The 72,089-nt window shown below is 43.2% G+C and overlaps 1 protein-coding gene across 1 annotated transcript; it reads left to right on the forward strand.

The window, feature by feature from the left end:
* Window positions 1–10,760: 10,760 nt before the first annotated feature.
* PKDCC (protein kinase domain containing, cytoplasmic) lies at window positions 10,761–51,719 on the forward strand. Its single transcript, XM_067293131.1, has 7 exons — window positions 10,761–11,774; window positions 25,187–25,309; window positions 28,060–28,331; window positions 32,295–32,374; window positions 33,344–33,451; window positions 45,258–45,431; window positions 48,373–51,719. The coding sequence occupies exons 1-7, from the start codon at window positions 11,163–11,165 to the stop codon at window positions 48,456–48,458; spliced, it is 1,455 nt and encodes a 484-aa protein (XP_067149232.1). The 5' UTR covers window positions 10,761–11,162; the 3' UTR covers window positions 48,459–51,719.
* The last annotated feature ends 20,370 nt before the right edge of the window (window positions 51,720–72,089 follow it).

Genomic DNA, 72,089 nt, shown 5'->3' on the forward strand with positions numbered 1-72,089 from the left:
CATGTGTTCCACGGTACAGAAAGATATGTTATGATTCTTATCTTCATGAGACCATGAAAAAATAGTTCTTTGTCCTCAAACTCATTAAAAAGTTATTTAATAAAGAACTTGAAACCATTATCAATATTTACAAAAGAAATGCTTGAGAGCTGAGTTATGTGTTTTGAAATCCACAGAAGGCTCAGTGCATTGAAGCAACAATATACGTGATAGGAAGTATAGCTGACATTTTCCAAATATAAAAACCAGATGATGGAAGGTTTAATTTCTATGAACTGGAGCAGTAGCTGAGAGCCTACTAATCTCTCAGGGATATTGTCAGCCCAACAGGGTGCTCAAAGTATAGAAAATTCTCAGCATTTCTGGAAAAGCAATTGAGATCAACATGATTTTGCTAGGTTCAAATGTGACTCCAGCCTTTGACCTAGATTTGAGGACTGAAAAGTTTTTAAGCTATTTTTCCTGAATAACAGCTTAAAAAAAAATCAGGATAAATAGAGCCAAGTTATTAAGGCATATTTTATAAATAATGAAGTCCTTTATTTAACGAGTAGACCGTCAGCTTTTCTACTTGCAAAACAATGTTGTTGACTTTACTGGCTGGTATCTATTATGGTTTAGAGAAAAGTTTCAATAAAAAGCCCTGTGTAACATGTAGCCACAGTGTCTGAGGATACATCCACAGGGCATCTGCAAAATGCTGTGAGAAAAATGGCTATGTTCACAGAGGGATTTAGTCACTAACTGCCTCTGTAAGCAGCTATGTCCAAAATGGAGATGCTTAAAAATCTTTAGACTCTTAAAAATCCTTTAGATTAGATTCACATCTAAGCTTGTCCTTCCTACGTCATTGGGAGGTTGTGGTTCATTAAGCATACCCCGAGTTCAGCTGTCCTCACAGAAAGAGCTGCATCTCCCCTGTGCCCCTCAATCAGTGTGTTTACTCTCCTACAGCCTACATGCAAGTCAAGAGACTTGCATTCAAATCCAGTTTTTTATTCTTATATTTAAACCTGCCCCAGCTGCTGGACATCTCTGTGTTATGAGTCTCTCTTTCTTCTGTTCATCATTGTGTAAATAATTAAACAGTTCAGTTGTACCAGGGACTGACTCTAGGTTCTCTTACACACCAGCTGACAAAAAATACTGCAGCATAGAATAATTTCCGGAGCATTTTAAAAATTTTTAATACACAGCATAGTTTGAATAGGTGTGGTGGCAGGAAGGCCATAAGGCCATGTTATAATACGGTTACTCTCCTGCTAGAGTACTCAGGTGAGAGGTGAGGGACTAGGGATGAACTCCAGGCAGGTAGTGGAGGGATCTGAACCTAGGTCTCCTGGATAACAGGTGGCAATCCTAACCAGCAGGTTACAGGACTGAACCACGGCTTCTGCTTTTTCACAAGAACCAGCTGCCCAGGGGTATTTCAGGGTCTGAATGCCAAGCGCAGAGAGACATCTCCTTTCAGTCTTAAGTTAGGCACCTAACTCTATATCGCTCTCTCTTCTTGTTCACTAGCTTAGGCAGCTCTCTGCTCAGGCTGATGGCTGTCCTGAGCCCCAGCCGCAGCAGGGCTCTCTGCCAGGATGCCCAGGCGTTCTTGGTGCATAACGAGAATTACAGATTCGGTGAGTGACCAGGCACCATAAAGTTGGCTGTTGCAATGCCAAAGCACCTCTTGCACATAGAGCTCTAAGAACCACCTTCTGCTTTTGTTCATACCAATGTCATTCAAAAATAAGGGATCAGTGCTGAAGCATATTAATATTGGAATCAGAACCAAAAATACTAAGCGCCATGTTACGCGGTAATAACAACTACAGCCTAGGGCAGGAGACAAGTGCAGTGACACTGTCTTGCACAGGTACTTGCTATTCCTGCACAGGTATTTATGTCTGAAAATTCTCATCCAGTGTCCAACTGCACATGCAAATGTCTAATTAGCAAAAGTTGTTTTGAGAAATGTGCATCCACAGGATGTGCAAAAATCCTTAACTGTTTCTGAGTGCAGATCCTGAAGCGCTTTTAAACAATCTGTCTTTAGGATGCAGTTGTTTTTTTTATACATGTTGTAGTGTTGATGGTGCGTTATTTTACCATGAGCATACTTTCCTGCTGATGCTATCAGGGCTATAGATTTCCTGTATTATAGCAACAGTTGATTTAAAAATATTCAGGCACAGAAAAAGCAAAATATTCACATATTTTATTTTTTGTGTTTAATAACATTCCAGGGACTTTAAGTCTGTACTTCAAAAGGCTCAAAAATGGTCTGATTGGAATGAAGAGATGGAAATAGGGCCACAGGATGGATGCAGCAACCAACAGCTCTGCAGAAGGTGGAAGCACAACTGCTGAATGTGTTAGTTTTTTCAGAGTATTGTGACTGGCTCCTGAAGTTTTCGACTCAGTGAGGCATTCAGTCAATGTTTTAAGGCTGATGTTTAAGCAGTAGTTGGATGAGATCTAATCCATACATCTGGAAAGAGCTTGCATAACACAGAAAGTACGTGCAGAGGGGGCTGCTCCTATATTTGTGTCCCATGTGTTTGCTTTTATTTGATTTTGTTTTTGGGTGGGAAAGGAAAAGAGGAAATTCTCTGACATTTTCACATGCCTTTTTTTTAAGTGACTCTGGGAAACAATTCAAATATCTTGTCTATCTAAACACGAGGCTCTAAAATGATCTGACATCTTTCACGGGTGCAGTCTTGGGTACTTTTCTCATAGACAGTACCACATAATGACATTCCCATCTCTAACGACGGTTAATTCAATTGTCCTGCCGGCACCCTTGGAGTTAGAGACCAAAGACACAGAAAGAAATTATAGATCCAGGTCTTCTGCTTCTCCACGTCTCTGCTAACTGCTAGGTAGCAAGAAATTGTCCTCTGAGTACAAAACACTCTGCTCATAAGCCTTTCTATTGCTCTATGCCATTGGAGCAACCAAGATTCAGACAACATCCTCCTGCACCTCTCCAGTCTGGCCCTTATATTTCTGTCCTGATTTCAATCCAAACCTGTTAGGCTAGGCCCTCCAAAAAGCTATTATTGCTACAGAGAATTTTATGGCCTGGCAAAATATCAGCATCAGTATCTTCTAAAGCCATATATAAAAACTCAGAGATCTTAAAGCTCTTAAAGACTATGGAAACAGAGAAATTAAAATAAAAACATTGGTGGTGATTAATTATGCCTGGATTAACAAAATGCCAGGCTTTGATAATTATTCTGGGAACCTTGAGAAGAAATGAATTGGCATTGCTCTCCTAGAAGCAGCTCAGGCAGCAGGTCACTGTAGTCCTAAAAGACGGATGAGGTCAAGGTTAAGAAACTGCCATTCTCCTCTGCTGGCAGGAGGGAAGCGCAGAAGCAGTGCCTCCGCTGGCTCACTTATGAGGACTAAAAGAGAAGTATTACAGAAGGCTCCACAAACCTCCCTGTCCCCCTGAAGGGAGTGGAGGAGCTATGGTGCAGAGGTGGCGCCAATGGCAGTGAGACAACAGTACAGGAAAACTCCCTGGAAGGAAAATGGGATGTGGTGGGAGAAGCAGGCTCAGCAGTGCAGATGGGAAGACAGGAAGATGCCAACCAAGACACACAGGCAGGGAGGTGCCTGCAACCAGCTGCATGGAGATGAGAAGATGCTGGGACCAGAGGAGAAAGGGGATCCCACAGTGGGAGGACATGGAGGAGAGACCCAAGGGAGTGAGACAGAAATCTGAACGAGGTAGACTGCAAAGGAGGAGCTGGGGCAGCAGTGGTTTCAAAGCCTGTACGAGGAGAAGGTGCTGCCAGCGATAAGGCAGGCACCCACTTCATGGCATCAGCTGCACCAGCAAGGGGTCCGAGGAGATGGGCGATAAAAGTAAAGCAATATCTCCTACTGCACTGGGGTGGTGAGGCAGGCAGAGGGCAGCCACCTCCAGGGAAATACCAGGGAAACGCCTCTGCAATTTGAAGTCAAACCTTGTGGTTTAGTCTTTCTTACTGACTGCTGCAGCACACCCAGAACCACTTGTGGCCCAAAACTCTGGCCTTACTCTGAATCCTCAGAACAAGCTCCATAAGTTTTCCTTTTGATGGTGCTCATGGAGAAGACTCTAATGGTAAAATACATCAATTTCATGTCATCAGTCCCAAGCCATTTGGCAATCTTCGCGTTCACATTACTGAGCACTGTGCTCATGTGGTATCATGCTAGTTGCAAAAGTTGACATAACATTGCCTGAACATTTTGTTCCCAAAACTCAACTCTGGTGAACCATGGCCAGAGAGGGTCAGGCTCCAGCATCAGGAACAAAAACAATACCCACTCAATGGCCTGCCAAAGGGCTGCTTTCCTACCTGGTATTTGGCATTGGTAACACGGGCTGCGTTGCAGGACAGACACATTCCTCATAGCACAACAGTGTCTCTCACACTGTGGAAGATACTCCTTCATAACAGATCCTCAGTTGATGCCAATTCATAAAACTCCGCAAATGAAGCCTATTTACACCTGCTGGAGCCATCCTCCTTGCCTCAAGTATTAGGTTATTGTTTACAAGGTTGAATGGCTATTTTGTGCACAGTTTTTCATTTCAGATTATGCAAATAGAAAGTAGGAGTAAGAATCCCCAAAGTCATATATAGCTTGGATCAAAACACAAACGTGGGGTCAAGGCCAGGCAGTGTGATTCAGTGGCTCGGACATAGCCTGGGAGGGGAGATCCCTGCATTCCCTCCTGGGTGCTACAGAGTCTGCGACAAGGCGCTTCCCACTCACAAGTGCCTCTTCCACCTTCCTCCTGTGGTGGGACTTGTCCTGGTTCTCTCTGGGAGCAGACCCATCTGTGAGCCACCTTTATACCCCACCTGCTACACTGGGATCCTGATGTTGGGGTGGGGGGCATTTCTAATGTAATATAAATCATCAGGTGAAAGAGGGGAATTAAAAACTACTTTTGCGGCTGGTACTTCAGAATACTTTACCAGTCATATCAAGAGGATTTTTAAAAATCTTTCTTTATGAGCTGCTTTGTTTTCCAGAACAGTATCCTTGGAAATGACCCATTGGTTAAAAACAAAATAATAATAAATCCCTGTGGAAAACAGCGGTCTGAATCTCCATGAATATCATCACCTTCAAAAGCCATCCGACTCTGTTGTGTTTGGGTGGCAATGTGGAGAAGACAACGGTTGGAGGAGAAGACTGGCAGTAATAAGATTACACAAATATACCATCAGATGCTGTCTAGACTGCTGGAAAGTATATTTGTCTGTGTACCAGACTCAAATAAACAGCTTGGCAGTGTGAATTCAGGCCTATGGCAGGTCACGACTCTATAGTTCACATCAAGGAAGACTGGCAAAGTGTAGCTGCGCTGTAAAAACTGAATTGGTGGGAAGAAAAAGCTACATAATAAAGAACTAACCCCAAAACTCAGTGGCAATAAGTTCAGGAACTTTAGATAGCTGTCTGTGCATTGGACCTGCTTAGTACTAGAGGCTGCGACTAGAGGATGCATTTGGATATTTCTATCCCAGCTGTGCTGGTAGGCTTTATTTTCTAGGTGCCAGGCAGCACAGAGCATGAACCCAGGCACTTATATTGTTAGATTAAGTGAACTTGAGGCTTGCTTCCATGTCATGCTCATCAGCCCAAACTTGTAATTTCTAAAATGCCTGAGAGGTGGCCCAGAGCCTCTGGCATGACCTTGGGGAAGAATCAGCCACGGGAACGCACATCAGCTTTTTAAAACAATTGCTGGAGGATCTCATGGGGGTATTTTTCACAGGCTAGCAGAGGGGCCTGCAGTATGGGAGCTCGGTCCTTCCTCCTGGCATAAGAAACTCTAAAGGAGCTGGGCAGCAATGGGGAGGAGAGAAAACACCATTAAAACATGTGGAAACATCTGCCTGTCCTCAGCTTACCTACCCTCACCATAGTGCAAATGTGGAACAGGCCTGCCCCTCTGCCAGTGCTAGCAGGCCAGGAGGACCCAGGAGGGCTGTGGTAGGTTTTGAAGGCACTTTCCAAGCTGCCTTCATACTTGTGCACATGGTCCTGCCATTTTATTAAATTCTTCTGAAGTTGCTCCTGACCTGAGTACTTTTATATTGACATCAACTTTTGCCACTTCACTATTCACCCCCAGGTTATTATTAAAGCATTAAACAATATTGGTCCGAGTCCTGATCTCTAGGGCACATCATTATTAATCTCTTTCCCTACTAGAACTGGCCATTTATTCCATACCCATTTATAACCAGATTTTAATCCATGACAGGACTTTACCTCTCACTTTGTGGTTACCAAGTTTCCTTAACAGTTTCTTGTATGGGTGTTTATCAAAAGGCTTTTGAATGTCTAAATAAATTATATCCTTTGGTTGCCCTCCACCCACTATTTTATTAACTCCTAAAACTGTAAAAGGTCTGACTGGCAAGATTTACTCTTATAGCAGCACAACTGCTTTGTGCCTTTGCTGGGGGCTTGATATTTCCCTGCGGACTGTGAAATGTTTAGAGCAGCAACTCTCTGAATGTTGTGTGAAGCAGCACCAAATATATTGTTGAATTAATAATAAAAGTGAATGCAATATATTAGTGACTTTCTCAACTACTTCCTTATAATGGAGTTAAGCTGATAATGTAAAATTTCCCCAAGCTCGCTCTGTCTGTGTAAATATTTACAGAGCCTTTATCACTGCAGTACCAGGGTTCCAGGCGCATTAATGGAGTTATCCTTACAACACCTCTCTGATACAGGGACGCTTTAATCCCAACTGAGTGATGAAGAATCAGGGCACACTGACATCTGGCATATAAAAACCAAACCTCTGTGCTTTGAGAACACAGGATAGGAGATGAAACACCTTCCCCCACTTACAGATGCTGTATTCATGAAAAATGCAAGAATCATCACAATGCATAAATGTAATCAAAAAGGCACAGCATCCTAGCCTCTTTTCCCAAGCACTGCTCTGAGACCAACAGTGGGGCTCCTTGGAAAATGCCTGCTTTTGAGTGTAAAAGCAAGGGGTGATTAAGCTTCGCTTGGCAAAGCTCACTGGTGCTGTGGGACAGCGATGTGCCCCAGGAAGCAGAGTTGCCCGCACCGCCGGACTGGGAACATACGGGAGGTGGGCACAGGCTCGGGAGGTTGCCCTTGGCTCGGGATGGACGTAGACTCCCAAACTTCTCATTCCCATTGCCTGTTCCTGAAACACAAGTTTTGCCTCCAGGATGGCTATGGCTTCTGCAGCAACAAAGTGATTTCCCCAAGGAGCAGTCAATATATTGCCACGATCTTATTTAGCGTGGTAGCATGGTTTTAATTTTTCCGTGTTTGATCTCTCAGCTTTAGCAATAATGATAGAAATAGGGACTGTGAGGATCAAATAAAGAGCAGCCTGTTGCGTATGAGAAAATACACTTCAGTCCTCACTCTCTCCGTGGTGATTCAGCTTTTCCAACTGCGCTGCCGAGATAAAAGGCTCGCATGTGAGCAGGAGCGTTAGCAAGGTCTGTAATGCTTTCAGCGCACCGTTTTGCAACAGCCTTGGCTGCAGGAGCAGATATAATATATTCCTAAACTTCCTTCAGCGACGGGGAGGCGGGCGGGGGGGGGGGCGGGGGAGGGAGGCAGCAAAATGTTGCCTGCTCCATTTTCATTCAAATGGCTGCGCTTCACCTCGGCGGGTCCCCTCGCCGCAGCCCGAGCCCCGCGGGGCCAGCACGTACTGTTTGCTGTTCGCCGCAGCTCGCTGTTGACTTTAGCCAGTAGCTCTGTTTATAAACCCGTGTTGATTTTTCTCTCAGCGCCCTTTAATGAGGTGGGCAGCCCCTCGCCCCTCCGGGCCGGGCCGGGCCGGGCCGCCCGCCGCGGTACCGGGGCCCTAATCAGCGGCAGACCCCGGGCGCGGGGTAATTAGAAACATCGAGGGGGCTTTCTGGCTTTTGAAACCTGCCTCTCAACATCAAAGTGCTCCGCGCAAGTCGTCCTCCAGAGGTCTGCTCCCATATCTAAATGAGTGATGTATTTCATGGTATCTGTCGGGAGTGATATAATGAATAAACCCGGCTTTGAGATGAGGCATGATGTGAAAAACAGGTGGCCCACTTTAATGTGTTGCGAAGCATCTGTTTTGCGGTCGGGGTTTGTTCCTGTGAACCGCGCGATCGCGGCGGCTCCGCGGGCGCGCGGGCTCCGCGGCGCCGGGCGGTGCGCGGTGCGGGCGGCGGCGACCCCGGGCTCTGCCTCCCGCTCCCGGCACACCCCGGCCCCGAAAAGCGCCCGCGGGGGCAGGCGCAAATCCCCGGCCGTGCGCAGGGGCACGTCGGAAGAAGGGGCCCGGCTTTGCCGGCGTTTCTCGGCTGCGGGAAGCCCCCTCCTTCCTCCTGCCTTGGGAGGCCTTGGGTAGCCCCCCGGGTTTGGCATGTGAGAAATGCTCCGCCGAGGTCGCACCGTTTACATGTCAGGTTTCCAGGGCCTCCTCCTTTCTCTGGTTGCACAGTTGCTCCGACTTTACTCGTTTGGCTCTGTCTCTGCAGTAAGCGTTGGTTAACATCAAGCAAGCCGTAAATCCACGGCAATGTGCACGTTTAAAGTGCGCACGGGCAAATCACAGTGATTTTCCCGGAGAATCCCCGGCCGGCAGGCCACGGAGCGCCTATTTCTGCTGCACAGCGTGTGCATTTGGCTTGGAAATCAGGTACTGGTGTTCCCCTCCGTGGTTACTTGACCTGCAATATGTGATTTAGATGACCGGCCGGATAATATGGCACGGTGTCTCCTGGGGACCCCGCTGCCCTGCCGGAGGAGGGAGGAAGGGCTCCGCATTGGGGGAGGTCCGGTACATTCAGTATCTCCAATAGCTAGTGCAGCAACGCAACCCGAGCCGCCTGCAGCCTGCGGCGCTGGGGGTGGGGAGATCCCTACGAAAACAGGGAGGGCTGCAGGTGTCCCAACATCTCTGGAAACGCATTTCATATGGTTAGGAACCCGCTTACTTTGCAGAATATATCCCGTCCTGCAACCCGTCCTCCCCTACGCCCGTGAAATCCCGTTGGCCGCAGTAGGAACAGGGTCTGGTTCGGGAAAACTGCAGTGAAGGCGCCCTGGCCTGGCTGAAAGGAAAACTCTGCCTCGGCTAGAGAAGAACAGAAAGTAATAGGAAAAAAAGGGAAAAAATGCAGCAAGCATTAAAGCCTGGCTGTTCAATGCACACAGCGCCTTTCCCCCACCCCGTCCCCCCGACAGCTGTGTGGCCGCCGCGGAGGGCAGCGGCGCCGCCCCGGCGGGCGGAGCGTGCGCCCCGGCCAGCCCCGCGGGGCGGTGCGCAGCGGCCGCGGGGCAGCGCGCACGGCGCGGCGGGCAGCGGGCGGCGGGCAGCGCTGCTCCCGGCAGCCGCCCCCAGCCCCGCGCGCAGCCCCCCGCTCCCCGCCGCCGCTTGCTGCCGCCTGTCCCGGGCTCTGCGTCTGCTCGTAGCGTTTCCAGTTAAGGCTCCTGAAAAGCCGCGGGATGTGCCGCCCGCGTCCCCCGGCCCGGCGGCGAGTTGCACCGCAGCTCTCCGTGGATGAGGGCTTAAACGAGGGAGTGACAGAAAGGCGAGACTGCTGGGACGCTGTGAATCCCCTCCGCTCCCCCCGGGATGCTCCGTCCGCAGGCCTGTTCTCAGTCTCGCCTCTGTCTCGAAAAACAAAGCAAACCTCTTCCCCGTGACCTAGCAGGGGTGTAATACCCTGCACACCAAAACCGGCCGAGCTGCAGACTGGAGTTTGAATTTTTCCAAGCAACACAGCAGAGCGCTTTGCTTTCTGCTAGCGCGGAAAAGAAAAGCGTGCAATCATAACACACAGGCTCCTGGGAACGATCGATGCATTTTTTTGCGTCCGATGTGTATTACCTAAATGGCTTGTTCTTTAAAGATCGCTTTCCCTCACTGGAGATGATTTCCCGCTTCCATTGTGGTGAACTTTGCCTCGCCTGACTCTTTACGGCTTTTCTCTTGTTGATGGGCTTTCTTTGTGGAAGTTTCTCTGGCTGATTGTGTTTGTTAATTAGTTGCTAACAGCATCGTAATGTGGGCTTGATGGATAACCGTGTCATTAGCACTCACCCCTGCAATTCACATTTCCAGCAGGGCAGGGGCTACCCCATGTCGAGCCCATGATTTGTAGCTTTGGTCTAGTGCGTGTGACACACCAAGCCCAGCTATCTGGTCCCACGGCCAGCCTTCCCCCGCGCCCGCCGCGCTCGGGGCGCGCCCGCGGGGCCGCTGCCGCCGCTGCCTGTCGCCGCAGAGGCAGCGCCGGAGCCGCTGGTGGCGCGGAGCTGCGCTGAAGCCGGCCCTTGCGCTTTATTTTAGAGGGGAGGAAAGAGGTGGGGGAAACGCGTGGGGAACCGTCTCCTTTGCGTGCCTCCCCGCACGGCTGTGTGCGTGCGTGCGTGTGTGTGCGTGTGCATGCATGTGTATGTGCATGCGTGTGTGTGCGTGTGTCCATGTGTGCACGCGTGTGGCTCCCGGCAGCGCTGCCAGCGCCGGCGGAGCGCGTGCAGAGCCGCCCGGGGCGCCCTGCGCAGCCCACCCCGTGCGCCACGGGGAAGCGGCGCTGCCGGCCGCGGGCGCGGCGGCGGCGGCGGTGCGCGGCGCGGTGCGGTGCGGCGCGGTGCGGTGCGGTGCGGTGCAGTGCGGTGCGGCGCCGCCCCGCCGGGGCCGCCCGCTCTCCCCGCCCCGCGCCCGGCGCCGGGGGGCTCGGCCGCGCCTGGGAGATGTAGTCCTGGCTGGCAGGCTCGCCGGCGGCCGGCGGGGCTCCTGCCGGGGACTACGTTTCCCAGGCCCCCCTGCTGCTCCGCGGGCCGCTGGCAGGGCCGCGCTGTCAATCAGGGGACGTCAGGGCGGGCGGCGAGCGCGGGGACCCCCCCGCCCGCCTCCGCGGCCGCTAATGATGAGTGCGGCGGGGGCTTAAAAGCGCGGAGGCAAGTGTCATGCGGGCCCGCCCGCGGCGGTGAGTCCGGCCGCGCCGCGCTGCGCCGTGCGAGCCGGCTGCGCGCCCGCCCCGCCGCCGGGGGGTAAGGGGAAAAAGCCGAAAACCCCTCAAACCTGACTCCCGGGAAAGGCGAGCGCGGAGGAGAGCGAAAGGCTGGGGAAGCTGGCGAGCGAGGCGGCGATGCGGCGCAGAAGGGTGGCGGCGGCAGCCGGCTGCTGCCTCGCCTTCCTCCTGGGCACGTCGCTGAACGTGCTCTTCATGCCCGGCCCCGAGCACCCGCCGCCGCCGCCCCGCGCCGCCGCCGCGCCGCCGCCGCCGCCGCCGGGGGAGGCCCTGGCGCGGCAGCTCCGCGAGCGCTACGAGGAGGTGCTGCGCTACCGGCAGCACCGCGCCGCGGCGGCGGCGGCGGCGGGGCGGCGGGCGCTGCGGCCGCGGGAGCGGCGCCTCATGGACCTGGCGCCGCCGCGCACCTCGGCGGAGCAGCCGCGGCCGGGCCCTCGCCGCCGCGCCGCCGCCGACCTCTCGCTGGAGCCGCCGCTGCTGGGCTGCCGCGACATCCGCAATGTCACCGGCGTGCGCTACCTGGGCTCCGGCTACACCAAAGCCGTCTACAGGGCGGTGCTCAACCGCACGCTGGCCGTGGCGCTGAAGGCGGTGGACTTCGGCGGGCACGACATCGCCAACTGCGTGAGGCAGTTCGCCGCGCTGGGGGACTGCTACCGCCTGGCCGCCTACAAAATCGTCAAGGAGATGGTCCTGCTGCAGCGCCTGCGGCACGCCAACATCCTGCAGGTACGCGGGGCCGCGGCCGGCACCGCGCTGCCCGGGCTGCCGCGCGTGGGGCGCCGCGCGTGGGGGCCGGGGCGGCGGGAGCCCGGGGCCGCGCGGTGCTGCCGCCCCCCTGCGCGGCCGGATTCGCCCCGACGGGACGCGCCCGGCCTGCAGAGCGGGGGCCGGGGAGCGGCGCGGGATGTGGCGCATTCGCGCTGCGCTGGTTGCTGCAGGAGTGCCCTCAGCGCTGTCCTCCGGCTGCGCCCGGCCGGCAGCTTTTTTGTCGGGTGCCTCTTCCTCGCAGATAAAAGCAATGCTGAGATGAGGAAGGAGGCGGGAGACAGGGTTTGGGAAGCGCTCGGAGATGAAAAGGCACTTCGCAAACGTGGGGAATAGTGCCACCCCCCTCCAGGGCAGAGGGAGGCCGCGGCGGCGGCTGCCGGCGGGCGCAGCGCGCGCTAGACCGCGCCGTGCCCGCATACGCGCAGCGCTGGCGGAGGGGTTAGCGCGGGGAGCAGCCCCCTGGGGCAGGCTGAGCATTAGTCTTGCGTACGCTGACACGGCTCCGCTTGCCAGAAGGGCCGCGTAGCAGGACTGTTACACATCAGCATGTATCTCGGCGGGTCCATTTGGATGTAAATGCTGGTATGGAAATTCCTATTGCGTTTCGCATAGCACGAGCGTTGCAATGGAATAAAAAATGAACGCTAGACCAGACGGGCTCACAGTAGGTGCTTTTTGAACTGAGTCAAGTAAAGAAGTTTTGTGTTTCTTCTTCAGCGGCAAAAAGAGTACCAGCTCCCCTACTAAAACTTCGGGCCCAAATGATCAAAGCGCTCGAGTGTCATATACTGTACAAAGAAAGAGTAGTCATGGCTTATCCACGTCAATAAAGTAGATATTAAAGTTCCTTCCTTCCTATTTCCCTAGTATTCCCTCTGTGGTGCCAGGTCTAACTGTAATACATACGGAGAACAACATATAGCTACAAAAAGAGGAGCTTCTGTTAAGGATTTTACTTGCTCCTCAGTGCTATAATGAATTCTTTTTGGAAAGCCAACTTAGGTTGCTGTGACTATAGTCCGGCCATGATTACTGATTGGGTTGACAGCAGGAAATACACCCTGCAGTTGTAAATGCTGAGGGGAATTTTTTCCAAGATTGTTTTTCATATTCAGCGGCAAATGAAGCAAGTTGGCAAAAATGAGCTTGATGTCTGTGTTTCTGAAGTTTCTAGAGTTATTTTAGTAGGCACTAGCAGTCATGCTGTGTTTCTTCCAGGTGTTACTCGGGTGTAGCTTTTTTTCTAAGGAAAGATTAATTTGTAACTAGGTTGTCCTCTGCACAAAATGGAAGCCCGGCTCCTGCGCTGCATGATCTGTGGAAGGGCTGCAGCAGCAGCAGTCTCTGGGCTAGCATGAGGAAACACTGTATTTCTAAAGCCTCCTGGGAGCAATGCTCTTTCTGTATCAGTCTAGAGGAACTGCAGATTAATTCATGCTTCTGTTCCTGGATGTCAGGTGGGCTCGAGAACGGGTAAACCAAGTCGGGATGTCAAATGTCCCTTTGTGAGTAATCCCAGCGCGGAGGGCCTGGATGGGAGCAAGCAGCTCGAACATGAGCAGACGCTTCCATAAGCGCCATTTAGCAGAAACACGCCAAGCCTCCGTGCTGGGAAAATGTTCTAATGTGCAGAAATCCCTCGTGTTAATTAGGGCTTCATATTTACATGCCACCCAATTTAAAAATAGATTACACTTAAATCAGAAACATGTTTTCAGTTTCGTTCCGATTTTGTCATTGCCTTTTCTTTTGTGTGTCCTCTGTCTCCATCAGACGCTAGCAGAGTTGCCTTGCTGAGATCGGAAAGGAAATGTACCAAAAAGAGCTGTGAGCCCCTGTAAATCACTGCCCTTTTTGTTTAACGTACTTCATTGTGGGGAAGCATGGGGCGAGGTTACGGCGGTGTGAGTGAGTACTAAACGTTTGATAAGACATTACCTTGAAAAGAGACTATAAAAATCAACCTGACAGGCTTTATCTAGTCACTGTCGGAGGACCCTTATGGGCCAGGAATAGATCTCTAATGTCATACTGGAGTTGTAAAACGGGTACATAAAGTGGGGACGAACGAGCAACTTGAAATTTATTGCTTATGTCTCTGTTAAAATCTTAGAGGGGACGGGATCTTGCAGCTCAGGAGTGATGTTCTCCTTGTTCTCAGTAGAAGCCAGGCCAGGGCCCTCTCTGCGCTTAGCAATCACTGTCCAGGGTTTGTGGCCCAGGGAGAGGAAATCGGTTCAAAAGCAAACGTCTCCTCCCCTCTCTGCTGGCATTTGACAGAAGCTTCAGTTTTAGTCGGAGCGATAGGAGCCATGCTGCTCACAGATGCCACATTCACTGCACACCATCTATTGGGCAGTAAAATGCCAGGAGGTTTTTCTGCCTCGGCTCCTTGTCTTTTCCATAACTCCGGCGCAGAAATGCCGTCTTCAGCGCCGCCGGCCCTGCCCCGCTGGGTCTGGCATTCCAGCACGGGAGCCGCTGCCAGGAACAGTCTGCAGAGGACGTGTCACCCCCGTCCCCTGCCCTGGTGCCGGAGGGGAGCAAACCCCAGCGGGGCAGCAGCTGCGGCGGCTGCCATTTCCACCAGGATTTTGGCGAGGCGGTGACAGCATCGTAGCAGGCAGGATGGGCAGGCACGACCCTGCCTCCCGGTGCCTTCGCCCCGGCTCCGCGGACTTCCAGGACGCAGGAGCGTGTTTGCTGCAGCCGTGGTAGCCACCCCTGGCAGCAGCCACAGTGCGCTGCCTCCCGGGCGCGCGCCTCCCCCGGCCCGAGCCAGGGGCTATTTGGGGTGAATATGTTTATGGGTTTCTTTTGGTGGAAATAAAGTTCTCCTTTCATGGAGGTTCTGTCCAAGGAAAGGGGATTTTCCTGTAAATCTCTGGCAGCTGACAGCCTGAAGTGTAGTTTGTAAGATAACAGACTTGTTCTTTACTGTCTCAGCAGTTCCCATTCTGGCCTGTCTCTTGTCAAAATCAGCTTTTTTTTTTTTTTCCTCTTTAGGCATCCTTTTAAAATACTTGATTATTGTACAATATATGATAGAAGGGAAAAGAGCTCTTTCCAGAACGTACCCCTGCCTTCAGACAACATGCTGACATATCCACCATGCCCTCTGCCTCTGGAAGGAGCCGGATGTGTCAGCTCTAGCAGATGTGCTGAATCAAGTCTATCAAAAGAAATGTGGAAAACCAGCAGGAGAGAGAGTGGTTTCACATTAGCCAGTGCTGATGCAAAGGCAGCTTGCATTCATATTTTTGTTTACGTGCCTTGCCCTTCACTAAGAGCGCTTGCATGCCTGCCAGGGTGTGTGAGCTGGGGCATTGCCTGAGGCTCCCTGGTGCGGCCATGCTGGGAAGGGCAGGTGCAGGCTGCAGGGTAAAAGTATTTGCTCTGGAGTGGGGAAGAGAGGGGTAGTTCATTAAAGCCGATTTTATAATGGAAGGCACTGGGGAAGAGGGGGAACTGGGTCACCGATTCATTGTAACTGAGAATTTAGCAGCCTGCTAATTGCTTTGCAGCTGCTCTGTGTCAAATGCGGTGGTTGATCTCTTCCTTTCCCTCTGTGCGCTGCTTTCTTTCCTTGCAAAGTTCAAATACTCCTGTATTTGAATCCTGCCTTTCCATGCATTTAGTGAGGAGGATGCTTTAGTGTGCTTTAATTCCTCCCTGCCCTATTTGAGGAAGAATCAAACCACTTGCAGTTAATTTCAAACAATGAGCACAATTGTAAAGACACATTGGTGATGTTTGATTTACTGTAATAATGTAATTACAGCCCTGGCATGTCAGCATCAAGGATGCTGCCATTCCTGGGCATAAGCAGTTCTCCGGAGGAGTTCTTCCTTGCTTGGCGTTGCTGAAGCTGACAGGAAGACAAGGAAGGTTTGAGGCTGGCAGACATTTGGAAAAGTGCAAGCTTATTTCTGTGGCAGATCTTTATCAGCACTTCCAGTGTTAGTTCACAGTGATTCATTTAAGAAGGAGATACCACTTTCTTAGAAACAAACACAAAGGCTCAACCAAAAGTGTTGGCTTTTCCTGAAGGCAATGGAAGGCAGCAGCTGGTAACATAACCAGTAGTTTGCTGACTGCGTAGACAAGGCCATTTCATTTGGCTTATTTAGTTTTAGTATAAAGTTAAAGCAAGCTGATGAAATACTGAAATAGCATCAACACTGAAAAAGTCATCCTCTAACTTAAGATGTCAAAGCAGTTTTTATATGGATTGATTCAGTTAGCACTAGTGGATTTATTACTGATTTATTTTAAATAGTCATGATTACAGTGCGAGTATCACTTAGAAAATTCATTGACTAAAATAAAATTAAAATAATCAGTCATTTGCTGTTGACAAGTTCAACAGTACTTAAGATGTGCTGGTTGATTATGCTGTTGGGTATTACAACCAGCTAACATGTTTTTAAATATGATTTTCTTTTTATATTTGATAATGAAGATAATTAACAAACATTTTACCATGATGATTTCCCTATGCATAGGCATAGCCAGCTGGAAAGGGCACAATTTTATTTTTAACATGAGAATTAAAATAGTAAAGCTTTGGATACAGTTTACTTATTCCATGTGGAAGTAGACAGTCTTTCCAAGTATTAAGAAAACCAGTTTGCTGTTAATTTCCAGTGCAAAGGCATTGGCACAGAAAGTCTGTGGACCCTTGGAGGTCTGGTTCATCATCATCCTTCTTGCAGTAATCCATTGCAGTTTTCACAGAAAGTGGGGGAAGGCGAGACCAGGTGCTGGTGAGAACAGTCGCTCGGGGCGCTCTTCCCCGCTGCAGTGGGTGGGAACGCCTCTGGGGCAGAGGCTGAGGGATCGCACCCCCTTTGTGGTGCCAATGGCACCGGATGCTGAGCAGCAAACCAGTCCCCCAGTTTAACCGTTAAAATTTGGGAATAGCTGGCCTGAGAAGAATGGCCTGACTGCCGATGCAAGGTGCTGGGTGACGACATGGGGAAATTGTCGTTCGGGATTTTGGGTGGGGCAGCAGATGTTTGCGGTTATTTTAGAGTGTGCCTTTCAAAATTAGGTACTTAGAATCCACTTTCCAAGAGGCAGGCTGGGGTCTTGCGACGTTCTCCATGGGCGGTCGTCAGTAGGGCATTGTTTTAAGTGTGAAGGTCTTTTTAGACAGAGAATATTTCCTAACAGATATTTCACATAGCTCAGTTTAACTGCCCTTGGGTCGGACAAAGATGAATGAGGCCACCTCACACAATGCAAGACCAGGCTGACACCATGTTTAACTGGCGTTAGGATCAGACAAGCTTTGGGCCCTGGGCAGATGAGTCTGCCGGATCCTGGTGGGGTGGCTGGAGGAGCTCCCGCCTCTCACTCTCCACCTCGTTCGCCTGGTGAAGTGGTCACGTCCGCTGGCCGGAGAGCACAAATGGAGCTGTGCCTTTGTCTCAGCCATCCCAGTTCACTAATTGACATTACCTTCAAGGAGACAAGGCTTCTAAGTCACTTAGGTGACGTTTGAATTTGTTGGTCGGATATTAGGATGACAGCCCTGGACGTGCGTGTGGGTGGAAGAGAGAAAAGCAGGCAGTGCCACCTACTGATGACTCAGTGGAGACAGCTAGCTCTTGCTAACGTATGTCCCCACAGCCCCAAGGAGCGAGGGGTGGAGTGGAGAAGGGCAGGGAGAGCAGACAGATGCGGTTTGGCGAGGAAAGAAGAATTACACAAAGTGCTTCTTTATTGCAAGAGTGCTTCCCAAAAGGCCCAGATGTTATCCTGCACTTTTGAGAGTGAAGAAAGGATCTGTTAACAAGAGCTCCAGAGCTGTTGGAAGCACAGAGCTGATACAATTGCAAACCAACGCTAACTGTTCATGTCACTGTAAGACAAGCTGCACGTCTTGACTCTGAAGTCACCAAATAGCATTTTTTCCCATTGAATTGCATGGGACAGCAGAGGGTGTTCAACTTGCAGAGCTGTTGGCAGGAAGAGATTTCTGTAAGGCAAGAACACGCCATCAAATTAGTTGAAAGGGCTACATCCTCCTTACTCACTTTTGAAAACAGTGTGCATAAAACTAATCCCCATCATTTGCTGAATGATTTCTACGATTGCTTCTCTGTTTTATGTGCTGTGTAAATCATTCCAAAAGACTCTGGTTTGAATTTCTGCCTCCTTTATGGGAGCTGATGACTTGCAAGCTCACCTGGCTCCCTTTCGTGGCAGCCCAGCCTTCTTCCTTCTGCGCAGCAGTTCAGGGAGGCCGCCAGTCGCCGCTGGATGCTGTTCCCATAGCCCGATTCTCCTGTGCTGCTTGCCTGCCTTGGAGGAGCAACGATGAGCAAGCAAAGCCGTGCTGCTCTGCTCCGCGAGTACCTGGCCAGGAAGCTAGTTTTGACGCAGGTAACCTCCTGGGAACTGCAAGAGAAAGCACGTGCTTTTTAGAGTTCCTTTCATTACCCCCAAATGGAGTAACTAAGTAAGCTATAAGTGTACGCCCACCTGCCTTTGACAAATCATTGGGGTCCTTTTATACTTGCTCTGTCTTCTAGTTACACCCGCATTTCGGGAAAGCCCACGAGGCTGTGCTGGCTGGCGGGAGGAGATGCGGCGGTGAGCTCCTGGCCACAGGCACCCGGCCGGCTGAGCCGGGGCCTCTGCTCCTCTTGCTGTTTGTTTGCCCCCGTGGTGGCCAAGAGCACGGATCAGCTCGGGCACCAGCTGGCCTCACATCTGGAGGTGTCGCAGCCCTTGTTGGTAAAGCATCTGTGTCAGATATACAAACTAGATTTTTTTTTTAAAGGTCTTTTACTTGGGTTTTTAAAGTTACATAGTCACCTGACTGCTTGATTAGGTGCCTTGTGGCATCTAACTCCCCTTGCAATTTCTCTTTTCTGTGTTGGCCATGGAAGCCTTGCCAAGAACTACTTCTCACAGGCAGTATGCTAATACTAATATTGATTCTAGACTAATTTTAAAGGAGTTGTTGTTTTTCGTCAGGCTCAGCTGAACCACTCAATTTACATAGTGGGCACCAAACGTGAATGTTCTATATTGTTTCAGGCCCAGTTTGGGACAATATGTTTTGGAAACAGCTGCTTTTTCTTGGACTGTATGGCTGCAGCTAGACTCCAGGTTCATTTTTATGCTCACCACGATAAAGTACAGTGTCTATGCCTCAGATACCTAACAAAGAAAATGATATACAGACATGTCTAATGAGTATTCCAGCAAGTTTACCTTTTCAGAACATAAAATGCTCAGAGATTATTTGATAGGTGGTCAAGCAAAATAATGTCATAGTTAAGGGTTAAACTTCTCATGCAATGGAGCTGAGAGCAGTTGCTGTGGATGGAGGTCAGGGTATTTACAAGATAATGAACTGTGCCTCCAGTGTGACCAGTGCAATTCCATTGAAATCATGGGTGTATGAGTGATCTATTTGTCTTCGCTGAACGCTTTACAAGAGTAGACTACTTGTGTGACTAAATATTTGCAGGGTTGGGCCTTGAGCTTGTGCAGTGCAATGCAAATGCAAAGTGCTGTAAATGTTTTTAGTAGAAGAATTTTCCACTTCAGAGTGTAAGGAAAGCAGGGAGAGTGAAAGGCAGATAACGCTACTAAATTATAAGATTATAGCCAACATAATTCATGTCAGGCCAGCAGGTATGTATAGATATATACACACACACATATAAAATATATAGCAATATCTATGGACATCTGTGAATATACCTATAAATACGTTTGGATATATATATGTGTGTTTTTCTACTTAACACATTCCAATTTTTATCTTAACGTACTTGAATCCCATGTTTAGTAACAGTACCAGGTGTGACATTCTGGTACCTTTTAACTCTTCTAAAATGCAGTGCTATTAATACATTTATAAACAAAAGCCTAGGCAGAGATGTGAATTTAGACTTTAATATTTAAATTACCTACCTAGTTTCAGTATTTAGCAGTGGAAGAAATTCTGCCTCACTGCTTTCAGCATACAGCTGTGGTCCCAGCCTTAAAAAGCCCTGAGCTGTGCTGGACGCTGTCTGTATCCTGGGCTTTTCTGAAGAAGCTCAGCACTTGGCAGGACTTGATCACTTGATGTCAGTGAGGAAGATTAGTTCACTTCTCGGGCACCATCTCTATATATCCTGTAGCAGGAAGGTTGGCTTCAGACTGATCTTTATTAGCTTCAGGCCATTCAGGGAACTTGCCCTTTTCCAGGGAAAGGCATGTGGCAGGTTTGTAGATGCTTTTGGGCTGAGCAGGAGTGGCAAAGATATACATATACATACACGCACACACTCAGCAATGGAAGGAAATGTTTAAAACCTGAGACATGAATAGATGTTAGGGTGACATAAATGTCTCAAATCTTACGTTGGTAAATCATAGCTGTATCAGGCAGTGCTGGGTGTTCATGTGTCTCGTTCTTGCAGTGACTGGCCCAGTGCTCCCAGAAAGAAAGGTGAATCCACAGACTGGTTGCGTATAAAGGTTTGTGTTCAACTGGATATCAATCAAATAGCAAGACCTTCTAAAATGTGCTTTTCTGGTTTCGACATGCAGCAGCTCACACAAATGGCTCATTAAATGGCTATCAGTGTCAGTGGGAGATTTTATTTCTCATGGGCCCCAGGTCACTAGGGAATATAGTTTTGCCATAACCAGTTTTGATAGGTAACCTTGTGTCCATGTATTTTTGAAAATAAAGTTTGTAGTGAGTGTTGACACCTGTTGCTCATCCTAAAAGTGTGACTTTTTTTTAAATTGCGCTTTTCTATTGTGCACTGAAGTTAATGCCTTAGCGTAGTAAGTTTGGGAAACTCCAAATTGCAAGAGAAGAGAATTAGGTCTCTTGAGTTTACTTCTGGTGTAGTACAGTTGAATTGTCACTTTTGTTACTGGTGGGAATAGTGTTCCTGAAGTTCTGTTTCCTGGAGTCAGGAGAATCTCATGTTGATTGAAGGGAAAAAAGTGGAAATTTCCAGCTTTTGTGATTGTGGAGAAAACCTAAAAAAAAATGCAAAACACCAAAGGCTAAAAACTAACAAGGCAAAGAAAGATTCAAAATGTATTATGCTTTTTAGAGAAATCACATGATCTTTTCAGGTGAATCTTAGGAGCTTTTGCCTGGTGGCTCGGGAAGCCCAGCCCGTGGGGCCGGGTGGCTGCTGCAGACCCACAGCATGGCACGAGCCGGAGCAGCCTGGCGTCCTTGCCGCAGAGGGCTGTCGATCGCGTCCTTCCCGACTGAGCAGCTTCTATAAATGAAATGTAACACTTCGGCTGAGGCTCTGCCTTGACATTTATTTTTCTCAAAATCCAGCTAGGGTGCCCACGCTAATGCAGGAGGGTCTGTTGTTTGCATATACTTACCCTGCTGATGACAGCTTAATAAGCTCCTTTATTTTGTGTTTTTATTCAGTAAGCTTGTCAGCTTTTGTGCGGAGCCTGACCTCTGCTTCCCCCTTCCCCCCCAGCTTGTCTGAAAGGGGCACCTCTGTCCCTATAATTTGTAGTAAAAGGGAATTGTAAAGGGACGGGAACTGACGGGCTGTACCGACACCAATTCCTACAAAGGAATATGACTTTCTCGGGGCTGACCCTGTATGCCCAGTGTGCCTAAAACCATTGAAGTCAGGGGGAGTTTTTGGTGCATAAAGAATATTGCAGGAGAGAGCCTGTATGACGGAGAAAATCCAAACAGTTGCTGAAGAATTCAGTAAACAGGACTACTTTAAATGGATTATGGCACACAATGTGAGAACAGTTAAATATTTCATATCTGGCTTACATTTTTCTAAACAGAAGGAAAGGCAGCCCAATATTGTGACTGTTTGCTGTTAGATTCTGTGCAAAAATATATCAGTGGCAATATACTTGTGTTTAAATGCAATGCCTTGAGATATCAAAAAAGATGTGGGATTGTATTTCTTTCCATTAATTTAATTGGAACCATGCTGAAAAAGCGTATGCAACCATCACTCTTGAATATATCTAAAATGTAACTTTGTGATACTGAAAATGATGTCCGTCCTAATAGAATTTCAGGTAGTGGAGATATTTTGGATCATCTTTTGATTCCAGCTATGTTCATTTTCCCTGTGTGTGTCCAGATATCTGTTTCTTACTTCACTGTCTGGGCATACAAACCATTTTTCTCATTTCAGACCTTAAAAATGGATTGGACAAAAACCAAAAGGAAAAAAAGTGTTTTGGGTAGCACTTCTGTACTCGTTGTATCTATCTAATAAGTCAGCTTCTTAAACAAAAGGCATAAGAACTACCATCCTGGAATGCTTTGCATCTATATATATTCTGTATTTTCTAACATCTGTATTCTGGGTGGTGGTTCATCAGGATGGGATGAATGTAACCATTTTAGATGTTTAATTGGCTGTTGGGACATGCCCAGTTTGTAATCATAATAATTGTACATACAAGTATGGCCATGTAGTTACATGTGCATTTTTGCATTTAGTCTGAGGACTTCATTTACAAAAGTATAAATGCAGCCCAATAAATCCTTTATATCTCAAACCTCTGTGCTTCTGTAACTCTATATAATTACGTAATAACACTACATCTGGAGAGATTTCACTTAAGCAAAAGCAATAAAGAATTCAGATTATATATTTTTTGAGTTAGGCATATATTAACTTCCTCAGTACTATGTTTTTAGTTTGTAAGATTGATTAAATTGATTGAATACTTGGGCAAAAAAATTTTTCTTATGAGAATAAAGAGCAATTTAATATGAAACCAAAACTGGATCAGGTCCTTTAAGCTTCTACAATGACTGAAGTGACTAAGTGGGTCCTTATATAGTAAAATATGCACCAAATACATAGATACACAGGCAATGAAGACTTTTGCCAAGGTACCTTTGAATATTAAAATGAAAGAATTACTTACAAGCAAAGTGCCATCTCCCCGAGAACAAATCTAAGTCATTGTTATACCTATTGGAATTCATTCACTGAGATAGAATACATACAAATATATTGCAGTTCATTTCTACTGATGTGTTCATATCCATAGATAATGAGACTACTTTCTCAATATTTTGTGTGTATGAGTGTATATGTATCATGTTTTTATAATTGAATGTATGACTGTCGTTTGTCTTCCTTGTTTCTGTTCCTGGAATAGTTTTCACAAATGTTGAGAATGCCTAATGAAGACTGATAGTCTTTTTGTATTCATTGTTATTGTGAATTAACATTTATTGGGATACTATGATTTTCCAGCCTGTATTCTCTGTTAATTTCCATTATGGCTTTTTTACCAATGGATAATGTTAGACAAGAACTAAATTCTGCAGAAAATACAGAAACAGATGTTAGATTCTGACACTCAAAAGTGAAAATTTTCAGAGCTACTGAGTTTGATCCTGCCTTCTTAGTCTGCATCCACACAAAAGATAAGTCAAGTATCTAGTAAGAATTGCAGAACCAAGCTCATGATTCCTCTGAAATGAAAATTGTGGCATTATCTGAAAAGATACATATTGTAATTAAGATTTTCTTTTACTTTCATTCTTTGTTAATGCTCCAGGTTTAAACATAACCATTGTTCTGGTGTGATCTTCTAAGATAGCTTGCAGCACACAGTTTTAGCTGTTGTTAAATTGCGCAATAATGGTATCACAGATAAGGAACAAACCCTAAGACCAATTTGAATAACTCTGGATTAATAAATTATTGCTGTTGCAATTGTTGTCATGGTTGTGGCAGTAAATAAAAAAGGCACATTTCCCTATTTCAAATGTTCATATGCATCTATCATGAATTCTCTATTGTGCATCAATGCCAGAATCTTTATGGCATGTTTTAAAACAAAATCTTCTAGCTCTTTTTTGTTTAGTTTAATGTCTGTGTTTTAGCAGCTGTTTTGAAATACAGCACCATTCTTACACCAAAAAGAATAATTGTTTACTTCACTTACATTTTTGGAACACTTTTTTGTCATTTAAACGCAGACAACTGTAGTTAGAGCTAGCAGAGTAGTTCATAACAAATCACGTGTTTGCTGACTTTAGCCACTCTTTTTGCTTTTCTGTCAGGGTCATGAGTCCTAAGACTGCGCTTGATGTTCAAATATATTTGCAGTGGTTGTTTGCAGCCTCACCCAGCTCTGTCAGCTGGCTGCAGTCACTACCCAGGGTCCTTGCATTCCCGGTGAATCAGTGCTCCGCGCTCTGCTCTCGATGAGCCTGACTTCTGCAGGGCCTTATCCCAGTCCCCTCGAGCTCACTGGGGACCCTTGTCAGCTTCCCGGAGCTTTTCAGATTGAAAAGAGATTTGAAGAAGAAAAAAAAAAATCAAACTGCTCAGAGATAGGCAGTAGATGAACAGCATCAGAGCATTTTTAAAAATTGCTTTTTCACACAAGCCCTTTTACTGTAAAGCTTATTCGACTCAGGGCAGAGATTACATTTAATGTTATTTTTTTGTGCTTGCTGTTCTAGCTGGAAAGTTGCAATCAGATCCTTATCAGGCTCATTTAACCGCCTTTCTGCCAGGGCTTGGCAAGGAGTTAGTAAAAGCCTGTCCCCCCAGCTGTGTCAGATGTTGTCCCATTCCATATAAAGTACGCCATCTTCTCCACAATCCTTAAATATTCTTCTTGTGAAAGTATTTGTGCAAGGGAAAATTAATCATTCAAATGTCCTTGGAAAGCAAATGCAAAAAGGAGCTGGAGCATGGCTGAAATTGCCATTTAAATTCTTTTAAATTGCAGAAACTACCTGCAGATAATGTTTTGCAGTATTTGCCTTCTCTAATGATACTGCAAATGAAAGTCCATCCGGTACAGCAAGAGACAATTTCTGGATGAGAAAAGATAAGTTTTGGCATTTCAATTGCTTTTCAAGCCACTGTGTCATTTAAACACACATTGCCAGCCAGTGCACAAGCAGTAGTCCTGCAGGAAATGTCATTAAAAGATATTTTGCAATATCTTTTAGGCAGAAAATGATTCTTATTTAGCCAGATACTGCATAGGCTAAACTAATTTTCCTCTGATAGAATTCCGTTTCTGCATTCATGGGTATTTTTAGATATTATCTTGTTTTCTTACTCATCCATTAGTATAAAATCCTGCACAGGGAGGCATGCAGAAACCACTTAACTAGCCTTGTGCTGTATGATGCCCAGAAGGACTGTGCTAACTAATTTAAGAGCTTCCCTCAGGGGTTTCAAGGGAGCGGTCCTCAAATCTGAGGTTACAAAAGCTTTTGGGGGGAGACTATGAGGCTATAAAATGTATAGAGTTCAGAGTCTTGTAAGAAATGCTTACTTTGCACCTCATCCATGGAAAAGTGAAAGCATGCCAATATATTACACTGATAATTGCCTCACTGTGATTTTTTTCAGCTCTATGGCTATTGTTACCAGGACAGCAATGACATCCCGGACACACTGACGACCATCACTGAACTGGGCTCCCCTTTAGAGATGATTCAGCTTTTACAGACTTCCTGGGAAGACAGATTTCGAGTAAGTAACAGCTTTTTTTAAAAGGACTTTTAGGAGAGCTATGAATACAAAAAAACTGTGAGCATGAAACAGAGGTTATATACTAGGCCATATAATTCACATGTATGAAACGTTTGCTTTGCTTATGATTACATCTTGGTTTAGAAGCAAATTTTAACACTCCCTTTCTGCAGTGTTTAAGATATGCTATTTTGTCTGTTGATGTTATCTAACTGTAGCTGGTTATATGCTTTCTACATTATAACTTCAAACGTTTCATACTTGTTAAAAAGTCGGGGCCCAAAACTGTTGGCATTGAGCATTATGCAGTACAACTGGAATTTAAACAATAGAAGGATGTTACATTTCTATCCTGATCATTGTCATAGGTTGGGTTTATAATTGTTTTCTACTGCTTCCTCTTCTGTATGTCTTTTACTAGGGAAGAGTAAAATAAACATACGCGAATCTCAGACTTGGTTTGCCCACCACACTGGCAATTTACCAGAGCACGAAGGTCACACTTAATTTGTTCAGAACGAAGGCAGGCTGCAGCAATGCTTTGATCAAGACAGTGCTGTGTATATTGGGCCGCGCAGTCGGCTGAGGTTAACCCCCTAAGACGTACCGAGGCAGCAGTCTTCGTCTAAAACACTCTGGATTGTATGGCCACAGCTGTACTAGCAAACGAAACGTGCCCCTGACTGTTCTCGGCGACGACCTGGCATGGTACAGCCCCCATCTGTACGCTTACATTCTCGTGCTCTCTAAAAGCAGGGTGGCTAAATGCAAAGTGCCTCTTGGACATGGTCCCTTGGCCCTGCCGCCTCCTGAGTCATGTCTGGGAGTTGTTTGGGAGAGCGCTGCTTGGTCCGGGTCAGACCCCGGCCAGGGGCTGCGCTAACAGCGCTGGCTGTGATAACGTTGCTGTGCCCAGGAATGTTCCTGGCCCGGTTTGTCTCACTAGCACAGATGGAGCAAGCATGCTTCCTGAGCTAAACCTCAGCTCCCTTTTCCTAAAAGAGATACGCTCTTAATAAGTGGTAGAGGTACTTGTCACAGCTCCCTAAATATACCTCCTGCCTTTGTCACGTCTCATCCCTGGAGTGCAATCATGGGTTGGGGTGGCAATGATGTACAAAATAAATTAGTACAGGTATATTAGATTGTGGAGAGTAAATTGGGAAGTTTCCCCTCAGCGTATTTCTGAGAGAGCAGGTATGAAGGGAGATGAAGAATTTCCCTGCTAATACTGAGCTGTTTCACAGAGGTGTAATGACAAATGAAACATTCCTGAGACTACTGTAATGAAACCTTAGATACTATTATGCTCATTACCTTATCTAGGACTCAGTTGTCCCAGAGAAGAAAGGGGAAATAAAATCCTATCTTCTTGATACCAGAGACTTGTTTGTGACCCAGTCTGAAAACAGTTGCACATATGCCTGGCTTTATTTCTGCAAGCAGTTTCCTTGTGTTGGAGGGCTCTGAAGGAAGCTTTCTCCCCCATGCAGCACCTGGCCACTCCGTGGAGATGTGCAATACAGAGCAAAGCCTTCATCGGTGTGCTTAAAGCTTGTCATATTGGGGTATTTTCATTCCCACCTCAGGCTTCAGTCCATGGGGTCTCAGGCTGGTCACAGAGGTTGCCAGAGCAGGAGTAGGATTTTGTTAGTGTTTGAAAAAAGGCAATAATTTCAGATGACAACCTGTATCTTTATTCAAACAAAATTCTGGGTTTTGTTGGCAATTGAAGATCTGTGTACTGCAAGTTAGTTTTGGCTAAAAGAGCAGTTCAAAGCAGTAAAGCTTTGTCAGTGCAGTACCCTGTCCTGGTATGGTTCAGTGATGTACTTGTGACCCATAGAAAAAGTTTTTTTTTTTGAATGCTTCATTTTGGTCTGCTTCCATTTCCCCAGAAACATGATATGCCTTTTATGCACAGCATGCTCTACAGTCGGACAGCACAGGCAAGAATGCTGTGTACTTTCAGGAGGCGGAAAGAGGCATCAAATCTGTCATCCCATAACCATGCTTGTATGCATATATACCTATGGGTATCTCCACATAAACTTTTGGTATCATTTAAGTAGAATAAAAATGCCCCTACCCCAGCCTCAGAGTGGGCATTCTCTGTGCATGTAAGAGTCCACTAGGCAGACAGACATACACACTTACACTTATGTGCAGTGAAGAGTTACAGTGGGTCAGAGGAGCTACCAAGCTGCACTTTCAGTATATTTGCTTTCTTCTCCCCTGGAAAAAGACAAAGATAAGAAGAACCAGTGGAAAACAAGTATAATAACAATGGAAAGGAGTGATCAATAAAGAGACAATACAGACATCTTCTTTTGTTCAGGCTCCAGTTATAGGTGCAGAGTGCTGAGGCCAAAAATCCCAGACATTGAGCTTGTAAAAGAACAGAATCTTAGATTGCATGATCAAGGCCTGTATGTAATGTGTTATTAAAAGTAAATGCTTTTACTTCTATTAAAAGTAAGAATAGCAACAATGGGCCATGCTTCTAGAATAGTGTGGGAAAACACTGGTAAAGAAGCTTATTTTGGTTTCAAGTCTCTAAGGGTTATTACAATCAACTATGTCAATCCTCTGAAAAATACCTTGGCTGCAACATTCAGTTCTGGAGATAAGTTATAATGCTTATATTAGTCACATAGTTATGAATATATCTGCAATTAAAGTGGTTTAATTCATGTGCTCTGTACTAAGAAAATAACCCATAACAAGGAACCCATGTTTTTATATTTCAGATATGTCTCAGCTTAGTTCGGCTTTTACATTATTTGGCTCACTCTCCTCTTGGCTCTGTGACATTACTGGACTTTCGCCCTCGACAATTTGTGATCGTAGATGGGGAATTGAAAGTGACAGATCTAGATGATGCCAGTATTGAAGAAAGTTCTTGTACCAGCAATAGTGACTGTTTTATGGAGTTCCCAGCAAGAAATTTCACTCTTCCATGTTCTGTTGAGGGACGATGTCAAAACATGAATGAAAAGAGGAATCTCTACAATGCCTACAGGTACATGATCAGTTTTCTATAACGTAGAAGAGAATTAAAAATGGGCAAAAATTCTGCATCATCATTTATAGTTATTTAGACCAATGAACACATATTAGCTCAGATCTGTTATCCAAGAATAAGTTAAGCCATGAATAATTGTTTCTTATGTGAAAATACTTTAATGTAGCATTTTTTATTTTAGAAATATTTTGCATACTATGAGTGTGATTCATCAAGTTGGTCTAGTTTTACATTGGTCAGTCATACAAGTAAAATTTTTTATAAGAGTAAAACTGAGGCCTTGTGAAGATGGGGGCCCATTAACTCTGCAACGAGACAATTCTTATAACTCTTCTGTGATGTAAATTCATAAGGGTTTTCACCCTTCTTTTCCCACCAGCCGAGAAGTGAGCTGGCCTCAGAGGCAGAATTAGCATCCAGCTCTTCTTGTGCGCTCCGGCACGATGCTGCCTGCCTCTCCTGAGCCTGATTAAAATGCTCCCTGGCTCAGCCACGGCACAGCTGAGAGCGCTGACCTGTTGCAGCATCGGATGTCAATTGCAGACAATCTGGGGCATAATCCGAAGTTTTTTGAAGCAAGAGGGGGCTCCGTTTGCATTCCCTACCTCTGTAGCCCTGGTCTCTGTGTGGGGACACGGTGGATTACTCGCTTCCCGTGCTGCTCCCACTCCTGCTTTATGGCAGTGCCGCGCTCCAGAAATGGGGATATGTAGGCGAAAATTGCCTGTTCGGTTGGAAACTTTGAAGAAAGCGTTCAGCTGAAACGTCTGTCTTCTGAATTTTATTTTAAGGGTTTCCCCAGATTTGCAGCTGAGTTCTTTTGGAGTGGTGACTTTGTGTTTGTGGTCTGGGCTCTTCCCTAACTTTGATCGTGCTCCTCTCAGGGCTGCATCTGGAGCCTGGGGGAGCTTCATCAGTAACTGATTCTTAATGTCGGGCTCCTAGCACTGCTGCGGCTTCATGCTGAAGGGTGCTGCTGAGACAGGCGGCTGTGGTGTCTGATCCGGATACAATGGTGGAGGATCTCAAAGCAATACCATAATGGTGTGCTCATTCCTTAGACTTCCCTTTCAAGTATCGTGCCATTCACTCCCTGCCAGACCACAGCAAGGAGAGTCTTCTCCAGAGAGAGTCTTCTGCTTTGGTCCCAGGGCGCTCGCCAGCATGTGTGTTGCATTAGCTGACCACACTGAAGTGGGTTGTGCCACGTGACAACCATCTGCATTTGCGCAGCGCAGTTTTTAGCGTGTCCTGCAAATTTTTCCATTTCCGTTTGCTTGGATTAAAGATCCTGCTTAGCTAGCTAGCTTTTGGTTATGACCATTTTACTGGTCTGGCTAAGAAACCTTTAATAGGCATCCATATATCTCAGTCCTAACTAGGGATTTGCCTGCAATGTGGTGGGCAGGTTGCCGCTCTCACTGAAGGAAGCAGTCTTTTTCTATTATAGTTCTTAACACTTCCTTTGAACCGCTCGCCAGGGTGTAACGCATGCGGTATCCCGGTGTTTGCAGCCCCTGTTTTTGCTTAATATGATGGAGACAGTGGGCTTTTGTTTGATAGCAGATTCATATGACAGTAGGCTGCGACCATCCGTGATGAAGCATTAGCAGCAATCTCCGTGTGCTTGCCCGGGAAGGCTTTTGTTCAGTTCGTTAGATGTAGACTACTGAACTTCATATTTTCATGCACTCTGTTGCCATATGGTTAGAGGTTTGCAGTACTGCTGTCTCCATGCTCAGCAAAGGGTTACTAGTGCTGTTAGCTAGAAGTCAAAAGCAGCCCTATATCAAACAACTGCATAAATCCCTTGTAATTTTAAAGTATAGTAGGCCCTGGCCTTGAAAAGATAATTAGGCTATCCGGTTGTTTCTTTATGAGGTAAATAATTAAAAGAGAGAAAACATTTAAAAAGCCCCTCCGCTATGCAAGAAGTGGCACATCTTAATTTTCAAATAGTTACCTTCTATCACAAACATATCTCTGTGGGTTTTCCTCCAAATATTTGGAGGAATGTTCTTAAAAACACTTAACGGTTTTAAAAGTAAGGATAATTAATATTTTGAACTGTTAACAAATGGCTGAGATGAATTTCCCATCTTTGACAATTCTTAAATTAAGATCAGATAGTTCTCCGATGAAAAGAAAAAATGAGAAAAACCCCGTAGGAGCAAATTTAAGAGAATCTGACAATCCGTGTTATGCAGATCACAAACAATGCCACTGGCCTTAGAATCTATGAATAACAAATGTTCATATAATTGAGTTTTCCGGGCGCCAGGGTCTGTACATTTCAGAGTTGCACATGTGGGTGTTTGCTTTAGAACAAGTTGTGTATTTATATAGCCAAGGAAAAACAATAAGCTCCATGACTTGCATCTATCCGGTGTTTAGAAAAGTAAATGACAGCTACTGAATGTTTGCAAAGAGCTGTTCACAATCAATTGGACTCTGCTGGTGGATATTCTCTAAGCAGAAAAATGAGGAAAATTTACCAGGTAAATTATTCATTGCAAATGTTAACGCTGCTCTTTAAACTTCTGCATGTATTTATATTGGCTGTTTCATACTCATTGCTGAGAAAACCTCCTTGTGGAAAATCCTGCTTGTGAAAATCATAAATATTTCTTTTTGCAACGGATAAATTTTACTCTTCTGTAATGTAAGCTAAAATCTCAAGGAAATATTCATTGTGTAAGTGGAACATGTCAGCTCAATAATACCTGTGCCTATGATCAATTTTTGCTATCAGTAACTCAATTTTTAAATTTGTGCTTATATAAGACATCTGTTATTCTCTCTCCTGAGTATGAGTCACTGTAGGTTTCTGTTTGACAATGTGGTCTTTGTATGTGAAAAAACATTTACTTTGCTTTGCAGGTTAGATATAAAGCAGGGCAATTTCCCAATTATGTTACTGTTCTGCTCATTACCTAATATTTATGTTGGATACTTCTGTTTATATTGTCAGATCCTGAACTGTCCATCTCTATCTTACATTGCTATGACACTGAGTTTGCAGTAATTAGTAATATTGGCAGAGTAATAGAAATTTAAAGGAACAGTGTGAAATTAAGTGTACCTTATATATATAAGATATTTTTATTTTACAGCCCTCCTTTTCTGAGTTGTAGGAGAGGTGTTCTGTAAGGATATCAACATTTAAATTCTCTCTCCTGTTAGGTTTTCCCACTGTTTTATCAACAGTGATTGAGCATGGATAGTTTAGGAGCAGTCATAAAAAAAACAGTTCATTTAAGACTGTGAGAAGTATGCCTAAAACTCGTAGACCTTTTTTGATATCGGTGTTCTAGAATTGCTATAGTATTTTTATATGTATGCAAAATAGATCAAAATCACTTGTATCATCATTGTTTTTATCAGTAGAGGATATACATCCAAACATGGCTGTCCGCATGAACGCACCTGGAATTTAGACAGATGATGAGAACAGAGCAGGCATTCTGAATTGCAGGGGCATTACAACAATAGAAGAAGGTTTTCTCCTGGCCGTTCATTTTAATGCCTAAGAAAACTGTAGAAAAGAAAATAATAGTCAAATGAAATGAACAGAAATCTGAGTTATGCACTTTTGAGGTTTGAAAACCCCCCCAAGACTTCTGAGGTTGATGGTGTCCTGTTAGTTTGTTGAAGTACAGACAGCTTTGCAAATAGTCACAATCCATGGGGCTTCATAGCAAATTTCTGTATTAATGGAACATTTACATGTAGTTACAAGGCGGCCTTGTATGTAACAGCTTGGTCTAGGTATGCCAGACAGCTGTGTGAATAGTCTCAGCTATATATTTATTTGACTATAGAATACGATTATATTTCCTGAATAGGTCGGTGGCTTATAAGCAATTTGAATTTTATTCCTTATGTTGTCCAGTAGTTACCAGACATGTAAGCTTTTTTTTTCTTCTTTTTTTTTCAATATGGGTTGTTTTTCCATTGCAGGTTTTTTTTTACATATCTTCTGCCACACAGTGCTCCATCCTCACTGAGACCGTTATTGGATAAGATAGTCAACGCAACAGGTAATCACATTAAATGTGGTAATGCAAGTATCTTTTTTTAGTGTGACTGTCATGCTTGGGATGTGGGGGCTGCTGCTTTTATGTTCATTGCAATAGAACCAGATTGTCCTTTTATACAGGATAAAATTCTCCCCAGACAGAGAAGGCAAGAATGGCCCTGAATATCAGTGAAATCATTTTTTGAGGTTTTAACTAGGTTTCAGACATGCATGCTCCTTCCTGATACCTCAGCACAAGGGTGAATTGCATCTTTATATGCACTTCAGTAATAATCTCACAAGGAACAATCCAAATAAAATTCATTCCTGTTCAGCGCACAACACTGCGGCCTTTTAGTCCCATGTGAAGAGTTGGGTCAGTGTGGACTTAACAGCATGATCTGGAAAGTCCCTGTCTTTACCAAGGGGAATTTGAGTTATAAAAACAAGATATTTCCCTGTCTCCAATGGTACTAATGATGCTTTTATACTTCAGAAGTCAGAGGCAAATGAAATTACCCCAGATCTTTATTAATTACAAAGATAGTACCTTTGGGAAAAGAGTAGTTTAAGTTGTGTAGGCACTTGGAGGCTTTTGGTGTCTTGTTCTCAGGGTTTTGTATACTGTACTATGTACATTTCCTGGGGAAGTTTAACGATGCCAGGCCATAAATAACGAACAAACAAATCCTTTGGTGCTCCCTATATTGGCTGTGGGGAGCCCACTGCAGTGATTGCTGCCTGCAGGCCTGGGGTCCTCAGCTGGACTAGTCACCCCTTGACAAGCCTAGTTATAGCAGGGCTTGTGTCCGGTGTGAAAACCAATTGGGTAGTCACTTTGTAATACCTAATGGACTTTATATCCACGTCACGGCACCATCGTAAAGTAGGGCACCACCAACTTCTGACGCCTAGGACTTTATCTGAATGCAACCTCTCTTCTGTGAAGGTTGCTCCTCATCTAAATCATTCTTTTTCTGTGTTTTTAAAGGAGAACTTCACTGGGGAATAGATGAAACAGCTGCTCAGCTAGAAAGAGTTTTGAATTTGTATAAGAGTGGAGAGTACTTACAGAACACTACCCGGATACCGAAAACTGGTAAAGTATTCTTTTTCAAAATTTAAAATCAGAGACTCCGCTTTGTCTTTTGTTTGAGGTTTGAAAGGGAAAATACCCAGAAAACTGGGGGCTCAAAGGCTCTTGAAACCATGCACATGAGTTCAAATATGAAATGATTTCAAGTATGAAATGATTTCAGGTATGCGTCTTGCTTCCTGGGCACCTGCTGAAGCCCCTCACACTAAATCAGGTAGTCGGACTTCTGTAGGTCCGAGCAGGGTCTGGTGGGGAAGAGGGAAAGGCCATGGAGTGCTGCTCTCCATAGTAGCAGACCTGTGGAAAATCTGTTTCATAAACTCATGCTGAGAAGTGCAGCGCATCCAAACACTTCCCTACTGTGGGAGTGTGAGAACCCCCCCAAACATGAGCTGATGGGAAGATTAAAGTAGGAACCCCATAAAGATGCCCTAATCCTCTGTGGATTTCCTGAGACTTACAGAAATTTTTTGCAGACTTGAGTATCTGTAGATTGGAAGAATAAAGTTTTTCCTTGCTTTGCAAGGGAAGGATACCATATCTCCCAGCTTCTGCTAGCAATAAGATAACAAAAAGGCACAGGTTGAAAATGAAGCTGCACAATAGCATCTTTTTCTTTTTCATAAAATCTCCTCTCTAGCACCACAGGTAATGTAAAATGCTATTCAAGCAACTCTGGTATAAAGGGATGCATATTCTTACCAGAAGGATACCTTGTGGAGTAATACATTTCAAATAAGATTATATAGAATGGAAACGTCTGTTAAGCCAAACAATTGAAAAAGCTGTTGCGCAAATTATTTTTTGTGTATGTACAATATTCATGTCAGACTGTTGACATAATTGACTGCAAGTTGATAGGAAAATTATGGTTTTGCTGCAAAAGCACAGTAAAGAAGGAGAGATGGGTTCTAAAAGAAGATGAATGTTGGCACAGAGCATTTGAAAAGTTCAGTGAAGCGTTTTCTCTGTGAAAGACACAGGAGCCAAATTCGTTCCTGTCGTAGCACTGTTAACCTCAAGGGGCCGTGACACCAGGGATGAATTTGACCCACTTATCAGAAATAATTCAATATTTATTTTGTTGCAAAATTGGCAGGAAAATTGTTGCAGGTGTTCATTTAACTTTCTAATTTTCAGCTTTTCATCACAATCTGTGCTGAGTGATGCCTGTCAACACAGCAAAATTATTTTCAGCAGTACAATCAATAGTACAAACATGTCCTTTGTTGAAGAAGTGCCAGGAGGGTTGAAGTTTTTCTGTGATCCTGGTTGATTCCAGATTTAACTGCCATATCAGGACAATATGAAGGGAGAAAGGTTTAGGAGAGAAGCAGTAAATGTAACAGTGCAAGTTTCTAGCAATATGGAGCAGAGCTTCCTGTATATTTGGCTACTATAATAAATATGCATTTTTGCGTTAGTTTAATTCCATAGAGTCCTGGATAATATAACACAGAATCTGCTACCCTTGTTCAAGGTTAGTAACGCCTTCCTGTGCAAGTAGCCCTTTTTACTTCTAGGACACTGCTCGGGGACCTAGGTACTCTACAGCTTCAGCAAAGATGTTGAAAATATGTAGAAACTTTAAGTAACATATTTTGCCAGTCTAGGAGGGTGCTAAATTAAAGATCATGAGTGTAAATACCTTGATATGAAAAAGATCTCAACCTATAGCGAGCCTGAGAAATCAGACATGTTAGTAGAAGTTACACTTACAGGAGATATATTTTCTGACTTAGCTGCCACATCTTTAAGATGTGCAGGCCTGTTTCTCGTTTGTTCTAAGGCCACTTAACCCAAACAGAAAAGGTGTTGTAATTTATTTCTATTTTAAGGCTCCTTTTCCTTGCCAGAAAAATATGAAGAAGTCATACCGTAAGGGTGAAAATACCCTACCTACTCATTCATATCACTTTTATTCCACACACATTCCTCTCTCAACTAATATTTCACTTGTAAAGTCAAGCTAGAATTCATTTTCAATGCTTCCAGTCCAAAGGTTATTCAATAAATGAGACATTCTTCAGTGGTACAGTGATGTTGCAGGAGAGAGTGCTAGTGGTGCTGAAAGAGGCTTGGTGTCCACGTAACCAACCTCTCCTCGCTGGCAGGACATTCCCAGTTGAGTTGGCTTCCTGGCCCAGCAAAACCAGGGCTGAACAGTAGAAGAAATTCTGTATTTTGTATAACTGGTGGGTAGTAGAGGGGGAGCCAGGATCGAAGAGGGAGAACTGTGATACTTTCCCAAACTGCAGTAGTATTTTGGTCCTGTTTAGGCTTTAGGAGGTCACTGTGTTACTCTCAGAAAGCAAAGGAAAAATATTTTTATGGTTATGGGTTTTTTTAATCTTTTTTTTCTTGTTCTACAATATAATGAAGATTCAAGGAGACTGTTTTCCAAGCCAGTGCTAGATTAAGTTAAATCTAGGGATTATGGTTTGGTTCTGAGGCCAGATCAGAGTTAATCAGGGCTTTGCATTCACATACCAGGGTGCCAAGATCTTGCAGGCACAAGTTCACGTAGATTTTGGTTCAGATGATGGAAGTCTCACAAGGTGAGTGGTTCCTGAGATTTTCACCCTCTCAAATGGCAGAAAAGACAAGAATTAACTATTCAGTGTGAGGCAAACTATTCTGGTCTGAAATCTTAAATAAAAAAGTAGCAATTGCCATGAGTCTCCACTGACATCTGAAAGACTGTGACAAAATAAGGCCTCTCTGGTGGATGTTCTATTTTCAAATAGTAAAAGCAAAATTAGAGAAGAATTCAGATCCAAGAAGTGCAGGCATGGGTTTTTCTGTTTTGTTTTGTTTTTGTAAAAAAAAAAATAGAAATTTCAGGTAATGATGCTTGAGAATTTGCTTCAAAAGTCTAGATGTTTTGAATTATCCATTGTCTTGAATAGAGTGTTACAAATTCTTACTAAGAAGGAAGAGATCATGATCTTGGGCAAGTGATCTAAGGACATAATTAAAATATAAACTTTTAGGAAACAGGCTGTTATCTATGTGAACTTATATTTCTGCAAGGAAGACCTCCTCCTATGAACAACATGAAGTGTGGAAGGTGATATTGATAATCAGTAGGAAAGTGACACAAAGAAAGTTCTTGTCAATCCTAGTGTTCCCATAAATAAAGTTTAACAAGATGACATAGTCATATTACAGAAGGTCTTGGATATTAAGCTTTCACTGTGCTTCAGCTGTAAAACATTTTATAGTGCTGTAAATTATATTATGCTCTGGACTTTGCTTTAGTATCTTAGAAACAGAGTAGAGGCGCGGGAGACATTCGATAGCTATGTATGTGTTCTGTAATCATAAATCACACTACTGTTAATGTTGGTATAGGAACATTATGGTGTTTAAACAACACCATGAGCAAATACCTTTATATTTCATTGACTGTTGGCCTCCCTTGCTGCAATCCAGAAGAATGTGAATTAAACCAGAAACCATGTATTTCTTTTCACATACGTTATCTAAAATGATTAAATTGTTCCTTTAGTTATCAAGATTAAGAAGACTATAAAAAAAAATCTACTGATGTTCATCTGAAAAGTCCTGCTGCAGTATCAAAATTTTTATTACTTCAATCAACTGACACTGATTTGTACCAACTGGGTGTCTGGCCCTTGAGCTAAGCCCCAGCCTTTCAGTTAACTCAGAATTTACTCAGAAATGCGTGAAATCAGCTAATGCTAGTAAATCTGATAGCTTTGTTATTCATTAAAGCTAATAGATGACCCATTATCAGGCCTAAGGCTGTGCAAGCCCACAGAAAGGCATAATTATTCTCTGTTGTTAGTTGAAAGTACATTCACCATGCTAAAAAAGCTAGAAGGCTGGACAGAAAGCAAAGACACTTTGTGTTTTCCTTTGTCTTAAGACAATTTGGCAGGATTATGCTGTCTGTAAACATTTACAGTACAACAGTGTTTTGAAAAAATACTCTGCAGGATCGCTATAGCAACCTGCTTAGGAAATTGTAAATCTATGCAAGAATTATTGGAGTCAAGTAGGGCGTGTGTGTTTGTGCACATGTGCATGGGCGAGAGGGAAATTTTGCAAGGTTGCTGAATATTGTTTGAGATAGATAGTTTGCATATCCTATGGCAGGCTGAAACGCTCAGACTAGGAGCGTCCTGCCGAAGGCGCGTGCGGACTCAGCGGGGAACATGCTGCGGAGCAGCGCTTGCAGCCCAGATCCCTGCTTTATCTGGCGCTTGGGCGCTTTGTGTTCCTTTCCCAGGAATGTCAGGGTGGCTTTGTGGTGAGCTGAGGGGTAAAGGTACCTGGGACTGAAAGCGCGTGCCTCCCTCTAACCGCTACCGTGCCTGGAGGCTTTCATATTAATTGGGTAGGCATGCCCAGCACGCAGAGGGGTACGGGGAGGGTTTGCCATTGCACCCCGTACGGTGCTGGAAGCACGGCAGGGCAGCACACGTTCGCTCCAGCACAACTGAGTGGTAGAGGGAGGGTGGTGCAGGGGCAGCAGGCAGTGATTTTCTCCCAGCGTATAAATCAGGCAGGGAGCCAACATTCACCTCCACCGTGAGGCTGGCAAGGTGCTGCTTTTCCTCCATGTCACTGATTTTGTCATTAGTGCGGGGTTGTAGCCTTCAGACAGAGAACAGTGGCTGGTTGTTTGTTGCTCACGTGGGAGAAGTGCATCTCCACCATCGTGCAAACAATGTGCACTACTCATTAAGCAATGTGTTCTGCTCTGATTTCCTCTGTCTGCTGTTGCTAAACTTCTCTAGGTCAAACTTGGCAGCTTACAGCAAAATAATTTTTGCTGCTGGGCTAGATCCTCAGTTCCTTTGAAAAAGACTAACGAAGTCACTAAGGATCTTTTTTAAATCCCACAGGCATTGATCTTCAAATTTAAATACCCCCATACATGTACATCTGACCCTATGCACCTTTTGACTCATGCATCAGCACCGTTGTTTTTATGAGCGAGTGGGCCAAATGCAGCTTATGAACATTTTTGGCACTCAGTTGTTTGGTATGGTTGTCTTCAATGAATAGGTGTGCGTGGCAGAAACGGCAGTGGATACAGAATGGCTCCCTAGCTGCAAGCTGGTGAGCTGGCCCTGGATCGTGGTGTGCAAGGCAGAAAAGATTCCAGCTGTGCAATGTTAATAGGAATATAATGTAACATAACATGTCATTCTCATTTATTTGTGTTTCAGTGGCACTTTAAACGTAGGTCTACTGTATGTGCGATAGGAGCACATAAAAAGGCAGTGTTGCTTAGCTTGCAGCCTACATGCATGAAGCAGCCGAAGAGTGAAAAAAACCCACAGAGAAGCAATACTTATTTGCCTTATGGCAAATTTGCCTTGTGGCAAATAAATGCCCTACCAGACCTTTCTGTCCTTCCAAACAGTTGTGATTTGTCAGAAAGGTTTTAAAGCAGAGACACCCAGGATACGCCTAGTGTGTCATTTTCTCAGATATAGCAAAAAATAGCTTTCCATAGCACAACTGTACATAAGCTTTTATGAAGCCTTTTGTTTGAAGAATGTTTAAATGTGATGTATTGAAGCATGTGGAGCATAAAATGAATCATACTGAAACATAAGTGTATTATTATCTATTTAGAATCTGATTCTGTTCTCCTTAATCTCCCTGGGAGTCATTGGAACTGTTTGTATAGCAAAATACTGCTCAATACCACATTTAACTGAGATTGGCAGGTTCAGGGTCTTTCTGCTTAATTGCAAGCAAAGCAATTCAAAGAAAATACAGATTCAACTGTCTGTTTTATGCTAGAGTGGAGGAAAAGAGGAAGGAGGAAAAGGAGTAACACGATTTCTGTTTCAAGGATGAACATTATTGCATCTGTGTCATTGACCCATGGTGTATTGGCAGGTGATAACTAGAAAAGAAAACTGGGCAATTTTCCAACTAGTAGCTGTAGTTGGTAGTAAAAATGCAATCTGGCTGCTGTGGCTGAAATAAACGGTCATTAGGACTGATTAAAATCAGATTTAGGGTGACTCAAACAAGCTAAAAGGGGGAAACCACAGGCGGTTTCACATAATTTATAATATACTTGTGGAGTTATTTATATGATTCAGTCTAGTATGGTGAAAATGAGTATGTTTATAGATTATAGTTGGCTTTGGGACAGCGCAGGTGATTTTTGATGGGTTAAGATTTTTAAGCATTGCTTTTCTTTTATAGTTCTTGCACTGGTCAGTGATGCTGCAGATTGTTTTTAAAGATGCCCCTTTTATCTGTCATGAAAAGGTGCTCATTTTGCACTGGCTATAGCTGTGCAGATCAGCCTAATTTTGTTCTTGCTACTTGCAATGAAGGGGAAGTGATAGAATTCACTCAAAGAAGCTTAATTCTGATCTCACTTACACTGACTCTGTGTACAACTTTGTGGAAGTTTCTTGATTCATGTTGAGAACTGGCTGAGCAGTTTTCAACACAATATTTTTTAAACAGAAATTTTCAACTCAGTGAAAATGAAACTTTTCACAGGAAGGACATTTTCTCAATGGTTTTCTTTTTTATTAAGTTAAGAAAATACAAAATACAAAGATTGTTTTATGATTCAATTGTTGATTTATTTTTATTGTGTCGTGGTCCCCATTAGCTTGTAATTACTTTTTTAAAGAAAGAGGTTGACTTGGAAATGGACGATTTTGGAATGATTGAAACAGCATGTTTTCATTGACCAGAGTAAACTTTAAAAACCATTTAAAAACTATTAAACAAATCTGAAAACAAAAATTTTGAGATTTGCCTAGATTCCGCATAGGTAGCTAGTTTGAAATTTCAAAATGTTTATGTGGCAGGAAAAATGTTTCCTACTCAGATTTATTTGTATAATTATGAGCAACAAATCAGCTCCCATCTGTTAAGCTGGAGTAAATCTGTCATAAGTGACATCAAGATCAGGCCCACTGCATTATATTTTATTTGCTTCAATCCTCACAAAATCAGTAGATGGAAAAAAGGATTCTTTTTTGGTTGTGATATTGGTAAGAATGTCTTGCATTTCTCTGATCTACTCCTTGCCATTACTGTGATAGACTTTATATACTCTGTGTCAGACTACGTATATGTATGCAAAAGTGTAAATTTATGGCTGCATTTATAGTATTAGGCAAGTATTTATTGGTTTTAAACACCATTAGTCTGGAAATCGACCAGAACTTTGACCTTTTTATGATGTGATTTACTGCTGTGAGCCTTCAAATTCCATGGGCTCCATTTAAGTAAGTTTCAGGTCTTGGCAGGACAAAATCCTGAGCTAGAGCTGTCTTTAAACTGGTGGAGTATTGCTAAGTTGGGCAAGTAGCTGCACTGTAGTGACCAGGATGATCATTTAAAGGTGTAAGGGAAGCCCAGCGCTTTAGCTGAGATTTGATATGGTTGGCATTAATGTCTATTTGATTTACTCTGTGTCTGTAACATAAGATAAGTTTGTGCTATAGTATTTTTGTGCTAATGCATATTTCAAAGCACACCGTGAAGGCTCTACAGGATTTCAGAAGCATGAAACAAAGGGCTCTGGGTCTGCTTCACTGAAATGGATTATTGAGCAAATTTTGCATAAGAGGAGAATAGCCCTTTAAATTAGTGCAAAGAGTATCAACATTTGGATTCATCATGTGTTTAGATATCTCGTGCAGATTAGGCATTTCCCTCCTGTATAATTTGGACTTGTATCTCAGGAGCTGATGCAGCCCTGATTTGACTGAGGGCTACGTGGCCACACATACACAGTGTGAACATTTATTTCCTGCTGACTGCTGCTAACAGAGTGCAAGTAAAGCAAGAGGTGCCTGTCATTGCTGGGACACATTTTAATAAAGGGGCATGCTTCAAGATGCCCTTCCTCCTTCTCCTCCTACCTTATGTGAGAAAAGTCTCTTTCTTCACAACTTGTACAAATAAGGGCTAAAGGGTCAGCTCCCTAATTTGTCTCAGTGCAAACAAGAGATTCCAGAGATATTTGCCTTCACTTTGCAAATTAGGAAGGCAGCTACCTTGCCATACTCGAGATAAAGCAAAGTTTGAAGAAAGATGCAGCTTCCTCAGACCAGCACTCAGTCGGTATTGCAGTGAGTTTCTGATTTCTGTAGGCTCAGTGTGAAGCATTCACGAGGATGTAAAAGGCACATGGACAGCACTGTGCCTGGAAGAGAGTGCCTCCAGGCGTCTCTGCATGAGCATGAGGGGAGGGGGAATCATTCGTGATAATAATAGTTTAAGAGGATGCCCCATATTGTCTTCCCGGGGAGGTGGGAGTGCCGGGCTGATTTGGGAGTGTGGGAGAGGATGCAGGGCCGTGGCTGGGCCTGCTCTTTGCTCCTCTCTGCCATCCCTCTGGAGAGGTGCTTCCAAGGGGAAGGAGCTGCTGGCAGCAGTCCCTGAGTGCATGTGTGGTGATTGCGGGCCTCTCTTCCGCGGGCCACACAAGCAGGCAGAGGAGCTGCCTTCCTGCTTTTCTCCTGCGTGGCCACATCAGGCAGCAGCACAGTTGGTACTTAGTGAGTAGCTCAGCTCTACACGTCTGTTTTTAAAAGAACATGAAAGAATGATTAAAGGAAAAACGTTGTAAGACTTATTATGCTAGTGGTAGGAAGAAAAGTGGTGTGCAGAAAAGGAAGTTCAGGGGTGTCTGATGTGGCTAGTTCTTCCTTTTCAGCCATATGGTCCTTGCTTTGACAGCAAAGCTAGCTGGCATTTCCTCTGTCATGAAAAGGTCTGGTCATGCTCCTGTTTCTGCTGACTTTGGTGGAAGCAGGGGGGGATGGTCTCTCGTGTCGAGTGTCCAGGTGAATGTAGGATCAGGCTCTCAGGGCTCCAAATGTGAACGTGGGTTTTGAAAACTAACTTACTGGTCTCTTTGGGTGGTGCTGCAACAGTGACTCACACTTGAGATGCCGGTGCAGCTCCTTCTTCATGGGAAAAACCACATGATGGAAAGCGAAACTTGTGATGGTCCTGTCTTGGTGCTTCCCTTGCTGCATTCCCCTTCTGCTAAACTTCCAGCAGGCAGGATAGGCAGGAGGCTCAAATCCCCAAATCTGCAGGTGTTCCGAGGTCTGTGCCAATTTGGGGGAGCTGCCAAAGTTGTCTTTGTGGAGGCCATATGCCTCTAGGCTTTCCCTTAGACTTCAGGGATTTCATCTTTACCTGTCCGGCAGAACTGTGCCAGAAACAGTGATTTCACCTCCAGGGAAGTGTTCTTTGTATGTTGGTCACACTATCAGGTACTAACTTGGTTATGCTACCTGATTTCTGTGAGTACTGCACCCTGCGATCACTGCAGATCAGGGTGCCTTCCCTGTTTTAGGGCCTGGCCAACGCTGCCACCCTGCCTAACGGGGAGTTGAAGGAGGGGAAGGACTGCAGTTGTATTCTTCACAAGATGAGGACATGCTAAATACCATCTTGGAGATTTACTTCCTCTCTTGAACTCACAAGCCAGGACCTCACTTTCATGATCACAGTTGTTGCTTAATGTTTCCAATTAATGTTGATTAATGTTTCCAAGCTGCCCAAATGATTTACCAGGCTCAGTCACCTTGGAAAAGTCAATAAAAGGGGAGAACTTTATCTTCTACCTCTGACAGAAACTCAGCTCATGTAAATCACTGTTGCACTTTTGAAATCTGTTCAAGTCAGCCGAGAGTCTAACCTGTAACAGTTGTAATAGGAAGAGAGAGTGTTGAGAGGGAGGAAAGTACTATAGGCATATTAAGAGGCATAGCTGTAACTAGAGGAGTTTAAGGAGTGGACAGTAATTCAAAATATGGGCCGTTCAGACAGGCTCCTGCCTTACATGGAGAAAAATATATAATGTGGCATTGGGGCTGCTTGGCTAAGTCAATACCTGACTGCATGCCAAGGGCTGCTGCAGCCTGATCTTAGTCACTGCTGTTGGGAGCCGGGCGAGCTCAGAGGAGTGCTTTCGGTAAGGGGCTGGGACATGATCCCTGCTAACGTTGTGAGTTAGTGAGATGCGTTCATTTTCTTCTGCTACAGTCAATGTTACCATTTTGTGGCTGTGCTATGGGGTTTGGTGCAATTCATTGCTATGTGGCACTTCTGCAGTCATACAAAGAAAAGTTGTGAATGATCACATTTTATATCCAGTCAACCTGTCATATACACTGGTATAAATGGTTATATATCGTGCAGACAATGGTGAATTGGTACTCTTTGCATCTCATTTGCACCCATCGTTTTACTGACCTTGGCTGTAGGGTACAATATTCAGCAGTTATCTTACAGAGATATGAGAATATTATTCAGCTACACTCCATAATTATTGTCATCATACGGTTTATACAGAAGTTAGGAAAAGACGGGACATTGCCTATCCAGCCAGTAGCAGTTCTGATTTGCGCAGCTACTTTTCTTCAGAAGAAATGTATGCATATTTTTGGCAGTGAAATGAACATTTCTAAGTGAAACTACTTTTTGATTCTGTTTTTTCCTTTGTGAGTGTGAGTCTGCCTTTTCGGAGTTAAGCTTTTGTGCCTTTGATTTAAGTGGGACATGATCAGCTCTGATTTAGCTTCCTGTTGGTGAATGTGTCTTATGATACTTTCAACGAGCTACACTTAGAAAAAGTGCATTTACTGCATTTCTTTCACTTACATTTCTTTCACTTGCATTTCTTTCACTTGCATTTCTTTCACTTGCATTTCTTTCACACTATTTCAGACTGTGTGGTGTGAATGAACACTTGTTGTTGTATAATTCTTCTCGTAATTGAAATACTGGTAGTTTAGAATTTGGTAGACATGCTGGCCTCTGACTTGGTGGTGTTTGTATAATGCGCTGCCTGAAATATTAGCAGGCTGAATCCACAATGTTAGGCAGAAAACGCTTGTACCAAAGTGACTTAAGAATAGGCTGTGAGTCAGGGCAGGCAGCTCCAATTTCCATAATAGATACAATTAGAAGAAATATAGAATGTATTTCTTTTTTGAATAGGGTGGTGGTGGGGAGATGGGAGGGAACCATCAATTTATGTGCCTGGGAGCTAAGTAGAAATATTTATAAATGATTAGTTAAATTTGCTGATGCATTCATTAGAGAACCCCCCCCTAAGCAGCTGGGAAACGGAGAGGAGCTGTGCACAGAGAACAAGGGGGAGCTCATAAAGGCCGGGGAGACTGAACGGCAGCCAAGGGAGACGAGTAATCCGCGGGCAGAGCCGAGGCACTGGGCAAGAACCAAGCTGACATGCTCGTGTACATTTTTTTCTTCTCTCAGAGGCCCATCAAGCAACTCCCCCTTTGTGCTAATCTGAGCAAGCAAAAAAGTTTGCTTAATTAAAAGCCTGTCTTTTCTTCCTTCTCTAAAGGGGCTGGAGGGAAATAGCTTGCTCTTCTAACTGAGAGGGAGGGCTGGGAACGCCTGGTCGGGTCTCACCCTGACAATCCCGCTCCCTGTTAAGAAGTAACTGAGTCAGTTCATTCAAGTGGATGCTGTTTATTCAAAGGGACATTCTTCCTGTAAAACTCCTAATAAAATCAAAGCTTCGTCTGCACAGTGGGGAAGGGGAAAGCGTTTTGTGCACAGACTGTTTATTTACAGACACTTTCTGGGGAAAAAAGGGTGAAAAGAAGAAAGGAAAAAAGGCAAAGCAAAGTAAGGTGCAGAGCTATAAACACGTTTGGGACTAAAACGGGGCTGCTTTGGTCTAGCTGTTCACCTTTTCCATCACATTCCTAAGCTTTTATAATAAACTTTGCCTGGTAAAAACAGAATCAGTTTGCTAGAGCTTTTGAAATGATTGCTTTGCTCTGGTTAATTGCAGAGTACAAACGGGTGCCTGAAGCTTTTATTCCTGATGAGAACTACAGATGCTGGCCATCTTACCATCATAAGGGCTGCCTCCTCTCTGTGTTTGATGTCAACGAAGCCATTGAGATCTGTGACAGCTACTCCCAGTGTAAAGCTTTTGTCTTAACTAACCAGACGACTTGGACAGGTAGGTCATGGATGCTGCTCAATGGAAACAGCAGCTGAGTCGTATATTCTGGCTGCTTTAAGTGAAGCAGTGTTTTAATGCAGTTGGAGGAACTGCTGTGCTTGTCCATGGGAGCCACCATCAGCGGCCAGAAATGGGATAGTTTCTGAAGCTTCAGCTTCAGCTTCAGCAGAGCTTGGCTCTTGGTGGGCTTTTCTTTGCCTTGTTGGGAGAGGAGGATTCTGTGCCTGGACTCCAAGGAGCTGGCACCGAGGGCTGCTGCACATGGGCCGTAGGGTTCCCCAGCTTGGGGGGTCCAAAACTATTTTAAAATACAGCAGCAGAAACAACAACAAAAGTCCGTGACTTGTTTCCGCAGTTAAATGTGCAGGACATGGCCCAACATCTGGATTTAGATAAATCTTTCCAATCCATATGGTGGTTGTGGTTTGACACCAAACCAAACAGGTTCTCCCATGCATCCAACCAGCTGGGACTTTCCGACTGATGTAGGCGAAGCCCTGCTTCTGATGGGAATGGTGTGCTTCTCTCAGTATGGGTTTGGCTGAAGGACAGCAAGGAAGGAGTGTTTAAAACCAGGGAGAAATGGAAGTGCCCAGCACTCTGTATCGTGGCTACAAAGAACTTTGTAGGGGGAAATCCCACTTGCCACCACGACTCATTTTCTTGTCTTGTCTAACGGGATATAGCTTGCTTGAAGAGATAAATACATTTTCCAAGAGTTTTGTGGGCCTGGTAGTCGCAGTGCGGTCCCACTGAAGTCAGTCAGTCAGTGCCGATTTACATTAGTGCAGAATTGGCCCTGGCTCACTATTTCTGAACCAGACTTAGGCTTATTTCAAGGAACTACACAGTAATCTGAGAAACTGAAATGTTACAAGTGTCTGCTAAGAATCCCCCATAGCTGCAGGTCCAGGACGGCTTAGAGGTTGAGTGGGGCTGAATCCCACGTGGATGAGCAGGGGGCTCCTAACCTGCAGCTCTTGCCACTGCCCAGCCGAGCTGCGTCTCCCTGCAGCCAGCACCAGCCAGATCCACCTACAACGTCCCTGTGAGGTGACTGCACCTTGTGAAGTGTAATGAAGTAAGACAGATTTGTGTGTAGAAGGTACTCCAGACCAAATCCATGTTCCTTCGTAGTCCTCACACAAGATAAAACTCCCACTGAAGCCAGTTTTTCTTCTGTGATGACTGGTGGTGGACTTTCAAACGTGTGCTGCAGCCTTTAGCATCCAGTGAGTGCTGTGTGTTGTTATCACCCAGGCAGAGCTGCCTTCCTGCCCAGGACTGCCTTTGCTAAGGCCAGGTCAGCTCCCCTGCTCCCGTCTCTGAGGGGAATGATGGCTGATACTAGCCAAACCTTGGGAAAGCTGATTTAAGTCCTTACTCTGCCACAGACTTCTTGTGTGGCATGTAACTTAGGCACTAAGACTTATCTTTCTGTCTGTAAAACTGAGACCTTAGCATGTCTTAACCTTAAAGTCAAAATATATCCTGTGTGCAGTTGGATGCTTTCATTGTGCTTAGGTGAGCAACATAAATATACACCAAGCCAGGCTTATATAAATATGTGTTTCTTTCTCAGTGCAGGCTGCCAGCTCTGAAAGCATTACAAATAAGTAGAAACTTCAGAAATTTCCTATGTATTTTAGACAGTGTACTGCTATGGCTTTCTGAATTTCTTGTGCTTCCCAGAGATGTGAACAGAGGCCTCCATGGACCCCAGAAAAAGCTAATTTATATTAACCTTTCCAGTGACTATTAGCTTATCATGTCAGACTATCTATAGTGAGACCATTGAAGTTAACTAAGATACTAAAAAAAAAATTTTACGGTGCAGGGAAATTCATAGGAAGTTTAGAGCAGGTCCTGTTTCCTGTTACAATATTAAAAGCAAATGAGTCAGAGTAGCAATACTGTAAATCTTATTTATCATCAGCTTTACCATGTCATTCCTGATGTATGAGCACTTGAGTCCCCGAAATGTGGAAATTTGGAGTGGAAATTTGGTCAGTAGTCCAGGCATCCAGTTTGCCATGTGATACTTTTTAAGGAAATAGTGCTATGGGAGCCCCCTAGAGAAGCAGGCTGGGAGTAAACAGCATTTGATTTTCTGGACTTTAGAGAGCATGAAGGCAGCGGTTGAATAGCTGTAGCAAACATCTTCTGTGGCCTCTCTGCCAAGGAGAGTCAATCACGGTCAGGGTCCGTGGCATGGCAGGTGCTCATCTAGGTGGAGGGAGGGATGTGAATAAGATGCCAGTTCATTAGGTGTGGGGAGACTCAAGACCTGTACTATGGGTCCCACAAGTACCAGTGAGTGAAACCTCATTAACTTCAGCTCACTGGACTTGGATGTCTATGTGGCAGGTGACCTACACTGCCCCGGCTGTTCATATCTTGCTGGAGTTTTGTTGTATGAGGAGTCAAACCTTGCTATAGCTTGTTTAAAACCCAGAGCTACAAACTGATCAGCAATAGATAGTTCAAGGAAAGTCATGCCTAACACATTGCACGGATCAGTTTTGTAAAGATCCAAGCAAAAGATGATACTGCTACTGTACAGTCAGATGAATGCCCTTCATTTAAGCCCTGAACCCAAGCTCATTTATTTCGGTGGGAGAGTCCTTAAATACATTTTTAAAGATGATGTGAAATTTGTATCAAAATCTTAAGACCTTTCCCTCATTTACATTGAGCTAGCTATGTGCAGCCATATCTTGATCATAATTACGTAAGAGTAAACATACCGAAACCAAGGGACATTCAGTGTAATTTTAAATGAAAGCATTTTAATCTTATACCAGTTAAAGTTAAGAAGGAGTTTAGTCTTGGGTTGCCTAAAGAATATGAAATGTCAGTGTTTCAAAATAGGCAATGGGCTCATCGCTTCTAATTAGTTTTTTTTCCCCTTTTTTCCTCCCTTTCCTGTTCTGTTCAGGTCGGCAGCTTGTCTTCTTCAAGATGGCCTCAAATCATATCGTGCCTGATCCTGACAAGATAACATATGTGAAAGTGACAGGTTGACAGCTAAAGTGGCTCAGTTTGACTCATGAGTGACAAGAGCTGTTTGTGTATAAATATAGGCAGCTGTTATGTTTAAGATGGCTGTGGCTGGAGAGATAATTGCACTATTACTCATTCTAATCTATAGAGTGCTAAACAAAACTTTAAAGAAATAACCTGCATGACCAGGATGAATGTGCAATAAAACAACATTTTGAAAATGTGATTTTTAAAACAAAGCAAAATACAAAATATGATACACTGTTAGGGTATAATTTTGGTTATAAATCAGCTGGCAGCTCTAGCTTTTCCAACCAAGGTTAGCATAATTTTTCTAACCTGTGCATATTTGCACAGGGATGAAAGTTGATCATTTCTATGAGAAGTCTGCATCCTCTGCATTGATATTTATTTGGGCAAGTACAATCACATCAGAGTTACTGAAGCATACCAGTTTGAAGGCTAAATATCAAACGTTACTGAAGACAATCAGCATTTGTGTTAAAGCTATCAAATATGCAAGACCAACTTATTTGTCAAAATGAAGTACTTCCTCAGTGAATTGGTTATGTTTACAATTGCAAGACTGTAGCTAATTTTCATTTTTGCTTCAAATGTTATCATAAAGTTTCATTTTTAATTTAAAAGAGCCATGTTGTAGGTCTAGCAAATCACATAAGCATATGAATAGTTCCACTGAAAGGGTAGGGGCTTACCCAAGTGCTGAGTGCTTTGCTTAATAGGGTTAGGCCTAAGCATATGCTTACAATTAAGCCTGTGCTTAAGACTTTTGTTGAATCAAGTTTGAATTGTTCACTAAGCCACATCTTTGACAGACTGGGAAAGCAATCCATCTGGTGAAACAGTACTATTTTGATGAATATCTTGCAAATATTCATATTTTTTATCATCAAATCCTTGGTTTTCTAAGGCACTGCTTGCTAATTCTTAGAGTGAATGAAGTAAATGACCTTAATAATGGCAAATGAATGCTAGCCTTAATTCTATATAAAATGCATTTTATAGGCATGGTGTGCCTAGAGAATTTGCTTTCAGTGAAAGCAATAAAGTAAATGCTAAAGTGACCAATGTCATACTGTTTTGTAGTTTGTACAGTCAGGAAAAAAAAAAGTGCTTTTGTTTCTTAAATTGTTTATTTTTGTAAAAAATAAATAAAAAATAAATACAATTTCTTTCATACATGTTTTTTCTGTGTTGTAAAGAAATGCCTAGATCCTGTGAAGACAATGTATTGTATTAAGCAGGAGGTATTTTTTCAGGAAGGAACTTAAGTTGTTCCAGCGACTTCTGTTGACGGGTGTGGTGTGCTTCTGGAGGCAAATGTTGGCCTTGTCTACGCGTTTGCTTGTAGCGAAACAAGTGACCATTAGAAGACAATGCTTTAGCAGCCTTTCATGCTCCATGGTTTGAGTCATGTCAATACCAGTCTTTTAGCATTTAGCATTATTTTAGCAATTTAGTATTAGGAACGGGGAGAGGATTAGAGGAGAATCTAAAGTAATTACTCATAGGGCTAAATGGTGGTTTGGGGTCTCTCCTACCCAGGAGAGGTGGCCTGACAGTGACACAGTCAGCAACAGTTCTTGTCTCACCGCAGTTTCTCTGAGGTCACTGATACAGTAACAAAACTTCTAGCAATTCGCTGAAATGACATGCTGTAATGGCTACAACTCACAAATTATCAAACTAGCAGCCATAATAGCTCAGCTGATTGTATCACTGTGCACTTAGGAATCCATCAATCACTCTGTGGTAATAAACAAACACTAAAGATTCTTTTAAAAAGGCTGCATATATCATGCCAACACGTACTGCACAGATCATTGCAGTGATACAGTTTGTTGGCACCGAGGTGTTGGTATGTATTCTGAAAGTCTTTAACCTCCCTTGTGTGCCTTCACATTAAGTGCTTTACACCATTCCAAAAACACTCAACATTTAAAAACAATGTGAATACTTAAATTCTTTAGTCACATTCCTAGATAAAAATTATCAACAGTTAAAAGAAAAAAAGATATCCTGAGTAATTCTTTAATATCATAGGCAGGTAACTTAGGATAATTTCATTCTATCATTCTCTGCATGCCTGAAAGAAAGGTCTCTGAAATCAGAAATTGTTTAGCTCTGGCATTAAACAAACCCACCAAACCAATTTACATCAGCTTTTGCAAACAGAAATCAAATAAACAAGAAAGAAATATAGCCATGAGTCAAGAAACTGGATTCTAGATTTCAGCAGCAATCAACTTTATACAGGCAGTTTTATAACTCTTTGAGGGTAAGGCTTTCCTGGGGAAATGGTGATTAAAGTCTTATTAAGAGAGGTGCAATACTACAATATGTTAATTTAATAGCTGTAATAAGCACTGGCAAAAGTCTGAGTTTGTCGGAGGAAGGTGTCTTTGGCAGATAGGGGTCTGATTCAGCAAGCTGCCTGGTTGGCGCTCGTGGCACGGACACCCCTGAGAAGTCACAGCAGAGGAGGACGCATGAAGTGAGCCGGTGGGTCTGGGCCAGGCAGTCTGAGAGCTGCACCGCGTTTTCTGTGGAAAAGGCAATTCTATCTTTTTTCCCCCCCACCCCTGACATTTCGAATGCTTTTTACATTTCTTGGCTTCCTCAAGCCACAAGGTGGAAATATGAAAGAAGACACCCACAAGGCTTTAAATGACTGATGCCTATGTGCGTACATGCATGTGTATGTATGTGTGTACTTAATTATGTCTGTGTCATGCTGAACAGAGAGCTATTGTTGAGTTCATCTGGAGAAGCGAGAGCTTGGTGAAGCAGTGGGTGCTGCTGCTCTCAGAGGGGCTTTGCCATGTGCTCACTCGACGCTGTTGTCATGGAGAGGAAATCTGGCAATGCCACAAACCGGCTGCAGGTTAGAGGATCTTTGCAGAGCTGCCCATGGCCTCAGTGCTGGTTTGGTGAAGAGATGACACTAGCCCCATCGCTGGGAACAGACTTCAGGCAAAGATGTGCTCAGCAACCACCTTGTTCCCCACCACTTACCTCTGGCCAGACCCTGGAAGAGACCGAACAGAGACATTGGCAGCCTGGGCTGGAAGGGACCAGCTCTCCAGCAAGACCCTGCAAAGAGACGCCCTGATGGGAAGAGACTAGAGGGAGCTGTTTCAGAGAAAAATGTATTGCCTTCTTCTGGTGGTCAGGCCCTTTCTTTCTCCCAGAAAATGAAACTTGCCTATGGTGTAATGCTTAGACCAAAATAAAAATGTGTTCTTTTGTTTTTCTGTGTGATATCTGAGCCTACAGTTTTTTCTCTGGTTATTTTGCCAAGCTTTTCCCTCTACCTCTGAAAAAATGCTTCTTTTTAAGTGGAAAGCTGAGGTCTCAGGCAATCAGCTCTAGAAACTGAAGTTATTACATCATATCTCATCTATGAGAAATCTCTTCTATGGTAAGATTTATGATATGATCATGAGCATTTATGACCCTGAAAGAAAGTCTGACAATTAGTGGGCCTTGTTTCCAGCTGAAGAGCTTCAGTTAATTTTTTTAGACAGCGAAGGGGGTTTGATGTTCAGTGAGACATTGGTCAAGAATCACAAAGAGATGTTCTTCCACCATAATTTAGTGCTAGAGTTTAGTACTAAAGGTAAGTACTACTATTCCTAATATACTTTCCTCTGCCTTACCAAAGCATTTTGCTTGGTATTTCTCTCAGCCTTTACCACCAAATTTCCCATGGAGTTTGTGAGAACGGTATCCCGGGAAGGCAGAGTGGGGTGCAGGGAGGACGGCACCTTAGAGTGAAGACATGTCTTCCTGTGAATAGTATTTATATGTGGGGTGGTAACTGCTATGAATTACTGCCATGGAGCAGGACCTGTTCATGGTACGTGCATTACAAATGCACTGTCAAGGGTTTGTTCCTGCCACTGAAAGCCTGCCCTCTCCATCCATGTATGAAACAGTTTGTACCATGTCTTAGGATAAGCCTATGCAACTGCTCTGCTAATACCAGCTGAGCAAAGGGGTAGATGCGGTAGCAAAATGCTAACCAGTCAGTCACAGACAAGCATCCTAAAAGAAGCTACGCCTATGGAGAGCTGAGCCCCAGCAGCTCTCCTCAGAGCTGTCCTGCTTGCCTGCTCTCCCACACCTCGCTGTAAGAAACACCTGGGGATAAGCTGGAGGCAGACATTACAAAGAGACAAAAAATTGTTCCACTTATTCCACTATTACTCTAATTATTCCACTTTTTTACTGGTAGGTGTGGTGTGCAGACCTTATTAATGTTTATAAAGCCTCTTCATGTGCTGTTACATATGAGTCCAAAAAGGTTGGACACTCTTGATAATTTAGATTAAGCAAATGATTTAGAGGAATTGTAATTTAAAGCATATGGAAGGTGATGGTGAACATCCAGAGATCATGTTATGTTGCTTTTACAAAGAAATATATGAATACAGAGATGTTCAGACTTTGGTACAGAGAGCCCTGTCTTGTATTCTATAATATTAAATACTTTAAAGACTAACTAAAACCTATACAAAAAAAAAAAAAAAAAAAAAAAAGAAGAAGATGACTGATGAGAACGTTCACAAGCTTTTTCCAGGAAAACACATCCACAACTTTTTGGTCAAAATGTGAAACACTCTTGAAAGAAGTCAAACAGACTCAACTGAATTTTTTAAGCAATCAGTGACAAAAAGAAGAAAATGAGGCTCAAGGAAGGAGAGGAAGATTTGTGACAAGAAGACAGTGTATAAAGGAAAGTATATAAAAACTTTAAAATCATAGTCCTGTTAATGTTTCTGAGACATGATCATTTTATCCATTTTTTAAAGAAAATATTTTGAGTTTTAAAACATCAGTTTTAAGCAGGAGTGAGACACATCATGCTGACTACCTCTTAGAGCGCCCATAGGGTCTATATCCTTCAGCACAGATGCAGACCTCAGCATTTTAACTCTAACAGGTAAGTTGTTTGCAACTACAGGTAATTTTTTTTTCAAGCTGACATGGAAGCTTTTAAGAGCTTCGTGTTAAAAATGGGAAGGAAGCAAAACATCATATTGCTTCCCTTTGCAGTTGCATATGATCAACAATTGCCTTTGTTTAATAGGTGTCCCACTTCCTGATGCAAACTGAAGGCAAAAATAATTCAACAGAAGCCATGCTAATGAAACTGTCTTTGATGTCAAGCTAGAGGGCAAACAATACATTTATTAGAAATTGTGGCTTGTAAACAAAGATCCCTGGTAACCATAGTTTTTCAGCAAATGACTGCGAGGCTGAGAACGAAGACTAAGCTATCATCTGGTGATGATCTGAAATGATAGATCCTGAATCTGATTTTACTTAGTTTGATTTTACCAGCATAATTCAGTTAATCCTTGATTTATGTTCACAAAAAACTGAATCAGACTGTTAGATTTTAAAGTAGCTATGGAGTAGGACCTAAGTAAAACCTGCCTTTTGGATATAAATATTTTTACATGTAAGTAAGGAAAAATAAACTACTTTTTCCATATATTAGTGTGTGGGCATGTGTGAGCACATATATGGGTTCCTGTGAGAGCTGAACAATGAAGACATGAAGAATTACATTACCTTTAAGATGGAAACTTTTGCAAGACAAAGCAAATTAACAATATACTATTTAATAAATAATCTCAGCAAAGAAGTAAAGAGTTCCACATATTTCCACTGATTGGCAACAGGTATAATGTAATTTTTATTTATCGTCCTTCTGCTGAGTTTAGTATGTACTCATGTACTATGCACTATTAAGAATTTCCAGTTTTCATTATTTAAAAGCACCCAGCAAGTATGAAGATAATGGCACAAGTTGGTATTTACAAATTGCAGCTTTCTATAAATACACTGGAAGGAATGTGGAGCAGCCAGTCAGACAAATAGATGACCAGGGGCACAGTGGCAGTTTTAGAGGTGGGTGTACTTAACATTTCATACAAGACATTAGTTTTGGGGGAGTTCACGATCAATTAAAACTACATGAGTAATTATGAGGTCTCATCTCAGTCCTGAACATGAGCTATTGATCATGAGAACACAACTATTTCTACATGTTTTACCATCCCGGTCTTTAGCCCCAAGAGTGCCAAACCTAAAGCTTGTTTGAAAAATGAAAACACTTCAATTAAATATCAGGTTTCCATCTGTGTATGGCTCTGATTTCTGATTCAGGATGGAATTTAGAGTAGAAGACTGCTCTTAAACAGAGAGAATGTTACAGAGGCAAAAATAATGTCCATTTTGTCATATAGGAAATAAATTCGCAAACTCAACACCTTCTGCTTGGAGAATGATTGAGTTAAATGAGTTGGATAACAGAATCATAGAATGGTTGAGGTTGGAAGGGACCTCTGGAGATCACCTAGTCCAACTCCCTGCTCAAGCAGGGTCACCTAGAGCATGTTGCCTCGGACTGTGTCCAGATGGCTTTTGAATATCTCCAAGGCTGGAGACTCCAAGGACTCTCTAGGCAACCTGCTCCAGTGTGCAGTCACCCTCACAGTAAAGAAGTTTTTCCTTATATTCAGACAGGACTTCCTGTGTTTCAGTTTGTGCCCGTTGCCTCTTGTCTTGTCACTGGGTACCACTGAAAAGAGTCTGGCCCCATCCTCTTTACATGCTCCCTTCAGATACTTGTACACATTGATAAGATCCCCCTCAGCCTTCTCTTCTCCAAGCTGAAGAGTCTCAGCTCTCTCAGCCTCTCCTGGTGTGAGAGATGCTCCAGTCCCTTAATCACCCTAACAGCCCTTCACTGGACTTGCTCCAGTGCATCCACAGAATCACAGAATCACTGAGGTTGGAAGGGACCTCTGGAGATCATCTAGTCCAACCCCCCTGCTCAAGCAGGGTCACCTAGAGCACATTGCACAGGATTGCATCCAGGCGCATTTTGAATATCTCCAGAGAAGGAGACTCCACCACCTCTCGGGGCAACCTGTTCCAGTGCTCTGTCACCCTCACAGTGAAAAAGTTTTTCCTCATGTTAAGATGGAAGTGTCTGTGTTTCAGTTTGTGCCCATTGCCTCGCGTCCTGTCGCTCGTCACCACTGAAAAGAGTCTGGCCCCATCCTCTCGACACCCTCCCTTCAGATACTTGTACACATTGATAAGATCTCCTCTCAGCCTTCTCTTCTCCAAGCTAAACAGGCCCAGCTCTCTCAGCCTTTCCTCATAAGAGAGATGCTCCAGTCCCCTAATCATCTTTGTGGCCCTTCGCTGGACTTGCTCCAGTAGTGCCACATCCCTCTTGTACTGGGGAGCCCAGAACTGGACGCAGTACTCTAGATGTGGCCTCACCAGGGCTGAGTAGAGGGGGAGAATCACCTCCCTCGACCTGCTGGCAACACTCTTTCTGATGCAGCCCAGGATACCATTGGCCTTCTTGGCCACAAGGGCACATTGCTGCCTCATGCTTAACTTGGTGTCCACCAGCACTCCCAGGTCCTTCTCAGCAGAGCTGCTTTCCAGCAGGTCAACCCCCAACCTGTACTGCTGCATGGGGTTATTCCTCCCCAGGTGCAGGACCCTGCACTTGCCTTTGTTGAATTTCATGAGGTTCCTCTCTGCCCACCTCTCCAGCCTGTCCAAGTCTCTTTGAATGGCAGCACAGCCCTCTGGCGTATCGGCCACTCCTCCCAGTTTTGTATCGTCAGCAAACTTGCTGAGGGTGCACTCTGTGCCTTCATCCAGGTCATTGATGAAGAAGTTGAACAAGACTGGACCCAGGACCGACCCCTGGGGGACACCGCTAGCTACAGGCCTCCAACTAGACTCTGTGCCACTGAGCACAACTCTCTGAGCTCTGCCATTCAGCCAGTTCTCAATCCACCTCACTGTCCACTCATCTAACCCACACTTCCTGAGCTTGTCTATGAGGATGCTATGGGAGACAGTGTCAAAAGCCTTGCTGAAGTCTAGGTAGACAACATCCACTGCTCTCCCCTCATCTACCCAGCCAGTCATTCCATCATAGAAGGCTATCAGATTGGTTAGGCATGATTTCCCCTTGGTGAAGCCATGCTGACTACTCCTGATCACCTTCTTTTCCTCCACATGCGTGGAGATGGCTTCCAGGATGAGCTGCTCCATCACCTTTCCAGGGATGGAGGTGAGGCTGACTGGCCTGTAGTTCCCTGGGTCCTCCTTCTTGCCCTTTTTAAAGACTGGGGTGACATTGGCTTTCTTCCAGTCCTCGGGCACCTCTCCTGTTCTCCATGACCTTTCAAAGATGATGGAGAGTGGCTTAGCAATAATGTCCGCCAGCTCCCTCAGCACTCGTGGGTGCATCCCATCAGGGCCCATGGATTTGTGGGTGCCAAGTTTGCTTAAATGATCTCTAACCCACTCCTCCTCCACCAAGGGAAAGTCTTCCTCTCTCCAGACTTTCTCTCTTGCCACCAGGGTCTGGGGTTCCTGAGGGCTGGCCTGACCAGTAAAGACTGAAGCAAAGAAGGCATTCAGTAACTCTGCCTTCTCTGCATCCTTCGTCACCAGGACACCCACCCCATTCAGCAAAGGGCCCACATTTTCCCTAGTCTTCCTCTTGCTGCTGATGTATTTGAAGAAGCCCTTCTTGTTGTCCTTGACATCTCTAGCCAGATTTAATTCCAAACGGGCCTTAGCCTTCCTCGTCGCATCCCTGCATACTCTGACACCATTCCTATATTCATCCCAAGTGGCCTGTCCCCCTTTCCACTTTCTGTAGACTTCCTTCTTCTGGTTGAGTTTTGCCAGGAGCTCCTTGCTCATCCATGCAGGTCTCCTACCTCCTTTGCTTGACACTATCCATGTCTCTGTTGTATTGGGGAGCCCAGAACTGGACCCAGCACTCCAGGTATGGCCTCACCAGGGCTGAGCAGAAGGGGAGGATCACCTCCCTTGACCTGCTGGCAATGCTCTGCCTAATGCAGCCCAGGATATCATTGGCCTTCCTTGCCACAAGGGCACATTGCTGGCTCATGGGCAAGTTGTCCACCAGGACCTTCTCAGCAAAGCTGCTCCCAGCCTGTTGGCCCCCAGCCTGTACTGGTATTATTCCTCCTCAGGTGCAGGACTTTGTACTTCCCATTGCTGAACTTCATGAAGTTCCTCTCTGCCCATTTTTATGGGTCAATGTGACAGATGTGAAAAGAAATTGCTGTTTTGATGCCTCCTATTGCAACATATGTTTCATGACCTATAATTATTCTGATATCTGGTTCATTTCTTAAAGACCAAGCTCCTAGAATCACATGTTTACATGTGAACAAACTCGTCTTTGCTTCTTTTTATCGACTACTAAAAAGTGTGAACAAAAGAGAGCTGTAAAACTGCAATAATAATCATGCAAGTCACAAACAACTGTAGTTGTGGTGTGGCTGAATCTGTACTGATTCTTTACAGTAACAATCAATAGACAACAGTAGGTGATTGAAATTAATTCCAAAGTGGATGCTGGTACTAAAAAAAAAAAAAAAAAAAAAGGGAAGCTGACAAACATATCTCATTCTAAAAGTAATAAAAAAAGGACAAGGAAACTAGATGAGTAAAAAGGGTATAATAAGCACATAATGAATAATAAATATTTGTTTGATGGTGAAATTCTGGTGTGGCTGGAAAACAAATAGGCAGTACCAAAAATTCCACCCTAAATCTCAAAAAGGGCTTAACTCTTCCCTCCCTGCAATCACCAACCCATGTAACACCAGTTCACAGTTTCTTCAGTACCTTTTGCAATTTATTTCTGTGTGTTTGTCTCCCAGTTCCAGCTCACAGACTCTGTATGCAGATAGAATGATATTCCAGCAATGCACCGACTGCTCAGCCAGCCTTGTTTCTTGCTTCTTGTTGCATTTCCCTCACCCTAAGTTGCATAGAACATGCTTTCAGTTTGCTTAGAATAAATTCCTTAACTACAAGGATTTCTAACAAAATTCACCATAAGCTACTGACAGAAACTACCTTTTCTCCTGTGATGAGACAAACCACCCTCCAATGCCATCTAGTGATGCTGATAGAATCTTATTCAAACCTAGAAGTGTACATCAGGATCTTTGTGCTTTTATAGCAAACCTGGAACAGTTTTTCTTCAACTAGTTTCAGCAGATTAAATTTACTCAGAACTAAATCCTAGCCTATTAGTGTATTGTGTCTTTGTTCCTTCTGAACTGTTTGGTGATATAAGAAGCCACTGAGTCTGTTCCAGCTGTCCCCTGGAAAGCATAGTTATTTGGTGCCAAGTGTCCACCTATTCCACGTTGTATGTCCTTGGTTCAAACTCCAGCAATGGGCCATGTGAAACTGGCTATTTAGTACCTTCCAAAGGGCATGCACCTCACTTCTAAAGCAGAGCTCTGAATGCATAATCCTATAGAAAAATAACAATGATTTTAAAATCTGCACATTATTTATTGTAGCAAACCAAATATGAATGGCATCAAATTTCTGTTGCTATGCCCTCTCTGAGCTGTTCAGACCCAGGCTGATAAGATTTCATATAGTCACAGAAAATCTGGGGAATGGAACACGAAGGGGATGAAGAAGGGAATGGCAAATTTGCTGTGTGTAATGTATTGGACACCATCTGTATTTTATTCAAATAGGGTTATATATTTTGTGAAAATAAAAACCAGCCTCATGAGTCAGTGTGTGCAAGGCAGTCACTTGAAAATCTATAATGGGAAACATGTTTAAGGTTGGACGTTGCAAAGGGAAATCAAATGTTTGAAGTGTCAAAGTTGGAAAAATATAAAATATGCCTGACACTGTAGCTATTGAAGCCAAAATGAATAAATCATCATCTCAGGAAAGAAAACCCCACCAAGATCCTGGCTATAACCTTCATTTTCCTACACTCAAATAAAATTACATACAACCTGATAATTTAACCAGACTTGTCAATAAGAACTGATGGCTTCAACAGACACTATCACTTCATGCTCCAGTGTAGACTTCAGAAGCATCCAGTATATTATCCAAGAAATAAATTTAATGTCAAACTCTCCTCTTTAAGCTGATAGATGGAAGAACCTCTAGCAGTGGAGCTAAAGTAAAATATTTCATATTGCAGGACATTATAGTAAAATGAATGTCAGTTCAGTAGTTTATTCCCTATGTACAGCCTTTCCTGAGCAGTTACATAAGAAGCATTTTAGTATCTTTCTAAGTAGGGCAAGCATGGCTTCCAAGAAGGAATTTGAGAGAAACTTGGAGGTTGCAATAATAGGAGACCAAGTTTACACTCTCATTCCTGTTACATTCTTGGTCAGTCAAGGATTCTGGTCAAGTTAGAGGCCATTTTCTGTTCATGTTAAGTGCAGTGTCGGAAATTTGATTTGCTAACATCATAGGTACCATGGCACCTATCTGTGCTTGTTTGGGGAAAGTTACTGGGACATAGCATTTTCTTCCTTTGTCAGCATCAAGATTTTATTTGTAATAAATCAAGTAGCCTCATGGAGAGATGAGAATACTCCCTTTTTAGCTGCAATTTGACATGCAATAATTTGGGCAGGCTGAGGACTTTCATTTGGTGTTTAAGATGCATACATATTAATTTATTTATTTGTCAGAAGGGACTAGTCCCTGCAAATCAAATTAATGTCTCATTTTTATTTGCTGAAAATAAACTAGCTGATCTTTTCCTTGCTGAAGATGGACCAGCTGGTATAAAGCCTCTGCTGTGTTTAGCCTGAGCTGAATGCACCAGTGAGGGAAAGAGATATGGGGACTGGATTTGGCATCCTGAATCTCTCTTTGACTCTGGCCCTAGATACACGTTACAAAAGGCTTTCTTTAGCTGTTTGGGTGCTGCACAGTTCTCAGAGGACCACACTCCCCCTAGGAAATTGTCGGAGAGCTCCACCTATTCCTTCCTTTGTCATTTCCTTCTTTTTCCCCACCCCGTGACCTGGGCTAGCATCAGAGCAGTTGTTTTTCAGTGTAAGAATGTCCCAGCTTCCCCATGCGAGTTATGGTTCCAGATAAGTTGGTCTTCCAGTGAAGACACCCAATAAGCATACTGGCCAGATCACACAAATTCCAGTACCTTCCCACACATGGAGCAGCACTGGGCTTTCAAAAGGTCCTGTTGGCTTTTAAAGGGAAGTTAGGTATCATTTATCACAATCGAGGACAGCAAAACTGGCCACACTGAGAGTCTCCCACACAGGCAATTTCCATAGGCTCCAAAATGACCCTGATAGGTCTGACCAAAAAGCCAGGTGCCCCAGCAGTTAGACAGTGGCCAGTGAACAACCCCTATGGAAAGAAACAGGGCTGGTACAGCCCTGACCCTTCTCCTGACACTTTCCTACTTTATGGCAGGTGGCAGTTCAGGGATTTCCACAAGGTTAAATTATTAAACCAACTGCAGTCATTATCTACAAGAGTGTCATATCACTCCTCTTGACAGCTGCGCAGGACCAATATCTCCTACTTTGAAAATAAACTCCTCAGCTTTGGCTTGGTGCATATGCAGCAGGAGGAAATCATTATTCTGTGACTGAGTGCTTTTCTATTGACATGGTATCTTAATTAAATCTACAAATGGAACACGTCTTTGGTGTTTTCAGTAATTTTTTTCCTCTGCAAATTACTTTCAATATTTGTTTGTTCGTCGGCCAGAAATGCAGTCCAAGGGAAGCTGGAAACAATGCATATCTTAGAATCTTGATATTAGCACACACAGTCCACACCAGGCAGTAACAATCATAAGTTTAACAAAGCCTCAGCCTCCACAAAGAAGGTGAAGCTTTTTGCCATTGTTAAAGATTACTGTAAATTTCTTGCAGTGGATGGTATTGCTACATATAGATTGGAATTTTCTATCAGCCATGTCTTGAGCAGTTATTTAGGAAAGTCTCTTAAACCAAAGAAGTGTAATATTGCATTCTTTTTGACATACACTATTATTATATAGATCTGGATGAAGCACTACATTTCTGATTTCCTGGATATAGTTTGTGAGAACAATTGAGGCAGATTCAATGCTGTGTGATTCTGCAGTGCACACTCCACTCTCAGCTGCTGAGTTCTAGTCCCCAGGTACATCACTGAATGAATGAATTTTACTTCAAATTAATTCAGGAATTATGGTTGTGCAACTGAACTGCGAATTTGGGCTATTAACTTCAGATGACTGAGGATGTGAAATAGCTAACATGTCTATTCATTTAACATTGCTGTTACACAGCAGATTTCCCCACAACATTGTTGTTAAATTCACTGTTTGGAATGCAAGTTCCAGACTTGCACACTATGTCCAAAGGCTCTCTCTTAAGGTCATCTGTTAATCAGACTTATTTACTAGTAGATATTCATATGCATGAAATTGTTCTTGTTTTTCAATCTCCAATTGCACTTAATGTGATAAACTTGAAAAGCCCAGTGATCAAAGGTATTAATTACTCTGTTGCATACACTGTATACCTCTGCTTTACATGAAAATAAGCAATCTGATCCTTTTTTCAAACTGCATCAAGATTTTATGGACAATCCTTTATGTCTAAACTTCTACATTTCAAAGATACAGTTGCTCAGTCTCCTGGTAATTGTAGAAGACTGGTAAGAACAAAATACAAGTGGCCAAGGAATTGGACAAGCTGAGATTCTCTTGCTCTTGAGAACAACTCATGTCCAATCTCCAAATCAGAAAAACATTTGGGAAAAACTGCAAGATTGCAGAATAGAGAGGAAGAGAGAGATAAGCCTAGCTTTTTTCCCTAAAACTGCTATATTCACTCATAGAACTCAACATGAAAAGCTTACTGCTTTTACATGAGGTGCATGAGAGGCAAAGGAGGCTTAAAACTTATACATCATGGCTACTTTAACTTGCCTTTCTCACACCTTTCAGTTTCTTGCTCTATATCATATTACACTGTCATTCATATATAGCTGCTGTGTATGAACTTGAAGGATTCCAATAGCCTAAGTCTATTTTATCATAAAAAGGTCAAATTCACACTGCCAACCCATCCTTTCTGAATTGGATTTAAAATGAGGGCTCCTCATGCAGTCTTTGCTCTCTGGCTAGTCCCAGTCCTATTCAAATAACACCATTGACTTCAGCATGGCTGCTTGTATGAAGGTCTGTAAAATATGGCCTGTACATGCCTAACTGGCTCTTTTTTGTGCTATTCACAGCATGGATTAATATCTGTGGGAGGCTTTTGTGAAGCCTTCACCCTCTTGCCCTTCCAAAATCCAGCAGTAGCTGTGACTTCAAAGATGCAGATACATTTTTTTAAACCATACTATCCCTTTATAAAACAATCTTTTAGTTTAGCATGCAGAAACTGAATTTTTTTTTCTAGTCCCCAATTTAAAATCCCAAATTGCCTTTCTTGGAGCATTTGTTGGAAGAGCTGAAAACCAGTGCTTTGTGTGGCCCACAGCCAGTTGATGCTTCTCTGCTCTCTGTTGAAATTTCCTAATTAGAGAATGGCACTGGCCATAGAATATATGTTGTCCATTAGATCACCTAAGAAATGATGCGCTGAATATTCATTGTTCCTGATTGCAAAATGTCATTTTTCCATGTATACTGCTTGAAGCAGTACAGAGAATACATTTGCATAAACCATTTGTTAGAAACAGAAGACTCTTTGTGAAGAACTATTAAGAAACCACATAATCTACTTTTCTGTTCTTATGTAAGTTCCAGAGAGAACACAGAGCTCCTTTATAAACACAATCTAAATACAAGTACTGGGTATGTTTTTTCTGCAATCAAGATTCCATAAATAATAAAATTGGAGTTCAAACCCAAAAGTACCTGAAATTGTTAAATGTAATGTTAATGATTTCCTGGTAGTATTTGAGTTTCGGAAAGTTTAACACTATTAATATCCACACTGTTTCGACTGAGCTGAACTCTCCCTCCCCAGCTCTGCCAAATAAGGCTATAATTAATCTGCAATACAAATTCTGGTATCTCCAGTTCATGGGGAAAAGCATTTTTATTATATATCAGGGGAAGTTTATTCTGTAAATTCAGTTGTGGGTTTTAATAGCCTTCATAATTCATTGCTGTCTCAATGATTTTTTGCTTTTATTGCCTGTCTGAGCCCTTTTGTCTAGATAGGTGGCCTTGAAGGTTGCATTTTTTTTTTTTTATGATACCACCTTCCCTCCTTAACATTTCATTGCCCTTCTCCAGTAGCTGATCTTGTGCACACTTAAAGAGGCTCTCCACCACCTCCATGACCACACGGATTGGAATAAGTAAGCCAGATAAGTTAAGGCAAACAAAGCCCAAGTGTGGCACACCGAACAGCCAAAGAGATCGCTGCTCATGCAATTAACATCTTTTCATGCCCCTTCTCCCACTGCAAGATGGTCTTGTTTCCTTTTCACTGGACAACACAGTTCACGTATTTACTTGTTGCATTTCACTGCAGTGAATTACTCAGGCATTTCTGCCATTATTTGGGAGCCTGTCTGCGGCTGGCTGTGCTGCAGAGGGAGGATGCAGGGGGAGTGCTGCTCAGTGGGAAAGCACTGGCAGAAAGCTCTGCATGTGCTTGCTAGGCAGTATTGGCAGAGAACACATTAGTGTAATCATTTTCTGTTTTATTAATGGATAACTCCTTGTTTGAAATGAAATACGAAACCTTTGCAGATAACATATGCCCTCAGCATACAGTTACGGTCATTTGAATTAACAGAATGCAGCCAGTTACCTGCAATTATTATCAACAAAAGTCATATGGACTAATTATATATCACCTTTAATCGAAGGGTATTGGTGCCCTGCCAACGTTCATTTACATTGGCCAGTCGTGCTAGGTGCTGAGTGCCTCCTGATACCAGGGAGAGTCAAGGTGCCCCAGTGTTTCCTGGGGCAGTGCTGCATTTGGCTGGAAGCCCCACAACACTTTTTTCTGTGTGCTTATTTTTCCAGCTGATTACATTCAAGAATTATAACGGCAAATAAATAAATCGAAATGATGTTAAAAAGCTATCAAATTTTTAAGCTAAAAGAAGAAAAGCAAAGTGTAGAAACCAGCAAAAGGAGGAGGCCCTGTTTAAATTATCCACATTTAAATGATTCTATATTGATATTTTATACTTGCACAGTTCTACACACAGCAGAGCACTGACACACAGAAACCCTGTGAGATAACAGTTGTACTGAAGGCTAAGCCCAAGCTTAAGCAGACAGAGACACAGGAATACTGCCCAGCCCTCAGAGTATATCCCAGACTTGGGAAAAGTCAGAATCAGATCCTTGATACATCAGCTTCTTAATTATACAAAGTCACTCACATTCAGCAAGAGGATCTGAGAGACCTCTTTATCTCAGGATCTATACATAGTGGTACTGGGTGAATTCTGCAAATGTTCTCCTTGAATTTTAAAGGAATTCATTCGACTAACACCTGTTTGGTGTTTGTTTTCCATAATACTTGTGCGATTAGACTTTACTAGCCCAAATATTTGCAGAAAGTGGATTGCTGGAAAACTTGAGGAAAGGCATTTTCAAAATAAATATGAACTTATTCCTTCTGGATGTGTTCATTCACACATTCAGTGCAGAAACAGAGCCAAACTGATCTGAGGTCCTTTGGCCAATGACATCTACACAGCACTACTTGAACGCAGCTTGTCAGTGACTCCAGCCCCAAATGAAAAAGATGTCTGATTTACTGGACCAAGCTGTGACCTGCTTGCCCATTTTCAGAAAAGAGGCTAATTTCATCAAACAAATTCCTAAGGGCTTGCCTGGAGCCAGAGGTGGTCTTTCCTGCGGGGATCGCAGCATCCCAGGATGTTGCACCCATCATACACACTGGCTCCTGTCCCCTTCCCGCTCCTGCCTCCGCTCTGATCCCTGCCTTCCCATTCTCTCTGCATTCCGCTCCTGCCCCTGACAGGGTATGCCAACTCATGCTGAGAACATATTTAAAATTATTTGGCAACCTCCTTTACGAAACTACCAGTGAATGAAACAATGCAAAACAGAATGGCATTTGGCAGAAATAGGAAGTATTTAATTTTAGCTTGTGTTTGATCAAACTTTTGTGTTTTTTTTTTTTAAATGCTGAAAGGAAAACATGCAAAATTATCAGAAGTATGTTTAAAAATTTGGAAATGCATTGATAGTAATAATTGTTTCATGAGTTTTTTTGCAATTTGTATTTTTCTTTCATAAATTGCTCCTAGTGCCAGTAAAAGAAGTATTTACATTATTCCCTGAAGCTTTTCAACAGCAGCTGAGTTTTAGGCATACATTTTTTCTTATCAGAATACCCCTCTGTTTTGAACTGTGGTACAAAACAGTTCATTCACTACCTGCCAATAAAGTTGGTTTGGTAACTGATGGTGCAGTCAGAGAACTCAGCTAACTCTGGGGTTAATAGCAAAAGTATATGTCATATATATATATTCTTCTATTTATCTATAGATCAAAGAGCTTGAAAGAAGCCGTGCATTTTAGACAGATTGTTAACTTTTAGTTAATAACAACATTTAGCATAGTATCCCTGAATTCCACAGTTAGCATCCATGCTGGAATGCAGAAGTATGCCAGACAATAATGTTGTCTCTTCATAGTGTTAATATCTGAGGCTATTGTAGACTGGGTGGCTTCAAACAGGGGGCTATCTTATGGTGGTATGTGGGCCTTATATTATCACAGTGCATGGTCAAAGATTTAATTTTTGTTCATTGTTTATGAAATATACAGGTTGGGCTTCAGAATACTCACTTTCCAATTTTTTTTTTTTTTTTAAATAGTTCTTAACTGTGGTATTCTGACTGCCCCCGTAAAGTCCCAGTAAGAATACATTTTTTCTGTTAGATCCTTAAACTTATGGCTGTCACATGGGCCTTTTCAGCTGAGATTTCTGAAGTGATTATTAGAGCCAGAAATCTAACTGCCACCTACATTTAGCAGAAGCAAATCCTGAAGTTCTTCTGAAAATCTCAGCCTATCCTATAAAGTCAAAACTGTGATTCTAAACTGGCCATATGGAATTACCCTATAGAGAAACTGAGGAAAAATGGGTAAATGGCAAGTCTATGCACATTTTGTGCACTATTGCTCTTCTGGTTACAGAAACATGAGATTGGTGGAAATAATTTGGGCAGCCAATTGGAAAACTTAGTTCTGAATATTTGATAAAAATAAATGAATGTATCTTTAAAAGAGAGAAAACATCATGAAAATAATTCTGATATTCAAAGAGTATATGTCCCTTTCCATGGATTTTTCTTCTGATCTTAATGTTCCAGATATTCCATATTTATATTGATTTTAAATTGCATCTACATATTCTTCCTCTCATAACTATGTTAATTAGACATATATTTGCACTGCAAAAATGAGTTACTAAAAAACAAACACTTCAAATGAATGAAGTATTTTGCAGTATGCTGCAGAGATGGGTGATTAATATGACCCCCAAATGCAAGCGGTTGTGGCAAAGGGGATTACAAGCTTTGCTCTTGTGAAAGCAAAACTAGGCACATGAGATTTTTTTGCAGAATGGAAGCCTGCCCAGAGACCTGTTTTTTGCAAGGTCTCACATCCATTCTCTCTTTCTAGTCTGACTTGTGTCCAAAATAAGGTGCTGGCAGTCAGCAAGTTGCCATGTATCTTATAGAGGCACTAACTTGTTAGATGAGTGATGACTCCAGATTCAGCATTCCCTCAGCTCTCACTTGTGACAGCAATTGTCAATGCTAGTGGTGAACTAGATAACGCTGGAAGGATCAAGGATAAAGCACTCCTTAGGATTCCTCTTGAATTTTTGAACAGTGACACATCATATCACCTTATGTTCATTAGACAGCCTGAGGCCATGCGTTTGCTAGGAAAGAATGCAGAGTCACTAACTATTTTCAGGGACGAAATGAAAATATCACATATTGTGCCAGAATTTAAGAGTTCATTAATTTAGCAGCAGCCAGGATTACTGAGATCACTTTTTTATCAGCGCCTGGTGAAGGATGAGGTTAACAGATTGGTTATAATTTTTAGGAAAGCCTGGGCATCTGCTGGGATTAAGTGGAAAAGGCAGGAAAAGGTTAAGACAGTGCTCTGGCTCAAAGGGAGGGAGCCTGATCTGCTGGAGACAGCTCTACCCAGGCACTCAGGAGGTCAATTGCTTAGGTGTTGCCTGAGCCTCACTGTTTCCAAAGTCACTAGCGCTGCTAGGTTTGTGCTTGTGCCACAGAGAAACATGTAAGGCTGACAGTGTAACGGAGGATCCAGGCCAGCATGTTAACCCAGGGGTTGCAGATGAAGGCTTGGGAAAGACAACCCACCCTAAGAGAATTCTTCCATGAAAGATCTAGGGTCAGTGGAAACATCACAGAAAAGAGGTGGATATGTTTATCTGACAAGAACTCATCCTAATAGTCCCAAGACACCCATGATATTTAATATTTGAACAGAAGAATAACTGCCACATGTAATGGAGTCACCTCAATTTTAGAGCATCCCTTCCACTGGTTAAATTTACTACTTTTCCAGTCATTGATCTATCTGGGAATCCTTTCAAAATTCATGTGAGTTTTATTAAATGTGGGGTAATATGTGACCCCATCAAGTGAATGCAGCGTCCAGTTGGGAGATTTTTGTTCTATTCAAACCTTTGTTGACAATGCAGCGAGCTCTGCTATGGGCTGCTGAGGGGGGTGGGGAGCCTGGACTGAGCCTTGCTTTGATTGATTTGCACAATAGGAACAAAAATATTCCTGAACCTCTAAGATCACTCAACTCTTCCTGCCAGACTTCCATGAAATATAACATGCAATAAATTTAGCTTACAGCCAAATTCTCCCCTTTCAGTTCCCTCTTTCCTTTGGTGTGTCAGTGAAGATAAATGAAAGAAGCAATAAGGAGTACAAACAGCAGTAGCAACGAAAGCAGCAACTGCTTGTGTAGGGGGAACTCATGGTGCCAGGCCAGAGCAGAACCCACAACAACCTGACCAAACACAGGAATGGATGAAAGGTCCTTTTGAAGGGGCAAAAGAAAGACTGCGTTGACCTCTTGGCAGAAAGAGGAAACTTCAAAGGGTTTACAACAGTTAAAAGACTCAGTTACATGCAGCAAAAATGACCTGCATTGGATGCTAACACAGTGAAACTAAACAACCTACACAGTAAGAGATATAGCAGAAGGTGGAGTAGAGAGGAGTATATTTTCCACTGGTCACTGGAAAAATGCAGAAAAGGCTAATTCTGTGAGTTTGGTGTGAGGCATAGGATTCTCTTCAAAGCTGAGGAAAATACAGAAATTTAGGCAGGACTCCCAACAGACTTCAGAAAAGTCAGGCACATGTTTTCTTTTCATTTTTCTCACTAAGAAATGTTCTCATCATGTGCTTCTTTTGGAAACATTTGGCAGTTCCTTAGGTATGACAAAAACTATGTCTGAGGAAGTTGGAGCTAATGAAATATGGTATTTAAAGGGAACCCCTCTGAATGCTCTGAGTGTTGAATGTGATTTATGAAAAACAAACTAAAAGGGGAGAAAAGTGCTAATTGCCTGAGATAGTTGCATTCTGCTGTTTTTCTTCACCTGAGGTTCAGGGTTTTTTACTTGTACAATACAGTTATTAAAGTGTTTAATCACATGTAATTTTAAGCAAGAGAATGGGCCTGCTGGTTGCAGTGAGACTGTGCTTAAAGCTAAGCAAGTGCATAAAACCTTTTGCTAGACAGTGGTCTTGCAGGGCTCAGGCTCTGAATTCCAAGGATTTGAAAGCAAATAAGTCACAGCACTTCAGTGAACAAAGACTTTCCTCTTTAATCTACTCTAGTTGGGAAAGATAAGACCTCAAATGGAATCTACTTCAAGACTAGATTACACATTAAGATAAGCATAATATGATAAGGACCAACTGACATGAGCTTCTGTAAGGGAAATTGTGCTGCTCTATCTTGCAAGAATTCTTTGAAAAAGTGCATAAAGTAAGGGGCAGAATGAATCCTGCAAACATACTTTACATGGAATTTCAAAAGGCTTCTGACAGGGCCCTGTATGAGAGACTTTGAAGTAAAATAAATAGCAAATCCTGTTGCAAATCAAAACCCATAGGATGCATGGAGTTCATAGGAAATACCTGGTTATTGACTAAGAGAGCAATGAGAAAACATGTCAGTTTGTGCTTATTATTTGAATAATTTGGGAAAAGAGATTTAATAAGATTTGTTAACAAATGATTCTGGATCAGTAACAACTAAAGAGGGCCATTAGAGACTCCTAGAAAGACTTGTATTCATCCAAAGCATTCATTCTTCTATCCATCTATCAGCATTCTGGCAGCTCTTACAAAAAGGAGTATGTGTTATAATATATAATAAACTTCTCATTATGGTAATGGACTTTGATCTAACACGGTTCCCTGAGGAAACAGATATGAATCATTGTAAGTATTACAGCTTAATGAACATGCCTTTCCAAAATAAACTAACAAAGAGAGGGCTTAAAGAAATACTTTATACGAGTAATATCTCACTGCAATAATGATTTAATAGAAAGCTATGATTGATACATCATCAGTTGTACCACAGTTCAATTTTAGATGCCTCAATATAAATTGACATGCTATGAATAGAAAGTGTCCAGGGAAGAATAACAAAATCAGTTCAAGTTATTGAAGAGTCGCATGAATGATTACTTAGACTATGGTTGACATGTAAAAGACAGGACTATCAAAATATCAGGCAAAATGTACTTTCTTAAGTTTAACTTAGTTTAACTCTTTTAGTGCCCACATTCAAATTAGCAGGCTTCTTATGTGCTTAAAGTAAGCGTGTGCTTGACAGATGCATGGTCAGGTCTTTTCAGCCTGAGATATGGAACCCATTTGAATATGAAATACTGACAATAGCCTTGCTTCTGGTAGTTATCTTCTGCAGATTTTTACACAGTAGCCCATGATTCCAGAGCTTACGAGCTGAAAATGACTGGCTTAGTGGGACTTAAGGGTGATTTTAAATACAAAATAATGAATATCAATGAGAAGAGCAGCCATCCATTTCTTCCTTCTTTTTCCCACCATAGAACCATAAGAAAGCATCTGATGAAACTCAGATGGCTGTTATCACCAATAGAGAAGTATCTTCTCCAAGTCTGAGTACATGTAAAAATCATATCATTAAATATCATGTTACCAATGATGGCAACTCCATAACCTCATTTAACAGAACTTTCTCCTATAGTCAATCAACAATAGTGTAAATGCACTATGTAATTCACACTCTACTCTTCACTGATAAATAAGATCACATCTATGGAACCAAATCTCAGTTTAGAGATCACTGCTTTCCTGGTATGGAGCTGATATTGAAGTTCAGAATGACTAAGACAATAATGCAATAATATCTATTAGGTTGGCTTGATTTGTCTCAAATTTGTCTCAAACCAATAAAATGAGATGAATTTGTAAGGTGAGACCTTCTAAGTGGCCTGTATTGAACTTTTGTATTTGTATTGGATGTGACACGAAAATAAGAAGCTACTACCTACTCTTCTGCCTTGGTCAGTTGTTATTTTGATACTTGTAAGTGGGTAGGGATAAATGGTACATGCTTCAGCCTATTGACTCACTGTCACTGGTTATTTTTTATGTGGATAACTGCTGTAGCATGAAGATTGATTGCAGTAGCTCACAGGCAGCAGCTGCCATTTACAAATGCCAGGTAGTGGTTCTCATGGGGATTTGTGATATAATACAGAAATAAGCCAGAATTACTTCTATTAGCTGAATACACGTCATTTTTTGTAGTCACACTGTCTGTGTGTTCCCACAATAATCTTTTCACCACAATAGCTGATTTCAGCTAAATTTGACAGAGGGAGCTGAAGGTTCAAAAGCAATTAAGTTCTTACTAGTAGTGTCAAAATCACTGATCATGTAGAAAAGAGAGAAAGAGATTTTTGAAGTGTCCTGTTTAAAGGAGAGGCTGCCACATATTTCTATTACACATCAAGGAATCCATACAACCAAGAACTCTCAATGCCCCAAATACAGAGTTTTATAATTATAACACAAGATGGAAGCAATGATTCCTCTAGCCAACTTGGCTTACGCATGTCAATTCATGCTGTGTATCATCTTGTGATCATACAGTATTGCTCCTTCAGTGGCTATCCAGCATTTAAGAAGCAAGTCTTGAAGAAACTCCTTTCTTTTCATACAGATGCAGTCCACTTGATTAAAGATGAACAGAGAAATAACTACTTGGTGTTTTATTTAACGAGGTAGGGTCATATTGGAACTATATCCCAAGTAGTTCTACTTAGTTCAGATCTTAGTGCAGTATTTTTTAACAGTGTGTGTGTGCGCGTGTGTACACAGATGTGCGTGTGTGTGCCTAGATACATTTTATATACTGTATATCCTATAACCAAGACTATCGGGTTGGGAGCTTGCTTCAGTATGTTTTGTTTTAAACAGAGCATATTTCTGCCAGCTTTACTCACTATGAATAATATCTACTGGCGACTGATCCCATTGATTTATATTAGATTACTCATGGAGTAAGGAGCTAATCAGCAGGAGGAAAAAGTGTTGCCAAGTTTCTCAATTTTATCACAGTCTTGTGATACTTGTTTTTTTCTGTGCCCCAGATCCTGGAATAAGAGAAGTTCATGAGAATCTAAGCTTCCATGAAATAGAGTGA

This window comes from Apteryx mantelli, chromosome 3 (genome assembly GCF_036417845.1).
Source record: "Apteryx mantelli isolate bAptMan1 chromosome 3, bAptMan1.hap1, whole genome shotgun sequence".
Taxonomy (NCBI): Eukaryota; Metazoa; Chordata; class Aves; order Apterygiformes; family Apterygidae; genus Apteryx; species Apteryx mantelli.

Excerpts from the sequence above, each read along its gene's own strand:
- PKDCC (XM_067293131.1), top strand. The coding sequence starts at position 11,163 with ATGCGGCGCAGAAGGGTGGCGGCGGCAGCCGGCTGCTGCCTCGCCTTC. Across the intron at positions 28,332-32,294 it reads AATCTCTACAATGCCTACAG|GTTTTTTTTTACATATCTTC; the intron begins GTACATGATCAG and ends TTTCCATTGCAG. Across the intron at positions 45,432-48,372 it reads TAACCAGACGACTTGGACAG|GTCGGCAGCTTGTCTTCTTC; the intron begins GTAGGTCATGGA and ends TGTTCTGTTCAG.